Genomic DNA, 72089 nt, shown 5'->3' on the forward strand with positions numbered 1-72089 from the left:
GTCCTACCAGCTTTGGTTTCTCAAGATACCTGTAACTTTCCAATAAGCATTATTCCCTTGTGCTTAAGCTGGTTTAAGTGGGATTCTCTTCCTTGTGAACAATTATCCCTCATCAAGACAGTGTTCTTCTTCACAAAGAAAGGCTAAAATTTATGAAAGACTAGCCCACATGTACTGCAGGTGTCTGGCTTCTGAAAATTTTGTTTGAATCGTCTACATTAGCCTTCTTGTAGATGAACTGGCTGTTTAATACAACAGATGCAGCAGGCTTTGTGAGAAAGAAATGCTGAACAGCATGAAATCTTTGCAGCCACGCTCACATGTTTTACCATACATGGTCTAAACAAAAACAACAACAAAAGAAAAACCCACAAATCCAAACATAACTTATGGTTGAATTTTTTTTATCTTTATCCTAACTAAATCCTATTAATATGTGTAGACTTCAGACATATGCACAGCAGTTTAATGACCCATTATAAAAGGACTTGAAAAGATTCTAGGATGGAGAGAATAATCAGCTCTATCAGAACCATCAATTTTAGCCCCCTGTGCTTCTGCTTTACACCCTTGACACCAATTATGCAAATCTGCTCACTACAGCCCTGGTTTGCTTTTGCATTGTAATTAAATATAGGTGCCTTATGAAAACAAAAGGAAATGCATTGTCCTTTCCAGGACTGATTTTGTTCCTCTCGAATTATCAGGCAGCTGAAGGAACAGCTGGACCAGTTTCTGAACATCAGCAACAAAATCCTTCAAGTCTGAATCAGTGATTTTTTTTCATCAGAATTCTATATTATTGTTTAATAAATACAAAACAGGCTTTACTGGACTTTACTGTTTCCCTGTTTACATGATCAAATGTATTATGAAGACACAGACAAATGCACTATGGATTTCTTGATTCACTGAGAATACTTGGACTTTATTTATTTAATATCAGTCCTAGGGCTTGAATTTAGGGGCCTGGGCACTTGCTGTCCTTTAGCTTTTTCAACTGAGGCTGGTGCTGATGCTTCCTACTTTTAGTTTCCATCTTTTTTCCTACTTTTTAGTTTCCATATGGGCCAGTTTCAAACCTTGATATTCAGATCTCAGCCTCATGAAAAGCTACGATTACAGGTGTGAGCCTCCAGCACCTGGCTTGGGCTTCATTTTAACAAACTGGACAATCCAGTTTAAAGAAGGAATGAAAGACAGAAGCAACATCACATAGTATTCCTATAGGTTGGCTTAGTTAGGTTTAAGGCTCTGGCCTAGTTTTGTGTTTGTTTTGTTTTCATTTTGAGATGGGTTCTTTTGAGCCTCATACTCACAATCCTCCTGTTGGGATTATAGGCCAGAGCCACCACACGTGTCAAGGACCAGTTGTAGCAGGTGACCTTTGGTAAAGTATTCAAACACTCTGTGCTTTAATTTGCTCCTTTGTGAGGTGGGATACAAACAGTACTACTCCATTGGATAAAAATATAAAATCCTGTATTTTCTTGAAGTTTCAGCCAACAAAGCTAAGTGTTGCATAAGCATAACATTATTTCTTTTTTTTTTTTTTAATTGTATTTTATTTTATTTGAGAACATACTGTACAGGGGGGCTACAATTACATGGGCAGGATAATGCATACATTTCTTACCAAGCATTGCAGCCTCCTCCTTTGTTTACCCTTCACTTCCCTTCCCCGCCTCCCCCCTCCCCCCACCATAACATTATTTCTTATTCAGCCTGTGACTCAAAAGTAGAAGACACAGAGCAGTTTGCTTGAGGAAAGGTGTGGTATGTATATGTGCTCTGTGGGTACATGGGTATAATGGCAGCAACCTTGATCTCAAAGTTCAGATGTTCTGCTCCTTTATAAGGATTACATTCTGCCTAGTAGATTGGTGGAATGACTGTGTTATCTTAGGTCAAGGCCAGCATGTCCTGATTAGGTAGACATGGTACATTAGGTCCAGATGGGTAGGTACAACATGAAACCCAGCAGCAGGTCCAAGGAGGAAGTCCAGCTTTACTGGTTTACATCAGGAGAGGAAAAGGAGAATAGCCTGAGGAAACTGCTGACAAGTAGAAGACCTAAGTCAAAGTTAGAATTTTTAAAGGTGTATAGCACAAGTTTAGGTAATCTAGGACAAGGACTATTTGCAGAGAGCAGCATCAAGACTAGGGACTAGTAAGACCATATTGAACTGGGTGCTGTTGACTCAAACCTGTAATCCTGGATACTTAGGAGGCTGAGATCTGAGGATTATGGTTTGAAGCCAGTCTTGGCAAAAAGACAGAAGTAGAGGTATGACTCAAGTAGTAGTATGTAAACTTTGAGGGGAAGGAAGGAAGGAAGGAAGGGTGGAGGGGAGGGAGGGAGGAAGGGAAGGAGGGAGGAAGGAAGGAAGAAAGAAAGAAAGAAAGAAAGAAAGAAAGAAAGAAAGAAAGAAAGAAAGAAAGAAAGAAAGAAAGAAAGAAAGAAAGAAAGAAAGGGGGCTGGGAAGGTGGCTCAGTGGTAGAGCGCTTGCCTTGCATGCCTGAGGCCCTGGGTTCGATTCCTCAGCACCACATAAAACAAAAAGAAAAAAGCTGGAAGTGGCACTGTGGCTTAAGTGGTAGAGCGCTAGCCTTGGGCTGAAGAGCTGAGGGACAGCGCCCAGACCCAGAGTTCAGGCCCCACGACTGGACCCCCCCAAAAAAAAGAAAGAAAGAAAGGAATAAAGGAAAGAGAGGAAGGGAGGGAGGAAGGAAGAAAGGAAGGAAGAAAGAAAGGAAAGAAAGAACAGAAAGGACAGAATACATTGTGCTCCTTTTCAGAGGGATGTGATTTCACAATGATCAAAACAAGGGACTCAATGAAGGGAAGAAGAAAGGAACTCAGATACAAGCATAGGGGCTGATTCTCAGAATTCTGATCTCTTCCAGCATGAGAACTGAATCAAAGCAGTAGTGAAGAAATCATTGCTCAGGCTGGGATCATGGTTAAAGTGGTAGAGCACTGGTCTAGTAAGTATGAAGCCCTGAGTTGAGTCCCCAGTACTGAACAACAACAACAAAAAATGCTTAGGATGTTCTTAGAGTTGGGTTGGTCAAAGATAAGTCTGAGGGGGAAAATAGAAAAGAATAGTAGAATATCCACTAGTGAGGGAAATAGTTCTTATGGTTTTGTCTTAAAATTTCAGAAGTAGAGGAAGCACCCCTGAGCATCTGGACATTCTGTCAACGAACAGACGATGGTCTGTCAATGTGTCATGTCAATGCCGACTAAATAACTCTGAGCGACAGAAAGAAAATGAACTACATTCTTTACAGAACTCCTGGCAATAGGTTCTAAATGTAATAATTGTCTTCTTCCCCTCAACTTTAAAACCTGGCTTCTAGTTGGACACCAATGATCCATGCCAATCATCCTAGCTACATACGAAGCTGAGATGTAGACAACAATGTTCCAAGCCAGCCTAGGCAAAAAAATCCACGAGACTATTTCATCTTAATGGAAAAAGCTGTCATTCTTAGCTATGGTGAGAAGCACAAAATAGGAGGACCAAAGTCCAGAGCCATGCTAGGAAGCAAGATCTTATCTCAAAAAACAACAACAACAACAACAAAAACCTAGTACAAAAGCTGGACCGGAAGTATGTATAAGACCTTAAGGTCAAACTCTAATACTGCCCAAACAAACAAACCAATAAATCAAACCAACCAATCAATCAAATAAGTTCCAGGAGGAACTTGGCTTGTTTAACATGAAACAGAATTTTAACTTGAAAAAAAAATCAAATGACGATTGAGAAATATGCTGTTTGGATTCAGAGTTATACCAGTTGTAGAAGAAAAAGATCTTGGGAGGACACAGAGGAGACAAAGAAAGACAAGAAACAGCTGTAGCTCCAAAGTAATTGGCTTGCTAATTATGACTGCTGAAAACAACTGCAATGCACAGTTATTCTTCAGAAATTGTCGCTGAGGATGGAACTAAATGGTAAAGCACTGGCCCAAGGCCCTGCACTTAAAAAAAAAAAAAAAGACACTGGTTCTCTAGTTTGTAGCTCTTCTCAGATTTTTGTTTTAGATCTTCCTTTCTACTGACTGCTTAAAAAAATCCACTAATCCACAAAGATTATGAGACAAAATTAATATTAGCTAAAACTTTCCTGATGTGGTGTTCTGCACAAGTGCGAAGCTCATTCTCATAGTAGCTATATGACAAAGACGATTGTTATCTATTTGCAAATAAGCATGCAGAACAGTCCTGGGGCTTGAACTAGGTGCCTGGATATTGTCTCTGAGCTTTTTTGCTGAAAGCTAATGCTCTACCTCTTGAACAACAGCTCTACTTCCTGCTTTTTGGCAGTTAATCAGAAATAAGAGTCTTATGGATTTTCCTGTCTAAGTTGGCTACAAACCATGATCCTCAGGTCTCAGATTCCTGAGTATCTAGGGTTGCAGGCATAACCTACCAGCACTCTATCTAGCTAGCTATACTAGATGTTGAACCCAGGACTTTATGCATGCTAGGCAATCATTGAATGTTTTTTATATCAAAGTTAAAATGTGAACATATTTATATATCAAGTACAGTCATAATATAAATTTGATATAATAAAGTTTCAGATGGACTGGATGTATGTGTTAAAGTCTCATAAGATTATAATAGAAGCTGAGCATGGTAGCTTGTAATCCCAGCTCTTCTGAAGCCATAAATAGGAGGATCATGGTTTAGGATCACTGAGGAAAAAAATAAAAGTTAACAAGATCCTATATCAGAGAATAAGATGATATGCAATGCACATTTGTAATCCTAGCTACATGGGAGGTATAGGTAGGAGGATCAAAGTCCTTGGCCAGCTCCAAGCAAAAAGTGTGAAAACCCAATCTGAAAAATAACTGGAGGGCTGGGAAGGTGGCTCAGTGGTAGAGCGCTTGCATTGCATGCCTGAGGCCCTGGGTTTGATTCCTCAGCACCACATAAGCAAAAAGAAAAAAAGCCGGAAGTGGCGCTGTGGCTCAAGTGGTAGAGCGCTAGCCTTGAGCTGAAGAGCTGAGAGACAGCGCCCAAGCCCAGAGTTCAGGCCCCATGACCGGACCCCCCCCCAAAAAAAAAAAAACAAAAAACTGGAGTGCTGGGTGCCACTTTCTCAGGCCTGCAATCCTAGCTACTCAGGACACTGGGATCTGAGGATCACTGTTTGAAGCTAGCCCAGGCAGGAAAGTCAATGAGACTCTTCTTGCCACTAAATTACCAAAGAATCTAGATGTGGAGTGTGGTTCAAGTGGTAGAGTGCTAGCCTTGAGCAAAAGAAGCTCAGGGACAGCACCCAGCCTTGAATTCAAGCCCCCGCATGCTCGCTCTCTCTCTCTCTCTCTCTCTCTCTCTCTCTCTCTCTCTCTCACACACACACACACACACACACACACACACACACACACACACACACACACACACAGAAAACCAGAGCAAAAAAGGCTGGAGGTGTGGCTTAAGTGGTGTAGAACCTGCCTAGAAAGCACAAGGTATTAAATTTAAACCCAAGAACTGCCAAACAATGAAATTAGAAATAGAGCAATCAAATCTCTAGTGCCTAACAATATCATTAACTGGTATGGCACAAGACATTACTCACAGGTTAGTTGTAATGCTGGTATAAACCAACGTATGCTTCCAATTGTATAAAAGTACTGTCTAACCATACAATTAGGCATGTAATGCTTGATAATGATAATACAAAGAGCTGTTACTGGGTTACACATTACTTTATTATTTTAGAGTGTACTCCTACTTGCAACAAAGAGTTAACTAAAATAGCCTCAGACAGGTCCATCAGAGGATTCCAGAACGCAAGGTTATTATGGGAGATGGCTTCTAGCACCTTGTTGTCCTTGAAGACCTTCCAGTGGAACAAGACATGGAAGTAAGACAAGATATTGATGTTCCTGACTCTGAAGGCTTAGGCTAATGTCTAGGTTTGCATTTTAGCTTTCAACAACGTTTTTACAAAAAAAAAAAAAGATAAAAAGCTTACAGAATAAGAATATCTAGCAAGTTTTAAAAAAAATTATAGAGCTAATTTTTACTTTGTTTCCTTGGCTGTCATTGACCTCTTAAACTCAAGATATCTTTCTCTTTCAACTTCCCAAGTAGCTAAAGCCACTTACCACCATGCCTTGCCAAATGTCATGTTTCTTTTTCTGCAGCTTTTTTGTGGTACTGAGAATTGAATTCAGGATCTACCAAACCCTCACTTCTGTTTTTAGTTTGTTCTTTTCTGGTAAGGTCTTATATGCTTTTGCTCAGGACAGCCTTGGGCTGATATCCTACTTCTACCTCTCTGAGTAGCCAGGATTATAGATATGTACCATCAAGCCAGACATGTGCTTCTATTTTAAGGTAAATATTATAAGAAATCAAAAGGTGGGGCTGGGAAGGTGGCTCAGTGGTAGAGTGCTTGCCTCGCATGCATGAGGCCCTGGGTTCCATTCCTCAGCACCACATAGAAAAAGCTGGAAGTGGCGCTGTGGCTCACGTGGTAGAGTGCTTGCCTTGAGCTGAAGAGCTGAGGGACAGTGCCCAGGCCGAGTTCAGGCCCCATGACTGACCAAAAATAAATAAATAAAAGAAAAGAAAAAAAAAGAAATTAAAAGGTACAGTAATGTCCTGGGCCTTCACAATCACTCAGTATTCACTCACTAACACACCCATAACAACTTCCAGTCCTTCAGGCTTCTCTAATTGTGGTAAATACTGTATACAATATGCCTTTTTTTTCTCTTTTATTCTTATCAGAACTTTTATATTTTTAGGTATGATGCATGATTACTTTAGCTACATGAATACTTGCCATTTTGTTACAACTGACCACAATATTCTGTACACTAATATGCTACATAGATTTGTAGCCAGGAGCTATAGGTAATAGAAACATTTAGTCTAGGTATAGAGTAGGTCCTATTATCAAGATTTGTACACAATGGCAAAAGTCACATTTCCTAGAAACTATCCTCATCATTAAGTGACATATGTCTGTAGTTCTCAAGGCCTGGGTATTTAAAAATTAATTAATTAATTAATAATCTAGGTCCCAATTCTCCTTCTTTGATCTGTGCCCCTGCCATAACCTTCAGGTATTTTAGCTGTTTTTCAGTATCTCTACATAATAAATATATTTCCACAGGACCTTCTTGATTTTTAGAAAAGGAGGTTTCATCTATGAAAAAATACACTTATTTCTTTCAACTACTCCAATATTCAGCTTGCTTCAATCACAAATGTACACTTTTTAAATTCATTCTAATATTGTTAGATTATGTTGACTAAATCATTGATAGATGTATTATTATCACTATGTGAATGCTTATGTACCATGATTACTTTTCTTTCCTTGTACAACCTTTTTTCCTGAAATTGATACAAGTTTGCTTTTATTTTTCACTTAGTTTTACTATGGTTATCACTAACTCATAGCCAAATCTCCCCCATACATTCACAATCAATTTCATTTTCTTGGGAACACTTGCCAGCCACCTAATTTTCTCCATTCTGATCTTGGTTTCTCTCTATACTTGGCTCCCTAGCTATCATTCTGGAATCAAGCTTCCTTGTTCTGAGGATTTATACTTCATTCTGTGTTAGATTCCATTTCTAGAATCTTATATGTATTAGTCATCTTTTGATACTTCTTATTTTAGCAATGACTCCAAAATATCAATGGCTTACAATGAAAAATATTTATTTCTCACTTTCATTAGACATCTTCTGTGGGTTGGCTGCTGCTCAGCTTCATATTGGCTTCTTCCCAGGGCACAGGAGCCAGCTTCTTCTGGACCACATTAGTCTTTTGATTAAGCAAAGAACACACCCACCATCTCCATTTTCATTCCATTGTTCCAAGCAAATCAATGGCTAAGGTTTTTAATGGGATAGGAAGTAAATTCAAGTCCAAATAGAAAGGATCAGTGAGTTGATTTTGTTGTTGTTGTTGTTTTTGCTTTGCTTTGGCATTTTATGGCAGAGCTTATTTATCAATAGCTTTCTAAGGAAGGATACCAAAGAATTAAATTTGCTGAAATCTTTTTTTTTTTTTTTTTTTGGTCGGCTGTGGGGCTTGAACTCTGGGCCTGGGTGCTGTCCCTCAGCTCTTCAGCTCAAGGCGAGCGCTCTACCACTTGAGCTACAGCGCCACTTCCGGTTTTCGGGTGGTTTATTGGAGATAGGAGTCTCACGGTCTCTCCTGCCCGGGCTGGCTTTGAACCGCGATCCTCAGATCTCAGCCTCCTGAGTAGCTAGGATTACAGGCGTGAGCCACCAGCGCCCGGCTATTTGCTGAAATCTTATATGTCTAAAAATATACTTTGAGCTAGGGGAGAATTATGGAAGAATGCCTCCGATCAAGAAGCACTAGACAAGGCCAGGCACTAGTGGCTCATACCTATAATCCTAGATACTCAGGAGGTTGAGATCTGAAGATAGTGGTTCAAAGACAACCCAGGTAGGAAAGTCTGTGTGACTAGCATCTCCAATTAATCGCCAAAAAAGCCAGAAATAGAGCTGTGGCTCAACTGGTAGAGAACAAAAAAAAAGCTCAGGGACAGTATCTGGGCCCCGAGTTCAAGCCCTAGGACCAGCAAAATAAACACTGGACACTTAGAGGGACTTTTCAAATTGTAATTCCCTTGTAAACCTTTTGGAGTTTAGAAAAAAAATATAGATGTATACACACACACACACACACACACGATACTCTTTTGGGCTCAATATGTAGCTTAGTAGTACAGCATCCATCTCACTAGCCCCTGCTATCAAATCCTTGTACCTGCCTCCCAAAAACAAATTAAAAAAAATTTTACTCAGTTGCAGTGTATTTTGGCATAGCATTCTGGATGGGAAATCGTTTTCCTTAGAGACTGTACAAGATGCTCTACCAGCTTCTAGATTCTGGTATTGTTAAATACAATGTCATTTTAACACTGCTTTGTAACGTTTTCCTTCCTGGAAAAAAAGTTTCCTTTCTATTCTCATTGTTCTGAAATTTTACACTGGGGAATCATGGTGTGGATTTATTTGTCTATTGTACTGGACACTTGACAGGCTTTCTGAATTTGGAAATTCATATCTTTCATTATGAGACCTTTTCTTCAATTATGTTTTTGATAACTTGTTGCCTTGTATTGTCCACTTTTATCCATTTTTGTTTTTCACTTCTGCCACTTTGTTTCTATTAGGGTAGTTACTAGTCAATTGCTTTTTTCTTCTTTTTTTTGTCAGTTGTGGGGCTTGAACTCTGGGCCTGGGCGCTGCCCCTGCCCTCTTCAGTTCAAGGTGAGTGCTCAATCACTTGAGCCACAGCGCCACGTCCAGTTTTCTAGTGGTTTATTGGAGATAAGAGTCTCACGGGCTTTCCTGCCTGGGCTGGCTTTGAACTCTGATCAAATCTCAGCCTACTGAGTAGCTAGGATGACAGGCGTGAGCCACCGGCACCTGGCTCAATTGCTTTTCTTGTGATACCGGGGATCCAGCCCAGGTCCCTGCACAGAGCAGGTAAAGGCTATACCATAGAGATATACCCTCAGCCCCACATTTTGCTTTTCTGAAATTTTCTTTTTCCTGTTTTTTTTTTTTTTTGTCCTTAGTTTTTCTGGGGGAGCAGCTTAGTAATGGAGCTCTTCCCTAGCACAGATGAGGCCCTGATGCTACAAAAAAATGGGAAGAGATGACAATAGCAGCACCACCTTACCACAACATTGTGATAATATGTGTAAAATATTCAACACAATTTCTGGCATTAGTGATTGCCCTCTCATTTCTAAAATGGAAATGTTAAAATAATGAGATATAATAATGATGTTTAATGTTAATTAATTGAAAAATGTCCAGAGAAACTTTCAACTTAATTTTGCAGACATTACGGAATAATTAGTATGTGCACCGTGGAATGTTTATTCTTCTTTTCTCTTCAATTTTAACTGTGTTTGATGAACAACTACACACCTTGCAATTTAATTGAGCTTAGCTGAGTGACTAAAACATCACTTTTGCCATGGCTGGTGTTGCCCACCTTGGCTGTTGAGTTCAGGAGTTTGAAGTCAGCCTAGGCAACATAATGAGATCATCATTCTAAACAAGTGGACAAAGAAATATCACTCTTCCTCCTTCATCTCTCTTCTCTTGCTTTCTTCATCCATCAAAACTCTTCATTCCTCAGGGTCCAGCTCAAATATCTTTTTTTCATTGCTTCCCTGCCACTCCCAAGCTTAAATAATTGTAGCATTTGTTTTGCATCTCAAGCACATTCCATGTTTTTCAGATTAATTGTATATTCGTGGGAAGTCAGCTAAAACTATATCATAGCTCTTTGGACTTGTAACTAACATTCTCACCAAGACTTATGAGCTTCTTGATTCATATATTTCCTTTTTCTCATATTTGGGCTCTGCTTTATGTACTCTAGAACATGTCACAGTACCTGAGCTTAAATGCTCAGTAAGTGTAGTTTGGGATTTAAAAACAAAACAAAAACAAAAGCACAGCTGGGCACCAGTAACTCATACCTGTAATTCTAGCTATTCAGGAGGCTGAGATCTGAGGATCACTGTTTGAAGCCAGCCTAGGCAGGAAAGTCCATGAGACTTATCTCCAGTTAACTACCAAAAAGCCAGAAGTAGAATTATGGCTAAGTGATAGAGCACTAGCCTTGAGCAAAAAAGCTCAAGAACAGTGTCCAGGCCCTGAGTTCAAGCCCCAGACCAGCACACACATACACAAAAAATGCATGTTTATATCTTCTATCTGTCTGCCTGTCTGTCTGTCTATTTCTTCTGTTGAAAAAAAAAAAAAAAACTAAAACCTGAAAATCCGGTGGAGATTCTGTGTGATCCTCAGTCCATCTCTTCCCAGCCAATGTATACCACCTGTTACCCATCAAAGGTACTTGCAATTGAGACAAGGTAGAAAAGCGGTCTTTCAAACTGTAGGTGTCTTGATAAAAGGGGGAAATATTCTGGGAAAACTATATGAATTGTCTACTACTATTAAAACAAGTACATGTCTTAGAAAATATAAACTGGTCATTATCCTGAATGTAGATGCTTCAAGATTGAGAACAATTCTTACTTGGATGGGCAAATCACTGTGGAGCAGAAGCCCTGCTTCTGTAGACACTGATTCAGAAGCGAAGAACATGTATTTTTCCTCTCTGTAGATTTAGAGCATGTATATGTCAATATGTTGTCTCTGTAGGGATGTGGATGTCCTCGTTTGAGCCCCTGCTCTGAGAACAGAAGCTGAGATCTAAAAAATCTAAGAAAGCAGAGACAGAAATGCCTTTAATGCTTACTGAAGAAATAATTATGCAATAAGACTGAACTGGCTTTGAGAGGCTCTTCCTAGTATAATAACTCAATCTTTGTTAAAAAAAAAAAAAGTGCTGACATTAGAAAATGTCATGGTCTTATTGGATCAGAGAGGTCAGTGTCACACTGACACATGGAGGGTAGGGTTTCCTCTAAAAGTTATTGCCATAGTCAATCACCTTCAGAAGAGACAGTACCTAGGGCAGAAATGGAGACTTTGAGATTGTTAGAAGTTATAGCTTTTTTGAGTGTTTGCTGGAAATTGAACCCAGGACCTTATGAATGCCAGATAAGCTCTTTCCATTGAGCTACATCCCTAGCCCCACAAATTAGAGTCTGGTCTTAACTATAATGGGAAGGATCTATATTTGTGATGTTTGGTGAAGGGATTATAATACTCCTTACTAAAACCTCATGTATTGGTGAAGGTTGCATGGGAGGAGAGGGAGAGAGAGATAGAGAGGAGGGAGAGAGGGAGAGGAGAGGGAAAGAAGAGAGGAGGAGAAAGAGCACAGAGGTCAGAGTTCAGATATTACAGGCATATATGGAGACAGTACCTCCTCTAAGGATTCCTTTACAATAGAGAAGATGCTGTCACCCGAACAATATAGAGGATGGGGGTTCAGAGCCATTGTAATTAGCTGTTGTATTCTAAATATAGCCTCCTTTATACTCAAAGGCAAATGAAAGCTGTGATAGCTCTGGTTATCAAAGACACAAGCACCTTTTATTGAACAGATCCTTCTCATCCTGGACTACTTGTTCAATAGACTTGAGAAAAAAAAAAAAAGGGAAAGTCCTCTTCTATTTAATTTGCTAGTTCCTCTTAGATTTCTGCATATTGAGCCTTATTCTTGCATTTATTTTTTTCCATCCTGTTTTCTTCACAAAATGTTCTATATCAGAAGGGAAGGTTTGCAGCTGGATGTTATGTACAAACATGGTTGAATATCTAACTAGCTTTTCAATGAAGTGAGCTTTGAAACAGACACAATTTCCCAGACTGAACAGTGATGCTACTTAACACACTGGAATAGCAGCCATCTTATCCCTGCTCATTGCGTCAATGATCATACTTTAAAGACTGAATTCAGTTCCTTAGAACTTTTCTGGATTTAAGGTGCTTTGCAATTTTATTCTAACAGGTGCTTACTTGCATAACTTGTTATAAACACTCTCCTACCTTGTCGTTAATGGGCTTCCTATAACTTCTTGGACATCATTTTCTTCCTCTTGCACATTTTACAGTAAATACCAACCTTTGCCTTTTACAAAAGTTCTCCCTGGGGCTGGGAAGGTGGCTCAGTGGTAGAGTGCTTGCCTTGCATGCATGAGGCTCTGGGTTCAATTCCTCAGCACCACATAAGCAAAAAGAAAAAAGCCGGAAGTGGCGCTATGGCTCAAGTGGTAGAGTGCTAGCCTTGAGCTGAAGAGGTGAGGGACAGTGCCCAGGCCCAGAGTTTAGGTCCCACGACCGGAACCCCCCCCAAAAAAAAAGTTCTCCCTGTTTAATATATTGCATTATTTTTTCACATTTACATACATAGCTGAATAGTATAGAAGATCACTATGGCCTATTAATGATTTTACTTGTCTCCAAGACTTTTCTAATTTTCCTAGTTTCTTCACAGGTCTTCCCTTGGGGTAGAGTTCCTGTAGAATATTAATTTTGTTTACTTCAGTAAGACACTTTTAGATTACCTATATATTACAGCTACTTCCTAGGGCTATAGATTGGAGCTCATATCTGCTTGTGTGCTTGGAACACCTGACTTTTTTAATCTCATGACTCTTCCAGGGTTGTGCTGAAATACCTCAAGGGAGGATGCAAACATAAGAACAATGATCCAGGTTACTAAGGTGATAACTGGAGAGAGGGAAAAAGAAGTCTTCCAGGGGTAGGTGGAGCGGGCCATATTGGAATCTAAACACACTAGTGAAGCAGCATACTTTTTAAAGGTCAGAAGCCTACCTAAAGAGTCCTAGGAGGCCGAGGCAGGAGGATTAGAGTTTGAGGCCAGCTGACCTAGGATATATAAGGAGATCCTGCCTTAAAAAAGTGTAGACATTATTGCTCAGAGGTAGAGCTACCAATGAACACTTGCCTATCATGTGCAAAGCCCTGGGTTTCGCGCTAAGCACCTGAAAAACAAAACAAAAGAAGACAGAGTGGACACCAGTGCCTATAATCCTAGCTAATCAGGAGGCTAAGCTCTGAGAATCATGATTGGAAGTCAGCTGAACAGAAATGTCCAAGAGACTGTATCCAAGGGAGTGCGGCTCAAGCAGTAGAGAGCCAGCCAGGAGTGGGAAAAGGTGAGACCACCAGTATAGTGCAGGAGGTGGAGAAGCCAGATTTTTTTTTTCTAGCTAATGTAAGTCTTCTAATATGGATATGTTTTGTCCTTAGAAAAAGAGTTTAAACAAAATAGGAAATTGTGCCTATTTTATTAGTTTGAATAAATATATTTTACCGAATTAATGTTTTCAGTTGTGGGTTTTTTTTTTTTTTTTGTTTTTGCTTTAGAGTAAAACCCAGAAGAACCCTGCCCATGCTAGTCCAGTGTTCTACCACAGAGTTACACCCCAATAACACGATAATTTAATATCATTTCCTTTCATTAACATTTTTCAGGAAGCACAGTGATATTTTGACAAAGAACTCAGAGTCTGAAGAATGGGGGGGAGGCACAAAGGAAGGGAAGCAATCAATTTTTTCCCCCTTTGTGATGTGTTCTGAAGATGTAATAATTCTAGTTGTAAAGGTGCAGGGAAAGAATCGATGACTTCCGGTGTTCCTCACCAGCGGGGATGGGAGGGGGGAGCACACCTCAGCCTCTGATTCCTTTTGTCTTCTGAAAATAAAAGGAGGCATAGGGTATTAGAGCAGGTTTTTTTTTTTTACTAGGGGTTAAACTCGTTTACTTACGGACCTGGTTGGTCCCAGCAGATTTTACTTAATAGCTCCTGCAAAGCAGCTGTTTCTCATTTAAATAAGGGGGCGGGGCACAGAGGCCCCCCCGGGCCGACTTGGGGTACGTACAGCACAGGTGGGGGCCGACCCCAGGTCTGGAGCACGAGGTGCCGGTGTTGGGCAGGTGCCGCCTTCTCGCCCTGGCTCCCAATAAGGCGGGAACAACGGCGTTGCTGGGTTCGCGACTTGGTTGCTGTGGCAGAGCACGATAGTATTTCAGGCACCAGACCTCCATCCAGTCGAGTGTCCACACCTGGCCCGGGGGAAGGCAATCCGCATCCATAGGAACCACCGGGAACAACCGAGAAGCTGAGGGTTTGGGACGCCAGAGGGTTGGTTGGGCTTAGGCTAGGTACGATTGTTCCGCAGTGATTGCTTCTCCCACCCGCTCATCACCCCAGCTCCCTATCTCGATTGGCTACCCGATCTGCCACTCAGTTCCGCCGCGCTGACTCCCATTGGCCTCTTCTAGCTGAGGCCCCGCCCCCACGAGCTAGACACGGGCAGTGGGGCACCGGGGAAGAGAGCCCGGCGTTTGCTCGGGGCAGCAGGGGGGTGGGGGGGAGGCGGTGGCGGCGGCTGTGGAGAAGGAGGAGGAGGAGGAGGTGAAGAAGGAGGAGCAGGGCCAGCGGGAGGCAGCGGCGGCGACCCAGTCAGGGTGATGGTGCAGGTGCCCGGGGCCGGCGCGGAGCTGCCGGGCTGAGGGGCTCGCGGTCCACCGTCCGCAGCGCCGCCGCGTCGCTCCCGGGGAACGGGCGAGCGGGCGGGAAGATGCTGAGCAGGTTGATGAGCGGCAGCAGCAGGAGCCTGGAGCGCGAGTACAGCTGCACCGTGCGGCTGCTGGACGACAGCGAGTACACCTGCACCATCCAGGTCAGCGCCGCGCCGCGCCACTCCGCCCGCCGGCGGGACCCCCTCTCCCCCCTCAGTCCCGGCCCCCCCCTCAAGTCGGCCAAGTTGGCCGGCTTCCGCCGCCCGGGGGTCGCCTCAGCCCCCGCGCCGCGCTTTGTCCGCCCCTGGCTGAGGCGGATCGCCCCCGGGAGCAGGACGCCCGAGCCTCTGCCCCAGGGGCCCGGGGACCGCGCGCATCGCCACCCGGCGAGCCCCGGCGTCCCGGACCCCCAACTCCTCCCCGGTGTGTATGTGTGTGTGTGGGGGGGAACCGAGCACCTTCCGCGGGCGTCCGGAGGGAGGCGGGCCGGGGGGTGTGAGGGGAAGGGCTCCTCTCCTGGCCGCCCCGTCGAGGGGGCGCGGGGTGGGGTGGTGGTGGTGGCGGGGGAGCCGCAGGCTTCGGCTCTCCGGCTGGGTAAGGCCGACTGGCCGGCGCGTCTGATCAGTCTGCTTGGAAGGATAAAGGTTTATGTCATAATTTCTCCCCTAGCGTTTGTGAGTCAGAGCTTTCAGAAGGTGGAAGGGAACGCGCAGCCCATGCGGAGTGGCCTATCGAAGGGAGCCCAGACCTCAGGGCTGTACAGATTGAGATACTTCTCTCCCCCCCCCAACCCTCCCGCTTTTGGATCCCCAAATCTGGCCATTTCTGGCCTTGGGGGAGAGAGGAAAAGAGGGCGTGAGGTAAACATTTAGCAACAAGTTCCAGCGATTCGGGGGGATTGGCAGTGGCCAGAAAGAAAAGGGTGACTTGAAAAAGCAAACGAACACGCTAAGAAGATGAGAACGCTGCTGCGTCTCTGTTCTTGCCGAAGCTGGTGGTTTTTTGTTTTTTTTTTTTTTAAAGGCTATTTGTTTTTGCAATCCTCTTGCCCGTGTTCCTTCACTACTGCTCTGTGGCGCGTCAGGAGTAGTAGTCTCTCCCAGGAATGCAGGCACAGCCTTCTCTCTCTCTCTCTCTCTGCTTCTCTCTCCCTCTCCCTCCCTCCCTCTTTCCTTCTCTCTCGTCCCCCCCATTTTCTCCCCATTCTTTCCCACCTCTCCCCCCCCTTTATAAAGTCAGAGGTTGAAAAAGATTGACAACGCCCCCGTGTTCAGTTCATCCGCTCCGCTCGCCGTCAGAAACTGCTCTTTGTGGAGAAGCAAATTTGAGTTGGAGGGTCTCACCTGATCCCTTTGCCTTTGCTACATGCAACCAGAGGAGGCTTCTCAGTTCAGATGTGACAGATTAAAAAACTGCCCACCTAGGTCCTTCCTCAGGGAGCTCCCCCACCCAATTAATTTATTATTATTATTTTTTTTTTTGCTGACAGTGCTCAATAGCATAAAATAGTGATGTATGAGAAAGACGCTGGGTAGTGTAAGAGGAGCAGCAGCTGTTCTTTGCAGACTTTGTGTTCACTTCAACCTACTACTTCTCTCTCCATTCCCTTCCCCACTCCCCCCACCCCCCCAAAAAAATCCAGCTGTGGGGTCTTAGTGCTGGCTGCAGCCAATATCCATGAAGGTAAAAAAGAAAGAAAGAAATATCTTCATAAAGCCATTCAAATACACTCATAAAGATACTAGCCATCAAATGAGAAGATTTTTTGTACTTGAATATGATAGATGTCATGTATTATTCCTTTGCTGAATAAGTGGCATGTTACTTTTTGTTTCTATTGTATCTTTATACTATGCACAGGTTTTCTTTCTTTTTTCTTTTCTTGGAGGAGGGGAAAAAAGAAGTTGACATCTTTGCTATTTGAGTACATTGTCAAGAGCTTTAAAAGCCTATAACCTTCTTTTGAAATCTAAAGCATTTACACAATGGCCTATCAAGGGCATTGTGAGATTCAGACTTCATGAGTCTTAAGAATATTTTTGTGCTGTATGGTGAAATAAAATTTCTGAAGCAGGTCATTAACTTTTGCCAGGGTACAGAGTACAAATGAAAATACATCACCACTCCATGAGAAATGATTGATAATTCTGTAGCTTTAAGGCATTACAATAAGGAAAATGGTTATTTTTCCCAGTTAGTGGAACTTATGAGGTTGGTTGGTTGATAGGTGTTGTAATTTTTTATTTTGTCATTGAGAAAAGATGTTTTTAAGCTAAGCAGGATTGTATTGGGTTTGTGTTTGCCTATCCTATTGTGATTGTGTTTGTTTTATTGATGCTCTTCTTTTGTATTGTTGTAATTTAACTTTCTAAAAAATAAGCATGGTGTAAATATAGCTACCCTATAGTAAGTGTCCATGGTCTAGATGTATTAGTGATTGTGCATTGTTTCTTGGGAATCTAAAAACCACAGGAATTCTAAAGTGTATGTAGCGTCATTCTTTGACTCCACTATTTGAATTGCCTTTATCCATGTGGGGAAAGGTTTAAAAAAAAGACAATAGCTTACATGAAATGAATATTTTTCATGTATAGGTGTTTTGAACATTGAAAGATTGAGCTTTTCTTTCCAACTCTTCCTCCTGCACATTTCAGCAGTGTGCATGTGCACACATGCTTATTTGTCAAACCCTGGGTACAGCATCTTTTAAATTCGAATGGATAGGATGGTGAGTTTCTGATTAGCAGTATTTCTACGTTTTAAGGATTACAGTACCATATATTTTTAATTTTTCCATAATTTGAACTCTTTCCTTCAAGTGTTGTATGTCATATTTATGTTTAGATAAGCTATTTTAAAAGATCATTATGACTTTTGAGATAATTGAGCTCAGTTAGGATTTTACAGGATTAGAAAAGTATCATTGGGTGGGAGTCATGATAGTCACATTGGGTAAATTTCATTGTAGGCAGTTCTGTCAAGGTATTGGTCTAGCCTTCTGCAGCAGTTATACTGATGTGGCATTTAGAATGTGATTATTAAGGTAATCAAAAAACCATACATCTTCTCAAAGAAGGTTGCCACAGTTACCACATCATTCTTTTATTCCTTCTGGTATGTAAATGTATTTGTAGACCAGGAAAAATGAAAATATATGTTAGAAGGTCTATACTGTAATTGCTTCCTTGTAAAGAACATTGTTACCAGCTCCCTGCCAGTTTTGAAGGTCATTGCTTCATAAATGCAGATCTGATCCATATTTTTCACTCATCTGCTTTATCTATGCATATTTATATTATTTACTGTGTTTACTACCCTTACAATGTTGTTTTATTTAGGGAAAATGGGAAAAATTAAAAATCTATCTAATATCTTTGAAGCCAAACTAAATAGGGTCATTTAAAGGCTTAGGCATGTATACTAGGCATGTAGATCCGAAGGAATACATTATCTTCTGTCTTTCAGGTAAAATAGTTTATTCATTATTAAGAATATGTATTGCAGAAGTTCTAGTAGTAATTTGTTTAATGAATACATATTTTCAAGTAAAAATAATAATTGCTTTTTCATAATAACTGAAAGATAAGATTTCCCTAGAAATGAATTTGATTTTACTGGGGATATATTAAAGTAACTGATTAACATTTAGGTTAGACAAATTTTTAAGTTACTTGCCATAAATGGAATGTTTGTGCCAAGGTGGTTCTGTAATGGAACCAATATTTAGATTTTACTGTGGCACCACCACTTAGGGTAAGGGTGGGACAGGACAAATGAACTGGGCCCTGAGCTGGCCCAAAAACGGTATAGGCATTGCCATCTCATTTCCTTCACAATAGCATTATAGATTGACTATATTTGCATTGTGCCAGGTAAAGAAAATGAGCTTGCGGGTTGGTTGGGAGAGCCCTGTGTTGAATGACTAATTTTATACTAGGCTTTCTGGTAGGTATTTTGCATATGCCTTATGCGACTCATTTGTCAAGTAGGTAGTATTATTTCTATCTTACAGATGGAAAGACAGGTTGAGGAGGTTGAAGTACCTTGCCTCCTGTTAGTAAGTGGTCTAATTATATTTAAACCATGGTCCTTTTGTCTCTTAATCTTGTTTTTGTTTCTTCTCTCCATTCTGGCTCCCAAGTTACCTCATCTCTCTCTCTCTTTCTACCTTTCTTCATCTATAGAATGGAAATGCTAATGATTATTTCATAGCAAAAAGAAAATGATTTGGAAATATAAATACTAAGCAATATTTAAACAGACTAATACATTTTTACATTGTGGCTTATTCTGTTCAAGTAAAAAATAGAATCGGGGAATGTTCTACTCTTTTCTAAGAAAACTAAATCAGTTTAAGCCCTAAGTCTCCTTCAAGTGATTTCTGATTCATCTCAATGAGATTGTAAAATTCCAGGCTGATATACCTGGCCTCCTTACTAAAACTTTTCTTTAAGATTTACCTCCCTTCTATCCTGCCAAGTCTTTTGCTTGGGGAAGGGAAGAGACATTCCTGGGCTACAATTTGCTTCTTCTAAGAATTTCTGCTTCATATCTGGTAAGTGAAATCCTTTGTTTTATTAATGCAAAAGTGATGTTGTTAGAAAATTAGGATAATTTTATTCATAGAGAAAAACACAAAGCTGTTGTATTTTCATGAATATTGATTAAAAAATTTTAACAGGAAACATGCTATCTCAGGACCTCTGTTACAGTAGCAAGTCAGTTAGACTCTAACTCTTGAAACTAAGCTTCAAAACTAACCTTCTAGAATCCTAAAAGCACTTGTATCGTTCCTTAGTTTCTGTATTAAATATTTTATAAAACAAATGAAAATATACCCCTGAGTACTGAAGTTACATTCTGAATACACAGTTGGGCTTCATTCTTTTTCTTGTGTAAAGAAGTTTTAGTAGCATCTGAGAGAGATTTAGAAGCATTCACCACAGCATAATTTACTCAGGGTTATTTGTATGAATTTGCATTCTATTAAATGTTTGGAATGAATATGCTAGATGAGGCACTTCAACATACCATATAATAAAAGAGCATTGGATTTTGAATTCTCTGTTACATTGCTTAGAGACTCATTTATCATAGTTGTGCTATCATTAATATCAGGCCTTTAAAAGAGACATTTTTGTTTCACATTTGTAGTAGTTTATATATAGGTATGAAATGGATAGTGGAAAAATCAGAAGCAAGGCAATCATTTTAGAAGAGATTTACCATTAATATAATCATTACTACATTAAAATTCTTAGAATAATCAAAATATTTTATTTCTGTGGTAGATTTTACCGTACAATTCATAAAGGAGAAAAAAGCTATAAATCACAAATCCTAAGAACTACAACAGCTAGTTCAAGGCCTTACATAGTTATATTTCTTCAATAAGTATCTGTTCTAGTTTGTTGGTGCTGCACAATTGCTGTATTCAAGTTAACCCTTTAAAATTTATTATATCTGAAACCAATAAACATTTTCCAACAACAATTTAACTATGTAATTTCAACCTATCCAATTCCAAGCCATTTTGCTCTATAATCCCTCTTCTTAGTGAGAAGCACAGGTATGTAAATTCTGTATGGTATTTCTAGAGCCTTCGAGGTCTGCAATTATCGTTTGTTGAATTGATTGATATCCACCCACACCCATTAAGTGCTTATGACTTTTTGGTTTGTCTCTAAGGATTTCAAAACTTTCAAGTTTTTCCTCCATTTCTGCAGGTGTACAGAGCAGTGCTTCATGGAGCTTCAGAGGTCTGCCAGAATTAGGGTTTTGAATGTAGGGATCACAATAGCCACAGAAACCTGCCTTCACTCCTTTCCTCTAAGTTAGTACCACATAAAATAGGACGGAGACCTCCTCACAACCTCATTTTCTAACCTCTTAGTGCAACAGCAACAGGAAGTACTGGCAACCGAGCTGAAATATAACTAGTTCTTGTTATGTCTATTTCAAGCTGAATTTGTCTTTGACATCCTCATCTGTAACATGCCATCTGATCTGCAGACTCTATTTCAAGGAGCAGCTGCCAATGGGTCACTCTTCCCCCATGTGTGCCTTGTAAGTCCTTGATCAACTAATGTGACTATCACAGAGGATCTGCTGCGCTATCCCAGCTTCTTTTTCTTACCTATGTGGTGTTCAGGACAAGATGGCATTGTACCTCTGGAGGTCAGGTAATAGTTACTGTCCCTTATATTTTCTAGCTTTGACCCTTGGGGTTCAGATCAGACCACCTGAATCATTTTCTTATATCACGGGGAAATTTGAAGAACACAAAACCATCTTCATCTTCATGTGGAAGAGGAACGGTGGTGACCTAAGAGAGCAAAATATGTGGTCATGTGTCCATTCTTAACATTAAAGCAAGTCTTCCATTCCTTTTAGACAATAGACTCTGGCAACTAATACAACTCTAAACTTTTTTTTTTTTTTTTTTGCCAATCATGGGGCCTGAACTCTAGGCCTGGGTGCTGTCCCTCAGCTCTTCAGCTCAAGGCTAGCGCTCTACCACTTGAGCCACAGCGCCACTTCTGGCTTTTTCTGCTTATGTGGTGCTGAGGAATCGAACCCAGGGCCTCATGCATGCAAGGCAAGCACTCTACCACTGAGCCACCTTCCCAGCCCCACAACTCTAAACTTTTTACAAACATTTTACATATAGGGAGTGTCAAAGATAGACCGGAGAGGGCAAAGAATCGAAGTTACCTACTCCATACTTTGCTTTTTCAGAGATACTAAGCTCTAGACTTAAATCATGGACTACTTGCCTCCTAAAGTCACCATGTGATCCTAATTATTGACATCAATATTTTGACTAAGATAGACCACCTGTTGCAGTTGCTTATTTCTGTGGATGATGTTTTATCCCTAGGATCTCTCCCCACTTTCATGAATTATAGTCTAGATTTGGAAAAACTAGATTTGTTCAACAAATGTGAACGTCGTTCCTTTGATGTACAAGTTCCTAAGATTCAGGCTCAAGTTCTCCAGGCTTTTTCTTGCTGCCATCAGACTAAACACAAACTTGTGCAAATCAAGTTCTCTAAAGAGATCCTTCCGTGCCATGCTCATACAGGCAATATAATTAGGCCACATGCTTGGCAACTACTGAGTTTGTGTACAATAGCTCCATTCACTTGTCTACAGAAAACACCCCTTTGACAATGATTATAGCTTCATCCCCCCTCCTCTACTTCTGACTCCTTGCATGATCATGACCTAATCTACTGGTTGGTATTTAGGACCACTCCAGAAATGCTCCAACACTCATCCTGAGTATTAAGGATCATTTCAAAACCTTGGAAAGGCATGGTCCACCAAAAGAAACCATTCAAGGTCAGGAACAAATCTGGCCATTCTTCTGCATCATTCAAGGCATTCTCCTGTGTCACAACCCAAGGGTTCTTTTCCTTCCATAGATATTGTAAACACAATCAAAAGAATGGAAGATAAGGAGTTAAAACAGTGGTTTTCAAAATGTCCCTGGGATCACAGCACCAGTATCATCTGAATATTTATTAGAAATGTTCATTCTTAGCTCTACCCCAGACCTAGTGAATCAGAAACTAGAGATGGAGTCCATCCGTCTCCGGACCCCCAAGTATTGGGGTTTGAGCTCCCGGCCTCAAGCTTGCTTAACCTGCTTGTTCAGCTGGCGGCTACTTGGAGTTCAGCCCAAACTTTACAAGTGGGTCTTGTGCTTGCTGAGGTTAGAGAATCACTTACCTGGTAACAGAGACATATAGCTGGCTTATAAATGGAGAAGGAAAAATAAATAATAAATATCACATTTCTCACTTTTGATTTATTTCTTGAATGGTGTTAACTGATTCTGTATCCTTGCAAGGAAAAGCTTGGTTAATTGCAGGTGTGCGTACCTATCTTGAAGTGAGCAGGAGCCTAAAGATTCTACAATGAGTCATTATAATAATTTAATGCTGTTATATTTAACAGGGATTTTTGGGTCTCCCCATGAGCTAAGGCTGGCTATTGTGTATTCATGTATTTTTCAGGGTTTTTTTTTCTTGCACAACATAAAGCATTTGAAAAGGGGAAAAGAAAATGTCTTTGTGACAAACTAATTTGCAAATACTTAAGTAGGAAATTACAATGACCATGGTGTTGGTGTGGTGGCAGTGTACACGTTGGAGAGAATCCTGAGAGAGGGAGAGGTTCTAAATTAATAAATATTTCTCAGTGGAATACAGAGATATGAAAGGAGAGTTTATGAAAAACTGCCCAAAATAGAAAATGGGATGTGGAGATGAGTGTAGGACTTTTCAGGCTAAGTTAACAGCAGACTTACTTTCTAGGTAGAAAAGCTGAAAATCCTTCCTTAGTTTTTTTCTTTAGAACATCTGACTTGCTCTAGTATAAGTTGAATCAAACAACAGAAATGTACTTGTTGAGAGAGAATTACTGTCAGCAGAATTTCAATCATACTTGACATGCTAAGAGCAGTCAGCCCAAACTAAAAATACACACATAAAGCTGGTGGTAAATTAAGTCTAATTCTAAAACTGTATAGCACAAATTAACAGTTTTCACAAAATAATGGAATCGTTTAACAAAAAGTGGATTCCGATTTCAGTCTTAATTCTGTGGCTGCAACAACTACCTATGAATTTTATTTACAACAGACCTCCTCTCTTTAGCATTAGTTTAACAAGATAACAAAAAAGAGAGGATTATCAAATTCCAAACAACTTTTAGCTGCTCTTTGAAAATCCTTAGGTGGGTGAAGTGAAATCCCAGTTGTGCACAAAGAGTTAAGTGTGATGGTGGGAAAAAAGGGTGAACTATTCAGCAGTGATATTCACTGGACACTATATTGGAAGTGAACTATACAAGTTGAGGAGAGAGGAAACAGGAGGGAAAAAGCTGGGAGAAAATGAGGGGGAAAAAATGTACTTAATACCTGGCTTATGTAACTGTAACCCTTCTGTATATCATCTCTAGGAAAAAAACAACCAACCCAAAATGTAACCCATGAAGCCCCAAAAGGCTAATTTCAGCACCTCTGTCCCTAAACCTAAGTATCTACCAAAAAGACTGTTTCTCTAGAGGACTGAGAAGTCTATCCTTGGATTCTCAGTGAACTCTTGATTGCCAGCTCCAGAGTTCCCAGCCTGACACAGGGTGCACTTTCAGCAACCAACACAATGCCAGGCAAGAGCTTTGGGGATGGGAACCTCCAAGAAAGCAGTGTTCGGCATTTGGGCAATCAGTGTTCGGCAGAATGCCAATGCTAATAGGTTATTTTGCTCTGGAAAAGGAGAAAAAGAAGGGATAGTCTTTAGACTGATGAATAGGGCACAACTGACAATAGGAACACTCCTTTGTTGAGATTAATGGGGACTTGATGTGAAGTGGTATTATGGGAGCCAAAAATTAAGCAAAGGTCCACAGTCCTAAGACTTGAAAAATAAAATAGTGGTACATCAAAACAGCCTGCCCCAGGGTACACTCACACGTCTGGCTACTTTTATTGAACTTATAGTAGGAATGAGCCAAGGAACTCTCATAGCCTGGTATTCCACAGCCAAGCAAATTATCCTTTATCCTTTACCTCTAGACGAGTGTTTTTTTTCTTCTACACCCTGATTTAACTCAAGGGTCTTTAGTCTAGCCTAATTTTGAGGATACCTAAATGGAAGAGTTAGCATCAGGATTCCAGGAGGATTTAAAATGCTCTTGGCAGGATCCACTATTTTTTTTTCTTTTCTTGTTTAGATGTGAGCCAAACAGATCAGAACATTGGTTAGAAACAAGATAGCAGAATCAATCAGTTCACTTATGGGCCTTGTGTAATTTAGGCTTGAGAAAGCATCTGTCAAGCCTTCTGTCATTCAGTTTTTTGCTTCTAGAAAAATCTAGAGCTCCAAAGTTAAGGAATTGGAGTTGTGATGGGAAAAACTCTATAGACTAGCCGAGATGCCTGTAGTGTGCGGTACCACATCCTATCAGCTTTTTGGGGAGGCTTCTCAGAAATTACTCCATCAAAGAAATGTGGCTGTTGAGAGAGAAAAATCTGATAAAAGTCCTAATACTAGAATGTAACTTCAAATTACACTCCGCTTCAGATTCTAGGACATGTGAAATAGGTTTTTGTTTTTGTATTTTTTAAAGTGCATAGGAATTTGCTTGGTATAGTTGTAGGACAAAAATACTGAAATATTACAGTGTTAAATTATATAAGTAAATAATTGATTTAAAAAATTAACACTGTCTTCGCTTACTTTTGAATACATCTTGGGTAATTTAGAGATGTTTATTTAAATGAATAATCATACCACAGAAAACCCATCTAAAAACTGTTTTCTAATAATTTTATGGTGAAGAAGATATTACTTATTCTGTGTTTTTAATATTGGTATACTAGACAGCTTAATAATTTTTAAGGACAAATGTAATAATATGTAAATTAGGTCTTTTGGTATGTCATCAAAGTATCAACTATTTTTACTAATAATGTGTCTCACATATGATACCTTTGTTCTCTGGTTGAAAGAAAATAACACAAGAAGTAGAAAAACTTCCTCTTCATTTCCTCATGTTAAGCACTGGCTCCTTCACACCCTCATTCCTCCTACCATACACATCTAGCCACTTAGATAAACCTTTGCTTTGTGTAGTGGTTATCCATCCTTCTGTTGTTGGTGGGAGGTATTGAAAAACAATATTATTGGGGTTGGGAATGTGGGTTAGTGGTAGAGTGCTTGAAGCATGCGTGCATGAAGCACTGGGTTCAATTCCTCAGTACCACATAGACAGAAAAAGCCAGAAGTGGCACTGTGACTCAACTGGTAGATCACTGGCCTTTAGTACAGAGCAGCTCAGGGACAAAGCCCAGGCCCTGAGTTCAAGCCCCAGGACCAAAAAACCCCAATAGTATCACAATGTTAGGTAAATTCCCACTAAGGGTTAGTTTGGTACATACCCTTCAAGTTCCTTATTCAGCATAAAGAGTGTCATATTTTAGTTAGTTGTACATGAGACAATATAAAGGGAAAACTGGGAGTTGGAGGTGTGGTTCATTTGGCCAATGAGTGAAAATGTCAGTACTGAGTTTAAGTCTCAGTCTTGGACCAAAAAAAAAAAAGGCAAGCAAATGGAAGTCTGTCTTGTATAAAGTGACAAGTGGGGGCTCCAACCTAAAGAATCCTGAAAAGTTTTTCGCTGGATTGGGTATTAAGTTTAGTGTTTTTGATTAACTTTTCTTTTTTTGACAATTATTTCTTTTTTAAATTATTAATACGTTTTTTTATTGTGAAAATACCATATAGAGGGGTTACAATTACATGAGCAAGGTAATGAATGCATTTCTTTTTTTTTTTTTTGGATCCGGTAGTGGGCCTGAACTCTGGGCCTGGGCGCTGTCCCTCAGCTCTTCAGCTCAAGGCTAGCGCTCTACCACCTGAGCCACAGCGCCACTTCCGGCTTTTTTCTTTTTGCTTATGTGGTAGCTGAGGAATCAAACCCAGGGCCTCATGCATGCAAGGCAAGCGCTCTACCACTGAGCCACCTTCCCAGCCCCATGAATGCATTTCTTATCAAGCATTGTTGCCTCCTCCTTTGTTTCCCCTTCCCAGCCCTGCCCCTCCCACCCCCGACAAAGTTGTAAAGTTCGTTTTTCGACATAACCTCTTGTACATCTCATTGTTGCAACGGGTCCACCTGTATCCCTATTTAAACAATTTGTTTTTTCCCTTACCCTCCACAAATTATACCAACATCAAATACAATGAAAACAGGGGTTATACCATGGGGGAGGGACATACAAAGCAACAAAGAAATCATCTTATAAATATGTTAGAAACAGTAGCAAGAAAGAAAAACCATTTGAGTCCTTATCTTGGGGTTCATTTCACCTAACATCAACTTATCTGACCATTTCTGCTTGTCTCAGACATATACTAGTTATTGCAAATGAGGGAAACCATGGGACCTATGTTTCTTTGGGCCTGGCTTACTTAATATAATTTTTTTCAAGTCTTTCCATTTCCTAACAAATGGGGCAATGTTATTCTTTCTTATGTAGGCATAGAATTCCATTGTGTATATATATCACATTTTCTTGATCCATTCATCTACTGAGGGGCATCTGGGTTGGTTCCATATCTTAGCTATGGTAAATAATGCTGCAATAAACATAGTTGTGCTGGTAGCTTTAGTATGGTCTTGTTTGTGATCATTCAGGTAAATGCCCAAAAGTGGGATTGCTGGGTCATAGGGGAGCTCTATGTGGAGTCTTTTGAGGAACCTCCATAACTACTTTCCAAAGTGGTTGAACAAGTTTACACTCCCACCAACAATGCAGTAGGGTTTCCTTCTGTCCACATCCCCTCCAGCATCTGTTGTTATTAGAGTTCTTGATTATAGCCATTTCTAATTGGGGTGAGGTGGTATCTCAGTGTTGTTTTGATTTGCATTCATTTCTTTTATGGCTAAGGAGGTTGATTTTTTTGACAATCATTTCTTAATGTCTTGTATCTCCAATAAGACTGTATGTCTAGTGCATGTTTAGGTCTGGTACTTGATATTGTCAGAGCACTGCCCATGGTCACCTGAAGTTAGTGAAACTGGAGGAAGAATTAGATTAATTGTCTAAACAGGGAAGCACAAAGGATCAAACCCAGAAAAACTCATGATGGAGCATGACCAGACTTAAGCAGAAATCCCTGGTGCGAATCTGGATGGAGAATTTGAAGAAGCAGGTTGAGGATGATGAAAGAATATAGGAGATCTATGTTTTGTTGTCACAGTTGTGTACCATGGTAGAGGTCTGATGACCTAAAGGAACCTTCTGGGCTTAGACTCCTTTGGTGCATGATATTTGACATATTCAACAGTCAATGGATTATGGTAAATACCCTACAAGTCTCTGCCAGAGTGCCCTAAAGCTGAGTAGGGACCTTCTGTTGGACCAGACAGTAAATATTTAGCACTGAATACATTGCACTCCTTGGCTTCCCATTTGTGTTGGCTAGATGTGTGATCTAAGTGGTCTAAACTTTCCTTTCTTACAGAGTAGTGGTCCCATTCCCATCTTTGACTCTGATCGTTTTCTCTTTTTAAAGCCCTTCCTGGCTTTTCTATCACATACTGGATCACTGCAGCCATTTAGCACAGCATAGAAGAGCTTCCATGATCTTTCTGTGGCTGCTTTTCTAGCAGTTTCTTCTTGTCATCCAATGCTTATTCTCTCACAGCATGGATTATTAGGCCCTCAGCCACCCTTATTCTAGGGCAATCCCTCCCAGTGTTGCTGGGAAGAGCCTAGGGGGACCTTGAGGTATATTCACATGTCTGCTTCTCACTAGACTGTTGAATTAGTATCTAAGGAGCTGCCGAGGGGCTTCACATATGCTGATTGTACACATGTGTGAGCAAAAGTATTGTTACCTTCTTGCAAATACCCAATGAGGTACAAACTGCTTCTGACTGACAGTCACAGTAAGGCTAGAATCATGATTAACCAACTGTTGCTAATATTTTTGAAAGGCAAATTTTGAGTATGGTATAACTTCCTGAAGAGAGTGACAGCCTCCCCACTGCCCACTTTGTTCCATGAAAAAAACTATAGTCTGTTTTGTTTTGTTTTTTTATTTTGGTCAGTCATGGGGCTTGAACTCTGGGCCTGGGCACTGTCCCTCAGCTCTTCAGCTCAAGGCTAGTGCTCTACCACTTAAGCCACAGCACTACTTCTGGCTTTTTCTTTTTTTTTTTTTTTTTTTTTGGGTCCGGTCGTGGGGCCTGAACTCTGGGCCTGGGCACTGTCCCTTAGCTCTTCAGTTCAAGGCTAGCGCTCTACCATTTGAGCCACAGCACCACTTCCGGCTTTTTTCTTTTTGCTTATGTGGTGCTGAGAAATCGAACCCAGGGCCTCATGCATGCAAGGCAAGCACTCTACCACTGAGCTACCTTCCCAGCCCCACTACTTCTGGCTTTTTCTATTTATTTGGTGCTGAGGAATTGAACCCAGGGCCTCATGTATGCAAGGCAAGCACTCTACCACTAAGCCACCTTCCCAGCCCTATAGTCAGATTTCTAGAGTGGATTTTTAAAATTTAATACAAAGATTGAACAAGAATCAATATCATAAACATTGATTTTTTTCCCCTAAAACTTTAAAATAATCTGCTTATTAGTTGTCAGACTAGTTTGAAATTTCAAATGTTACTCAGACATGTTTCTATTAGATAGTAGGAATAATTATCATTAATGAGTATATGATTCCATTTACCATGATTCCTGTTCATGTTCATAGTTGAGATATAAACGAAAACTAGACTTTGCTGATATTGAAGATTAAAAAAATGATGTTGATTCAATAAAATGAGTACATAAAAATAAGCCTCAATTACATATCTTTGTTCCTAATAAACTTTTTGAGACAGACCATAGTCTGTGACCTATGTCAACATACCTCTTCCTTTCAAATACTATTTCAAATACTATTAAAACAGGATTCTAGCAGAAAGAAAACTTCTACTGGATTTTATATTGCTATCAATTAACAAGCTGATGAATCAGCATCAGCTGATTTAATCTCTACCAAATGAATGGGACTCTTTTGATATATCAATTTAGTAGAGAAACTGGGCAGGTGGGAAATAACCAACAGCGTCTGGCATAGTGTCATAATGGTAAAGTCCACCTTCTCCATGATGACTAATGAAAATGAGTGTGTTCCAGTTACAAATCAAACCCTGGGTCTCTGGGGACAAAACTAGAAGACAAACCAGAGGAGCCTTCATCGCATAAAAATGAAGCCATTCACCTGTTCATCAGAGTTCAGTGGGCAGGAGAAAAATTCTGCAGGCATAATGTATTCCCTTCTGAACTAGGAAAAGTGCCTCTCATCCCTATGGGTTTGTTTTCGTAATGGTGTTCCAGAGCCTGTCTCATACAAGCCACAAAGTTAAGTTGTCCAGTTCTTTTTTTGGCTTTTATTTCAATGACCTTGACAGATTGGCCCTCACTGGCAAAAAGATTAACCAGTAATACACATCGAAAATCATGATTTTTTTATTGTGAAAATACTGTACAGAGGGGTTACAATTACATGGGCAAGATAATGAGTACATTTCTTATCAAGTATTGTAGCCTCCTCCTTTGTTTCCCCTTCCCATCCCTTCCCATCCTCCCCAGCCCCACCGAAAATCATGATATTTCTGACTGTATTTCTCTAGTAGGCACCCTCCATCTACAAAGTTAATCTGCTCAATGTAACTTCCTTTCACAGGAGGATTGTGTTCACTTTCTGTTTGTATAACTGGCATAAACTCAGAATTGAACCCAGGAGTTTGGAATGGGCCTGGCCCCTGCTCCAAGAATAAAAGCTTTTGGCAGCTTGATTTCTTTTGCGATCTTATTCAGATCATACACCATTTATGGGAAGGGTAAATGGTTCTTTAATCAAATCAGGACAGTCAACTACAGAGACCTTAAACATGAGCAAAGTTCTTTCTGCAAAACTCCAGCAAGTTCCTCCAGACTTGATACATGAAAAGAAAACTCATTACAAGCCATTTTCCCCTTCTTCTTTAGGTGGTAGGTTGCACAGCTGGAGCTCGTGTTGGCTAGTTATCACAAGAGTTTACAGTGCTATGAACAAGAATAGCCACTGTTGTGTGAGCCTTACTGCATTGGGTGAGGAGGCCTGCAGACCCCAAACCATACCAACGTTCTGCTGCCTACATGTTCCTGTCCCTCTGTGTGGGCAGGTTATGGCTCCCTTAATGTACTGTTATAGATAATAGTGCATAACCGTTATGAAGTTATGAAGTTTTTGTGTGGAAGTTTTTTGTTTTTGTCAGTTGTGAGGCTTGGACTCAGGACCTGGATGCTGTCCATGAGCTCTTTTGCTCAAAGCTAGCTAGCACTCTATCACTTTGAGCCATAGCACCACTTCCGGTTTTCTGGTGGTTAATTGGAAATAGAGTCTCACAGACTTTCCTGGTGGGGCTGGGTTTGAACTGTGATCCTCAGATCTTAGCGTCTTGAGTAGCTAGGAATTACAGTCATGAACCAGTGCCCAGCTGTGGAAATGTTTTTATTTTCCTTGGGCTACATTGCTAAGAGTGGAGACAGAATATTGCTATGTAGCTCAGGCCAGCCTCAAACTTGTCATCTTCCTGCCTCAGTTTCTTGAGTTGTTGGAATTACAGGCATATACCACAATGCTTTGCTTGTGTTTTTTATTTTTTATTTTGTCAGTCGTGGGGCTTGAACTCTGGGCTTGGGCACTGTCCCTCAGCTCTTCAGCTCAAGGGGAGTGCTCTACCACTTGAGCTACAGCGCCACTTCCGGTTTTCTGGTGGTTTATTGGAGATAGGAGTCTCTTGGTCTCTCCTGCCCTGGCTGGCTTTGAACCTCGATCCTCAGATCTCAGCCTCCTGAGTAGCTAGGATTACAGGCGTGAGCCACCAGTGCCCGGCTTTTTGCTTGTGTTTTATGTTTTGAGGAACTGTCAGTTTTTCACAGCACCTGCATAAAGAGCAGTCCTCACTGTTGTCTTTTTGATTGGAGCCATTCCAATGTGTGATGGAGTATCTCATGGTGGGTTTTTGTTTTTGGTGGTTGTGGGACTTGAGTTTAGAGCCTGTGGTGCTGTACCTGAGCTCTTTTGCTCGAAGCTAGTGCTCTACCATTTTGAGCCACAGCTCCACTTCTGGTTTTTGAATGGTTAATTGGAGATTAAAGTCTCCTGGGGACTTTTCTGTCAGGTCTGACTTCAAAGCATGATCCTCAGATCTGGACCTTCTGAGTAGCTTAGGATTACAGTCCTGAGGCACTGGTATTGGGCTCTCCTTGAGGCTTGACTGAAGATATTCAGCTTCTTTTCATGTACTTATTAGGCATTCTTCTAAAATTTTGAGGAGATATGTCTATTAAAACCTTTTGCCCAGGGGCTGGGAAGGTGGCTCAGTGGTAGAGTGCTTGCCTTGCAAGCCTGAGGCCCTGGGTTCGATTCCTCAGCACCATATAAGCAAAAAGAAAAAAAGCCGGAAGTGGCGCTGTGGCTCAAGTGGTAGAGCGCTAGCCTTGAGCTGAAGAGCTGAGGGACAGTGCCCAGGCCCAGAGTTCAGGCCCCACAACTGGACCCCAAAAACAAAAACAAAAACAAAAAAAAACCTTTTGCCCAGCTAGGCATTGGCGGCTCACACATATAATCCTAGCTGTTTGGGAGGCTGAGATCTGAGGATGGTGGTTCAAAGCCACCCTAGCCGCAAAAGTCCATGTGACTCTTTAAACACCTAAAAGCAAGAAATGGAGCTGTGACTCAAGTGGTAGAGAGCTAACCTTGATCACAAAAGCTCAGGGACAGCACTCAGTCCCTGAGTTCAAGCCCCAGTATTGGATTATTTGTCCTTTAATTGAGTTGTAAGAGTTCTTTATATATTCTAGATATAATACATTTATCAGAAAGAGAAGTGAATATATTTTCTCCAGATTACTTTTTTATTTTCTTAATTTTATCTTTTTGAAGCAAAACAGGTTTCATTTGCTGGATGTAATAGCATACATTTGTCGTCCCAGCACTAGAGAAGTTTAGACCGGAGGATTGTGATTTCAAGCCAGCCTGGCAAAATAGTGAGACCCTATCCCAACAACCTTTCACTTGAAAAAAGTTTTATTTAATTTTGTTGAATTTAAGCTTATTAGTCAACCTGTTTTATTATTGTTGATATTATTACTATTACTATTATTATTACTATCATTATTATTGAGATGGAATCTGGCAGTGTAGCCTGGGTTGATCCTGAACTCCTGATCTTCTTTCTTTAATTTTAATTTTTTTATTGTAAAGGTACTGTACAGAGGGGTTATAGTTACATGAGTAAAGCAATAAGTACATTTTCTTTTTTTTTTTTAATAAGTACATTTTCTATTGAGCATTGTTACCCCCTTCTGATCTTCTTGCTTCAACTTCCTGAGTGCTGTGATGTCAGGTGTGCAACATTGTGCCTGGCTCTTAGTCTTTTTTTTTTTTTTAAATTGCTTTTGCTTTTGGTGTCATAGCTAAGAAATCCTTGTCTAATTCCATGCCAAGATTTATACATGTACTTTTTTTCTAAGAGTTTTAGAGTATTAAATCTTGCATTAAGGTGTATGATTCACTTTTAGTCAATTTTTATGTGCGAAATACTGGTCCAAAGCTATACTTGAACATATAGATATTCAGTCATCTGGCATTATTAGCTAACAAAGTGATTCTTTCCCCTGTTGAATTGTGTTGATGCATTTTGTTGAAGATTATTGATCATACATGTATAGGTTTTATTTGTGGACTCTTAATTTTGTCCCATTGATCTATCTATCTACCCTTATTGTAGTAATAGTTTTTAGTTAATTTAGCTTTACAAGAAGTTTTGAAATCAGAAAGTATGAGTCTATCAACTTGGACCTTTTTCAAGATTATTTTAGCTATTTTCTTGGTCTGTTGCATTTTCATATGATTTTAGAGGATAAGGATATGGCTCAGTGTGAGGGTGCTTGCCTGGCATGTGCGAGGCCCTGGCTTTGATCCCTAGAGCATCACACAAGAGAAAGAGAGATGGAGATGTGGAGAAGTAAATTGCCTTACCTAGCAGCCTATATTTCATCTGCAATAGACTCGGCTCATATATTCAGTACCCTTTAATCAACAGTAACAAGTTTCCAATTCTACTGTTGTTAGATTAAGGGAGAAGTAGGATGAAAAGTCTACTGGTTGAAAGTTTTTTTTTTTTAACCCATTTTAAACTTATTTAAAAATAAGTCTTCAATAATGAGAAATTTTCCATGGGCTAGCTCATAGAAGTGAGAGTTAGGATTATCTTTTCTTTAGAAAACCAGTTTCTAGTTCAGAGCCTTCTAAACTCTTGTGCCTGGTTTCTATGTCAGGTAGGAAATGTAGTTCAACCGTCAGAGATTATAAATGACAACACATTATGGAAGAAGGTGAGGGAACAAGCAGGGATTTGTCATGGGGAAGCAGACATTATGTTTTGTTATCAGTTTTGACAAACAGTCACATAAGCTCATCAATGTGAAAAGGATAAAATTGAATTCATTAGAGCTGGGAATGTGGCTTAGTGGTAGAGTGCTTGCCTAGCATGCATGAAGCCCTGGGCTCGATTCCTCAATACCACATAAAGAGAAAAAGCCAGAAGTGGCATTGTGGCTCAAGTGATAAAGTGCTAGAGCCTTGAGCAAAAGAAGCTCAGGGACAGTGCCCAGACCCTGAGTTCAAGTCCAGGACGGGCAAAAAATAAAAATAAAAAAAATTGAAAAAATCATGAGATGCAATTAGAATGGTTACATTTTTGTTTTTGTTTTCTATAAACAAGCTTCAGTTCTGAAAGTCTTCCTTTATTGAGATTTCTCTTAAAAATTTCCAGAGTGTGAAAGCAGTTCTGTGTCAACAATTTTGGGATTGATGAGTAAGTACAATGTGGCTAGATGGATCAGAATTGTCTTCGAATACCATTTAATAATGGTCCCACGAAAGGAACATTATACTTGTACTGAGAAAACTTGCAGTCAGGTCTTGGCTTTGCTTTGTGGTACCTATTTGGCCTTGAATGAGTCATTTTGTCAACTTCTTTTTGGTGTATGTTTTCCAAATAGCTGAAAGAGATGATGTCTACTTCCCAGAGTTATAAGAAAATAAGACAGGAAAAAAAAAAAGAAAATATCTATGAAAACATTTTGCCAATGCATTGTTGAGCTATAGTTTTACAGTCTTATTCCTTTTGGGTATGTGTGTGTGCTGATGGTATTAGGGTTTGAATTCAGGGCCTTGCACTTTCTAACCATAGGTGATCTACCACTTTGTGCCACACTTGCAGGTTTTTTTTGTTTGTTTTGTTATTTTTCAGATAGGACCTTGCATTTTTGCTCTGAACTATCTTCAGACCTGTCCCTACACATCTACTCCTACCTAGCTGAGATGCTACTATACCTGGTTTATTGGTGGAGATGAGATTTTGCTAACTTTTTACCTGAACTGGCCTTGAACCATAGTCCTCCTGATCTCCACCTCCTGCATAGCTTAGATTACAATCTTGAGCCATTGTGTTTGGCCTATAATTTTATTCTTAATAAAAATCTTTAAAAGCTGGGAAAGTGGCTCAGTGGTAGAGTGCTTGCCTTGTATGCATGAGGCCCTGGGTTCGATTCCTCAACACCACATAAGCAGAAAAAGCCAGAAGTGGTGCTTGGCTCAAGTAGTAAAGCACTAGCCTTGAGCTGAAGAGCTGAGGGACAGAGCCCAGGCCCAGAGTTCAGGCTCCATGATCAACAACAACAACAACAACAACAACAAAAACTTTGGAATTGTAACAATTTTGATTTTCGCTTTCTTTTCTTTTATTGTAAAGGTACTGTATAGTTATAGTTACATGAGTAACTATCCCTTCCCTCCCCAGTTTTGATTTTCTTTCCAGTACTGGGGTTTGAACTCAATGCCTTGTGCTTGCTAGGCACGCCACACTTTCACACTTTCAACCCTTTTTGCTTTAGCTTTTTTTCAGATAGGGCCTTATGTTTGGCCTGGAGTGGCCTGGACCATTAACTGCCCCCTGCTTTTTTAGTTAAGACAGGGATCTCCCAAACACATTTTGCCCAGGATGGCCTCAAAATTTGATCCTCCTGATCTCAGCCTTCTAAGTAGGTAGGATTACTGGCATGAGCTACCATGCCCAACATCTGAGTGTGTATGTGTGTGTGTGTGTGTGTGTGTGTGTGTGTTTAAATAGATTTTCCGTCTTCGTATTTGACTGTATTCTTTTGGCTTCTGTCTCATATCAGTAGTTATTTGAGAAAACTTTGCTTTGTCCTTAATAAATGACCCATTCTTATTTCCATCCAAAAGAAGAGGCATCTATATTAGTTTCTCCCTCTGGAAAAGATGAGTTGTATTTTGTTTTGTGTAGACATTTAGCCTTTTAACAAGCCTGCCTTGGGTATTAAACCTATAAGTGGTGTGTAAGTTTCCTTCCTTGGCATCAGATTTCTCTTTTTTGTGGTTGCTAGGTTTTACTACTGCCTCCTCTCTGGCCTTTCTGGCTCCTTCAGACATGTTTGAAACCTGATATACTTTGCCTTGGCCAAATCTATTTGTTGGTGTGTAATAGAGTTCACGACACCTTATCACAACACACTTTGTGGGTCCAATGGCCAGGTCATATGTTTCAACTCCACTAGTACTGACAAGAAGAGATTGCATTTGTTGATCTGACTCTTGTGTCTTAGATGGAGTTGAAGCTCTGGGAATCCCTGGTAACTGTAGACTCTGGAAGCCGCTCTCTCCTCTATTGGTGAAAGAGGAGCAGCTCCATTTTCTGATCCCTGCAACTGATAAGGTTGTCACAGGTAGAATTATTTCCTTCTCCTGGTTAAGTTAAGGAAAATTGGGAACTAAGGTTTTCAAAGTCACTTTGAGTGGCTGCTGTCTCGTTAGCTTCCTTTTATTTAAGTTAATGTAAAAAAAAGTTTTATTTTTTAAGGTGTACTAAAATGAATGAGTATTTTATGAGAAAAATCATACCTAGCATATTGTTTCATTCTTTGGAGACTTGTTTATTTTTTTAACTGTATTTTTTTTAACTGTATTATTTTTTTTGGGGATCAAACTCAGGACGTTGCACTTGCTGGGCAAGCACTTTGTCACTGAACTACATCCTAGCCCTTAATTGTTTTTCTTTTAATCTGCCTTCATCATTTGGCACAACATCGTAAAAAATAATTACAGTCTGTCTCATTTTTTGAAGTTAGGGACTTTTTTTTTTAATGATGTACTGGTAATTTATTTAGAGTTATTCTTGGTTTATGTCTTTGTGTGTGTGTGTGTGTGTGTGTGTGTGTGTGTGTGTGTGTGTGTGTGTGTTTTGTCAGTTGTGGATCTTGAACTCAGAGCCTGGGCATTGCCCCTAAGGTTTTTCATTTAAAGCTAGCGCTTTACTACTTTGAGCCAATCTAGATTTTTCTGTCTGAACTAGCTTTGAGCTGAGATCTCAGGATCTCAGCTTCCTAACCCCAGCTAGGATTACAGGCACAAGCCACTGGCCCCTGGCTTGCACTTTTTATTTTGGAAAACAGACTCTACATAGTTAAATAAAATGATATAGTTTGTCACCAGTGGCTCATACCTATTTATTTCTTTATTCATTTATTTATTTATTTATTTGTCAGTCTTGGGGCCTGAATTCTGGGCCTGGGCACTGTCCCTCAGCTCTTCAGCTCAAGGCTAGCGCTCTACCACTTGAGCCATAGTGCCACTTCTGGCTTTTTCTGCTTATGTGGTGCTGAGGAATCGAGCCCAGGGCCTCATGCATGCACTCTACCACTGAGCCACCTTCACAGCCCCATCACACCTATTATATAAGATACTTAGGAGGCTGAGGTCAGAGGATCGAAGTTTGAAGCCAGCCTGGCAGACAAATCTGAGAGATGTATCTCCATTTGCTAACAAGCAAAAAGTTAAAGGAAAAAAAAAGTGAGAGCGTGAGGGTAGGAGTTCAAGTTGCAGTACTGGCCTGTGCGCACATGTGTACACACACACGCGCGCGCGCACACACACACACACACACACACACACACACACACACACACACACACACAGATAAACCATGATCAATGCTGTTAAAAGCCACATACATTCAGGTAAGGAGTTCTCTCTCCAATAATGATTCTAGTATCAAGGTTTCTTGTCCTTATGGAGGGGAGGGACAACAAAGCCAAGGATGGGGTGTCTGTGCTTGTTGGGATTTTTACTTACTGGAATTCAAAATTTGATGTATAACTTCAATCACTCATTTCTAGGGGGAAATAATACCTTGACTTATAAATGTATGCTTTCCATGCATACATGGAAAGTGGCTCATCCCTGTAACCCTAGCTACTCAGGAGGCTGAGAGCTGAAAGTCTGAGATTCTTACCTTAGAGTTTTCATGTTATCAGATGCTTTTGGAAGAGCAGAGAAAACAAGTTTCATTTGTGGAATGCATACATTATATGAAATACTGAATGTTCTCACCACAAAGAAATGCTAAATGTTTAAGGTGATGAACCTGCCAGTTGCCCTGATTGGGTCATTGTGTAAAGAATATATACATCAGAATATCACCCTGTACCACGTAAATTATAATGTAAATGAACAACTATTGAGAGTCAAAAAGAAAAGTGCCTAGCAAGGTTATCATAAACTCATTGACTTGTCTGCAAGAGGCCTGGGGATGCTCTGGGGGCTTAGAAGAGTAATCATAAGTACAGGTAGGAGTCACAACTCTACACAGTAGAAAAAGTCTTAGGGAAGCCGGGCACTCCTGTTGCACACCTGTAATCCTAGCTACTCAGGAGGCTGAGATCTGAGGATCACAGTTCAAAGCCAGCCTGGGTAGGAAATGCCATGAGACTCTTATCTCCATTAAACAACTAGAAAACCAGAAGTGGCTCAAGTGGTAGAGTACTAGCCTTGACCTGAAGAGATCAGGACAGCGCCCAGGCCCAGAGTTCAAGCCCCGTGACACACACACACACACACACACACACACACACACACACACACACACACGCACGCACGCACGCGCGCGCGCGCACACACACACGCTCCTCTCTCTCTCTCTCTCTCTCTCTCTCTCTCAAGAAAGTTTGCATTTCTTGAAAAACAGGTACCTGAGAACATAAATTATTTGAAATGAGCATCCAGTTTGTTGAAGAAAGAAGAAAAAGTAGCCAGAGAGAAGTCTATAGTTGAGAAGTACAAAATGTCATGTCAAAACCAGCTTTACAATGTCGGTGTGGGGGGGGGGGGAGGGGGGTATAATTGGGTGGGGGGAGGGGGGAGGCTGGGAAGGGAGGTGAAGGGTAAACAAAGGAGGAGGCTGCAATGCTTGGTAAGAAATGTATGCATTATCCTGCCCATGTAATTGTAGCCCCTCTGTACAGTATGTTCTCAAATAAAATAAAATAATATTAAAAAAAAAAAGTAATACACAGAGCTGGGGATTTGGCTTAGTGGTAGAATGCTTGCCTAGCATGCATGAAGCCCTAGGTTCAATTCCTGAGTACCACATAAGCAGAAAAAGCCAGAAGGGGCACTGTGGCTCAAGTGGTGGGGCACTGTGGCTCGTGGTAGAGCACTAGCCTTGAGCACAGAGGCCTTGGGATAGAGCCCAGACCCTGAGTTTGAGCCCCAGGACCAGCAGAAAATAAAAAATAAATAAAAACCAGAAGGGTCCAGCATGGTGACATACACCTATAATCTCAGCTACTTGGAAGGAAAGGCAGAAGGTTTGAGGCCAATCTGGAACTTAGAAAGACCTGGTCTCAAAGTAACTTAAAAAAAAAAAAAACAACCAAAAAACCAAAAAAGGGCTAGAATGTATTTCGTTATAGACTGCTTGTCTAGCATGCAAAAGGCCCTGGGTTCAATCCCTAACACACAGCAACAATAACAACAACAACAAAAACCCTAAAACAACAGCAACAACAAAAAAAAGAAGACACACCATATATTCCTGAAAGCAATACACAAAGGCTGAATAATATGTTCTATCCCTGAATGTTTAAAAAACATTACATTGACCGTAATTTTCTGTACCTGAATGTTGTCATAATGACAGCATTTTTTTTAACATGAGAAAGAATTTTGGTGGTACTATATCTAAATATGGAAATAGCTATTGCTACCATATTTAAAAAATTATATTCAGTGAGTTTGAGATTCTCAGAAATTATGTATAAATAGCCACTACATTTGCATTTGTTACTGTCATGTGGAAGCATGCACATCCTGATGAGTGGTGGTGAATGAAGGATCCCCAGAAACATGCTGTTAAGAAGACCTCTGTGGACTCTAAACCTGCATTCTGGGATGACCTTGTGCTCCCCTTGGGAAGAGATGTGCTCACTGTGCAGCTTTCTGAGATCCTTTTCTCTCCTTTTCCTGGGGGATAGATTTTTTTCTTTCTTTATTGAGATTAAGTGATTACATAAATCTCACAAATTTCACAGTATTATAGGGTAGTGATACTTAGTTCAAGTCACAAACACATTTTAACCTTCATGAGGAGCATTGTCATTATCATGGTCTATAAAGCTTATGGACTCTCCAAACTTGCCACTACAGCTATTTTTTCCAAATTGGGTGATATGTACATTTCTTTCCTTTTGCTTAGTGTCAGCTATTCCTGCTTTCTCTCTCATTCCCTCCCTCCCATCGCTGCCCTTGAGTTGCTTAGTTCCCTTTCATCAGTGTCCAGTGCAGCTGATGGGCCCCTCTGTTGTATTTTTTCCACCTGTTTCCCTCTGATTCTGTACCTTCCTCCTAGCTTCCCTCAGATGTACATATATATACCATAAGTGAGGTCAAGAACATGGAGTCATCTAAAAATGATATGACAAATTAAGAAGAGGTCCTTTGTTTCTTTTTCTTTCTTTTTTTTTTTTTTTGTCGGTCGTGGGGCCTGAACTCTGGGCCTGGGCACTGTCCCTCAGCTCTTCAGCTCAAGGCGAGCGCTCTACCACTTGAGCCACAGCACCACTTCCAGCTTTTTCTGCTTATGTGATGCTAAGGAATCGAACCCAGGGCCTCATGCATGCAAGGCAAGCACTCTACCACTGAGCCACCTTCCCAGCCCGGTCCTTTGTTTCTTGAGGCCTGTTTACTTTGTCATATCTCCTTGCATTTTGAATTTAACATCTGTGTATCAGGGAGACCATGTGCCATTTGTCTCTCTGATCTTGGCTTATCTCGCTCAACATGATTTGTTCTAGTTCCATCCATTTCTGGGGGATAGATTTTGACAGTATTAGGATTTGAACTCCAGGTCTCAAGCTTGTGAGACAGGCATTCTTCTAGTTGAGCCATGCCCCACCCCAACTCTTACTACGTTAGATATTTTTTGGATAGGGGTTCTAATTTTAGTCTAGGACAGACTTCAGACTGTAATCTTCATGCTTATAATAGTCTCCTGTGTAGGTGGGATCACATGCATATACCACCATACATAGTTATTGATTGAGATGAGGTCTTGCTAACTTTTTTGCCTGGAGTGGCCTTAAACTATGGTTCTCCCCACCTCTGCCTTCCAAGTAACTAATATTACAGGTGTGCACACCTAGCCCTTTCTCTTCTTTCAACTCTTTTTTTTTTTTTTTTTTAAGGAATTTTACTTTTCTCCACTTGCCTTTTTTTTTCTACCTGGTGATCTTATTGTCTCCAAGAGACAGACACAGATAGTAGGCAGACAGACAGACACGCGCACACACAAAACTTTTATTCTCAGACTGTTTTGGGGATTCCAATTCCAAAAGAATTATTTGGTTAAAGGAAACCTTATAGGAGTTTTGGAGGAATCTAGAGGGCCATTTTATATTTTCCTGATAGATGGCAGAGAGCATATCCTGCCCTGAAGGGTTACGTGCAAGGTGAGGACAGAAGGTGATCAAAGTCTTTGAAGAAGCCGAAGCCATGGGGGGGGGGGGGGGGAGGTGAAGAGAGCAAATCCAGTGCAGTACAAAAGCCAGAAGCAAGTGTTTTATTAAGTGCAGAAATTTTATATTTACCAGCTTCTACAGAATAAAATTGCAGGTGGCTCATCTAGAGCATATGCGTCTTTCATGTGAATTCTCCGTGGCCAGTGCTTGCTTGCGAGCACAAGAGAGACCAAAATTTCACTGTGTGAAGTAGAGAGCAAGGAGGAGGAGCAGCATTCAAAGAGAACAACAGGGAGAAAGGCAGCATAGGAAGTGGAGGAGGCCTGTAGCTGCGGGTAAGTGTTAGGGTGCAATAGTGCTTACTTAATTATATTATCCTGGCAGAAGAGAGACCCAGTGCATTGACCTTTGCACCTGGGAGGGAATTGGTGGTGAAAAAGCCAGGACAGATGGAATAAATATAAAATCTAGAGCATAATTATTCTTAGATGTTCAGAAGGGATTTAAAAACATTAAAATAAGGCTTGCTTCTGTGTGTGTGTGTGTGTGTGTGTGTGTGTGTGTGTGTGTGTGTGTGTGTGTGTGTGTGTGTGTGTGTGTGTGTGTGTGTGTGTGTGTGTGTGTGTGTACAGATCTGGAAAGTTCTAGTGGGAACAGAATGTAAGGAAGCCTCTTGATAATCTGTCTCTTCCATTTATTGTTTGTGTGTGTGTGTGTGTGTGTGTGTGTGTGTGTGTGTGTGTGTGTGTGTGTGTGTGTGTGTGTGTGTGTGTGTGTAGACAGATCTGGAAAGTTCTAGTGGGAACAGAATGTAAGGAAGCTTCTTGATAATCTGTCTCTTCCATTTATTTTGCTCCCAAGGACTAATTGGGGTGGGGGGTGGGAGGGCTTTTGAGAAGCAACCTGAAATGGAGCTTAGGTTTGAAGGACACCATCTTGCCAAAAGAAAGGCAGAGACAGAAAAGGTGGGGTTAAGGACAGATGATGATGTCTACCAACATTTAATCTGGCTCATGTAGAATGAAGTGGAGGCACTTGTCTAGGCTACACTCAGGGCTGTAATCAGCAGTGCATCTTCACTGGCAGTGAGAGTGAGAGAAAAAGCCTCGTTAAAAATCTTCACACAGCAGAGAAAAGGGAGGGAGGCAGATAGCGAGTGGTTTCTTACCCTGGCTTGAGACCCTACAGAAGTTATTACTGGTTGATCACTTTCTTTTCTTTCACAGCTCATGAAGAATGAATATTTGGGCATTTTCTCTTCATATAGGTTTAGTTACCAATGTATCAAATGGTGGAATATCTATATGTACTGAAGCCAGATTCTCAGCAGCTCAGCTGTTGATAATCTTATGGAAATGATGAACAATTAATTGAGCTCTAGAGCCGTTATCAAATTGATATGAGTGGTAGAGTAATTTGATATAAAGTGATCAAAAGAAATGAAATAATGAATCAGTAAGGCTAAAAGAAGTGCATCATTATTAATTCAATCATTCAAAAAGTACTTCTTAAGTGCCTAACCATTCTGTGCCAGACAGTAGTCGTGGGATACTGGCAGACACATCTTGTTCCTGCTCTTGAAGTGTGACAGGCTACTATACTAGCCCATTGACCATCTTCAAGAAGTGCCATGAGCATGTTTAAACCTTTCCTAAAGTCCTGAGAGAGTCAAGATATAGTAGAAGCTTTAAATATGGGGAGTTGGAGAGGGACATACAAGTCATAAGACAAAGAAAAGAATACATTTTTTAGCCTGAGGCAGGGAAAAAAACATGGTTTAGAGGAAATCACAGAAATCCAAAATTGGCAAAAGATGATGAAAGAAAGCTAGCAGAGAGAACTTGAGTGTTAGATGAGTAACATAACTATAAAGGCAAATAAATAAAGGAGCCAGGCGTTGGTGGCTCATACATTTAATCTTAGCTATTTTAGAAGGCTCTAATATCTGGAAGATTACAGTTCAAAGCCAGCCCAGGAAGAAAACTCCAAGAGATTCCCTCTCCAGTTACCCAGCAAAATGCCAGGCTAGAGGTATGGCTCAAGTGGTAGAGTGCCAGCTGGACAAGTAAGCTGTGTTGGTATGAGTTCCTTAAGTCAACACTTACAAGTGCTAAGAAGAAAAAGGAAATAAAATGTATAGTTCATTGGCTTTGGGGACATTCAGAGTTATTCAGCTATTACCACTCCAGTTTAAAAATATTTTCCCAACCTCAAAAAAAACACAAAAAACCAAAAACAATCAGGCTGGGAATGTGACTCAGTGGTAGAGTGCTTGCCTAGCATGCATTAAAGCCCTGGGTTTGATTCCTCAGCACCACATACACAGAAAAAGCCAGACGTGGCACTGTGGCTCAAGTGGTAGAATGCTAGCCTTGAGCAAAAGAAGCTCAGGGACAGTGTCCAGGCCTTGAGTTCAAGCCCCAGAACTGGCAAAAAAAAAAAAAAAAAAAAAAAGTCTAACCCAATTAGCAGTGACTCCTATTTTCTTCTTCTTCTAGCTCCTAGCAATCACTAATCTCTTTGTATGAATTAGAACATTTCATATAAGTAGAATCATAGAATTTGTTCTTTTTGTTCTGGCTTTGAACTTAGTACTTTCAAAAAGTTCACTCATGTTGTAACATGTATCAGCAGTTCTTTATTAATGCAGTAAAATTTGGTAACTTTAGTATTTAACAATTTTAATTGAATAATTGTGACATTAACTGCATTCCCATTCCTATGCTCCCTTCCAATTTAATCAATTTATTTTGGAGACAATCTCTGTATAGGGGTTTGTTTTGGCTTGGAAATAGTGATCTTCCTGCCTCAGCCTCCTGAGTCAATTTCTTTTTATTGCCAAGTGATATTCTATTGTATGGATATACCACATTTTTTTTTTTGTTTTTGTTGGTCATGGGGCTTGAAAACTCTGGGCCTGGGCACTGTCCCTAGTTCTTCAGCTCAAGGCTAGCACGCTACCACTTGAGCCACAGTGACGTGACACTTCCAGTTTTCTGGTGGTTAATTGGAGATAAGAGTCTTGCAGACTTTCTTGCCCAGGCTGGCTTTGAACCTCGATCCTCAGATCTCAGCCTCCTGAGTAGCTAGGATTACAGGCACCGGCACCCAGCTCACATTTTTTTAATCCACTCATATCTTGGCGGACATTGGTATCATTTTAATTCTACTGTGACCATTTGTGTTCCAGCTTTTTTGTTGTTGATGGTGATTATGGGACTTGAACTCAGGGCCTAGGCACTGTCTCTTGAGCTCTTTTTCTCAAGGCTAGCACTGTATCACTTTGAATCACAGCTCCACTCCTGGTTTTAGAGTGGTTAATTGGAGATGAGTCTCATGAGGACTTTTCTGCCCAGGCTAGCTTCAAACTGCAATCCTCAGATCTCAGCCTTCTGAGTAGCTAGGATTACAGATGGAAAACACTGGTGTGTGGCTGTTCCAGCATTTAATATTAATCTGAAATACCTTTATCACCATGTAGAGAAAAGAACTTCAGGCTGTAATTTTAAGTGCATCTCCTGGACTAGTCAAGAAATGTTAGTATGTTCTTGTACACTTGTCTGCTTCTCTCTGTCTATAAGCATGTAGTATAATTCCCATTTAATTTATTTTTTGGTAATATTGAGGCTTGAAATTGGCACCCTGTGCTTGCCAGTAAGGGCACTACAACTTAAGCCATGCTTCCAGCCTGTTTTCCCTGTTTTTTAGGGTAATAAATGTGCATTATGATTCAAGGTATCTTTGAGAAGTAAATCAGCACGCAACAGTTGAGACCAACAGGAGTTTAGATGATCTCTTCACACAGCTGCTGCTGTGTGGCTTTCAGAGGGAGGGAAGGAAAGTGAGCTGCTTGGATGTCTCCAGGTAGAAAATTGAAGTTGGGCTTTGGGCATTGCTCAGTTTGCTTCCCTTCTGTGAGATCTCTGTTTTGTAGCCAGCTTTCTTTCTAACCCATCAGCAGTTCCACAACTCACAGGCATGTCTGCCTTTACTCTTCTCCTTCACTTTCCCTGAAAACTCTTCCCTTCATATGATTCGGTGTTAGCTTGTTTGTATCATCAGAATTACCATACTGCTTCGTTCATTTACTTTTTTTGGTAGCAAGAGGAGGAGGTTTGTTAACTTCAATGAATTATTTTGTCTTTCCTAGTTCTCAACCTGTTGGGTTAAGTTTTAATTTTTAATTTTTATTTTTTGCTTTTGTAGGCATTTGGAGAGGGATGGGAAGGAGGGAAGTCTAGGTTTCATATAATCCTTTAAGGAAGTGTCACCACCTAAAAATCTGGGGGAAGGAATGGCAGAACATAAGGCTCTTAAACGTGACAGACAGTTCAGTACAAAAGTAGAGAAAAAAGTCTCTCAGCTGAACCCCATTTCCTATGAAAATAATTTCAGTGAAGAGTTTGTGGAAGGAAGGGAAGGTATGGTGGAGTAAAGGGCTGTTTTAGAACTTTTAGCAGGCGCAGACAGAGGTAGATGAGCTGGGTCCCATCTCTGATGGAGGAAGTTGGTAACCATATGCCATACCATTGATTGTAATATATACAAATTGGTTATTTAGCCGGGCGCTGGTGGCTCACGCCTGTAATCCTAGCTACTCAGGAGGCTGAGATCTGAGGATCGCTGTTCAAAGCCAGCCCGGGCAGGAGAGACCGTGAGACTCCTATCTCCAATAAACCACCAGAAAACCGGAAGTGGTGCTGTAGCTCAAGTGGTAGAGCGCTCGCCTTGAGCTGAAGAGCTGAGGGACAACTCCCAGGCCCAGAGTTCAAGCCCCACGACCGACAATAAATAAATAAATAAATAAAAACAAATTGGTTATTTAATTATTAGGCATCACATTGAGGGTTACACATTGAATATGTGTCATATTATTGTGTATTTTAATTAGAAAGCTGTACATAACCTTCATCATTATATATGCTGCTCATTTGGCTCATTAGAAAATAGTGAGGAGTATTGATAGGTAGATGAAACTTGGTAGCACTCTGAACCACAATGTTCCTTTGTAGCAATCATTTCAACCTCCAGGCCTTAAGAGTAAGGAAGGGTATTAAAGCAAAAGAGAAGGTTCTTTTTTTTTTTTTTTGCCAGTCTTGGGGCTTGAACTCAGGGCCTGGGCACTGTCTCTGTGCTTCCTTTGCTCAAAGCTAGCACTCTACCACTTGAGGCCACAGTGCCACTTCCCACCTTTTCTGTTTATGTGGTACTGAAGAATTGAACCCCGGGCTTCATGCATGTTAGGCAAGCACTCTACCACTAAGCCACATTCCCAGCCACAAGGTTCTTATCTGAGAGGCTTGTGAATATCAAGTTTAAAATTGTGTGTGTGTGTGTGTGTGTGTGTGTGTGTGAGAGAGAGAGAGAGAGAGAGAGAGAGAGAGAGAGAGAGAGAGAGAGAGAGAGAGAGAGAGAGAGAGAAAGGAGAGGGAGAGGGAGAGAGGGAAGGAGGGAGGAAAGGAGGAAAGGAGTGGGAAGGGAAAAGGAAGGGATGGAGTGGAATGTGGGATGGGGAGGAATGGGAAAAAAAGAGAGGGGAGAGAAGAGAAAGAGGCTGGATAATTGGCCCAGGATAATTGTGGTGGGGAAGAGGTCTTTTTAATAAGTAAAACTGAACTTTTCATTTTCCTGAATGATGAGAAGGAGCTTGACTGGACACAGAAATTGGGGTCGCTGAGGAGCATTGTGGGTAGAAGGAATAGCATGAACATAGGTAGAGATTCCTTTTGGCTATATTTATTGTTGACACAAGGAGAGGCCAGTAAGCAGCCATGGGATATAAAACAGTATACTTGATCTTGCTGATAGAGAGCACATGGCTGCTCACTTACACGACATGCACTTAATCTTTTATGCCATCGGAGTACCATTTAGCGAATTGCCTGCCTCTTCCATCATTGTTGTGTGGTATGCTTAGCTTGATAAAATTAATATATTCCAAACAAGTGAGTAATTTATTTTCTTCTTATAAAATTGGGGCCAGGAAGTTGCTGTAATTCTTTTAACTGGTCACATAGCATACACATGTCATTAAAAAAAAATACAGAGTGTGTTTTATGACAGGGAATCTTCAAATGAACTACTTAGTTGTCTCTAAATGTCGCCATAAAGATGTGTCACTTGGTGATGATGGGCTTGATGTTTAAAAATAGCTTTAAAAGCTAAAGCCAATTGTCCAACAATCAGTGATTGGTTGAAAAAAGTCAGATACTTTTGAGCTTTAAATCTGAAGTTCTAGAAGAATATTATGACATAGAAGATGTTCACCATACTGTTAAGTGTAAAAGAGCAGTCTGCAAACAGTATGAATAACATGGTTTCCCTTTTGCCAACATGTTGTATTAACTGGTAAGCTGTTGGCTTTAGTAGCCTGGAAGAATAAAACAGATCCTATTTACATTCTCCCAGTGATAATTATGTATGTACTCTCTCAGGTCCCCATCCCCCAACCTTTCAGACTCTTACAGACTGTAAACTTACCCACCAGTGGTCACCAGAACCCATCAGCTGTGTTTGGCTCACCCTTGTTGATAGATGCTGTTACTCTTGTTGATAGATGCTGCTTCCCTTGAGTCTCACTGAAAGCTATGATGAGAACATCAGGTCTTTGATGGAAAGTCTGCATCCAGTTTATTCATTCATCCCTTTCCCCCCCTCCAGTGCCACTCAGAGTTCACACCTTCATTTCTAGTCTGTAATAATACTCTACTAGTCATTTCTGCACCATCCATACTCCCTTCGCACAGAATACAAAACTTTTGTCATCTAGCCCTGATGCATCTCAGTCTTTTCTCCTTCCACTCAGTCATCCCCACAGATAACCTAATATGACTGCCTTGCTCTCCCAGACAATCTGAGCACATGTGTTAAGATATGTGTAACACCAAGCTTACCCTTTTAAGTGTACAATTCAGTAACATCACAGTGTTGTATAACTATTACCACTGCTTCCAGAACACTTTCATCATTCCAAATAGAACATTGAGGTCTGACATGCCGCTTCCTCTGAATGGAATGTCTTATCGCTTCACTCTTGTTTTTCCTAAAGCTCTCTTCAGACTTGGTTTAAAGCCACCTATTCTGGAAGCGTTTCCTTTTCCTAATCTTTTCAGACCAGGTAGGTGTCAGGTTTGATTTTTATTTTGTTGTTGTTTTTATTCCCTCATGCTACTCAGGTATAGTCGCAGATCAGCTTTTCCAAAATATCTTGATTAGAGGTTTCTGTGGCCTTCTGTTCCTTTGGACTTTGAGGTTAGTGAATGAAGAATCGGACTGCATCTTTTATCTCTTCATCCTTAGCTTCTAGCTCCAAGCCTGCTGTTGACCTCAGCTTCCTATCAGCTATGCAAATTAGCACTTGCTCACATGCTGGCATAGAATGAAAAACAGGCAGGTCTGAAGAAATTCCATAAATGTAGGCTCTTTCCTTCTTCCATTAGATATTCATGGAAATTTGTTTTTACAGGCTGCTTTGGGTGTGTAATTTGCACATAATCCCCTGTGTTTATAATTTTAGTGAGTGATAGGTCGAGTCAGAGGATTAGGGAGAATAAAAATTTTATGAAATGGCTGAAAGAATATGCGGTTTAAATATCCAGAATGGCCAGTTTCCAAGACTGCTTTACTTGTCAGGTTATGAGGTACAAAAACAGAAGGAAATGGAAGTCTTATTATTTTCTTGCTAGTGGACAATCCATCAGTGAAGTCACTGGAATGAGTCAAGGAACTAGGCACAGTCATTTCTTTCTCCTCCTGACCTCTTTCCTTTCTCCCCTCCCTCTCTTTCCTTCAAACAGGAAAATAAAAGGGAACAATTCTCTAAAAGACAAGCTGCCACAAAGTCTGTTTTAGAGCCTCTAACATTTCCCAGTAGTTGTCCAATGTGGCCTCGATGGTTATTCTCATCCTGGGATGAGATGCTGAATTTGTCAAAAGGGCCGCCCAGAGGCCAGTAGGTATGTGGACCTGTAATTCATGAGCTTTTATGTATTAACTTCCTTCTGCCTAAATCAAGGGAAATAAAATCCTAAGCATACTACTTAAAATCCAGTTCAGCCAGCTGCTCCGCTGGAAAGGTCACCCTTCATTACTTCATTTACACTGAGCAAGCATATTTGTGGCAGCAAGAGAAGAGGTCTGAATGGAGGGGAAAATGTAGTCCAGGAAAGCAATTCAGTTGTCTAATCAGGCATATGACTTGAACATAATTTGAAGGGTCCTTGAGGTTTCTTTTCTCAAAGGTTGGAAACTAGAAATTTGCAACTGACACATGAGTCATACTTATCTGATTGAATCCAGGATTTTGTTTCTCTCTCTCCCCCCCCCCCCCCATTCTGAACTTCTGAATTCAACATCTTGAAATTGTATGCTTTCATTTTCTTTCCTATTTGGGGGCTAATGAAGAAAAGAGCTGAGAATATTTTAAGCAAAAATTAGATTGTACATTTGCATATTGTGGAGCTGGTGGTATTTTGGATTTATAATTTATGATATAAATGACTTACTTTTCATACTTCACACTTAGAAATTTCTGTTTCAGTGTGATTTACTTAGAACCTTTAAGTCACTGTAGTTATTTAGAATTGTTCAAATGTCTTCTTTCTTTCTTCCTTCCTTCCTTCCTTTCTTTCTTTCTTCCTTCCTTCCTTCCTTTTTTCTTTCTTTCTTTCTTTCTTTCTTTCTTTCTTTCTTTCTTTCTTTCTTTCTTTCTTTCTTTCTTTCTTTCTTTTTCTTTCTTTCTTTCTTTTTTTGCCTATTCTGGGGCTTGAACTCAGGGCCTGGGTGCTGTCCCTGAGCTTTTGTGCTCAAAGCTTGCACTCTACCACTTTGAGTCACAGCTTTACTTCTGTCTTCTTGGTGTTTAATTGGAGATAAGAGTCCCAGTGTTCAGGCTAGCTTTGATTTTTAGCTTCCTGAGTAGTTACGATTGCAGGCATGAGCCACCATTGCCTGGCTTAAAGGTTTTTTGTTGTTGTTGTTGTTGCCAGTTGTAGAGTTTGAACTCAGGACCTGGGCACTGCCCTTGAGCCTCCTTGTGCTCAAGGCTAGTGCTCTAATACTTGAGTCACAGCGCCACTTCTGGTTTTGGAGTGGTTAATTGGAGATAAGTGTCTCATGGTGAGTTTTCTTCCCAGGCTGGGAAGAAACGTGATCCTCAGATCTCAGCCTCCTGAGTAGCTAGGATTACAGGCATGAGCCATTGGCAACTGGCTTAAATGTTGTTTGTGTGTGTGTGTGTGTTTAAATGGATATTCTCTTATACTTTTAGCATCAACTTCCTTTTGTTTGGTTAGTCATGGAGGTTTGAGCACTGTCTCTTAGCTCAAGGCTAAGCCTCTACCACTTGAGCCACAATGCCACTTCTGGCTTTTTCTGCTTATGTGGTGCTGAGGAATTAAACTCAGGGCCTCATGTATGCAAGGCAAGCACTCTATCACTGAGCCACCTTCCCAGCCCTGGCTTAAATGTTATTTTATTTTTTATTTATAGTTATTTTTATTTTTTTTAATTGTGAAAATACCGTATAGAGGTATTACACGGGCAAGGTAATGAGTACATTTCTTATCAAGCATTGTTGCCTCCTCCTTTGTTTCCCCTTCCCATCTCCTTGGCGGCCCCCCCCCCTCCCCGCCAAAGTTGTAAAGTTAGTTTTTTGGCATAATGACTTGTAAAATGTAGGTTATTTTTTATTAGCATACCTTAGGGATTTTTCTGGGGGGGGGGAGGAGAGTGTCATTGTGATATTCCGCACATTTATACATTGTATCCCAATCAATCTCATTCCTTCTATCTCTTCCCTTTTCTCCTCCTCCATTCTTAAAACAGTTTCAATATATTTCATTGTTCTATTTTCATACTTACAAACTACTTGGACCATATTCATTCTCATTCACCTCAATCTGCCCTTTTAAAATACTTCTTTGGAAGGAAGTGGGGAATGACTACTAATGAGTACAAGGTTTCTTTTCAAATGATGAAATTCAGGTTGTAAAAGTGATTGTATTATTAATTGGCTGTTCAACTACTATTTATTTATTTATTGTTAGTCCTGGGGCTTGAACTCTGGACCTGGGCTGTCTATGAGCTCCTTTTGCTCAAGGCCAGTGCTCTACTACTTGACCCATGGTACCACTTCCAGATTTTTTTTCTGTGATTAATTGGAGATAAGAGTCTCATGGACTTTCCTGCCTGGGCTGGCTTCAAACCATGATCCTCAGATCTCAGCCTCTCCTGACTAGCTGGGAATACAGACATGAGCCACTGGCACCCGACTTACTATTTACTATTTACTTTAAACCAATGACTTGTATCTTCTGTGAATTATATTTCAATAAAGTTCTCATTTAAAAAACCTACCTCTAAGATTTTTAGCTTGGCTCATCCAATAAATAGGGCCCATACTGCATCAATGTAACCAAATATCATTTTGTTCCTCAAAATATGTCACTTAAAGAGTAAGCAGTAACTCAATAGAAAATTGTTCAACATTTTTTTTTTTGTCTGTCATGGAGCTTGAACTCTAAGCCTGGGTGCTGTCCCTCAGCTCTTCAGCTCAAGACTAGCACTCTACCACTTGAGCCACAGTACCACTGACGGTTTTCTGAGTGGTTTATTGGAGGTAAGAGTCTCACGGTCTTTCCTGCCAGGGCTGGCTTTGAACCGCAATCCTCAGATCTCAGCCTCCTGAGTAGTTAGGATTACAGGCGTGAGCCACTGGCGCCTGGTTTGTTCAGCATTTGTTCTTATCAAAAGCATTTAATTTAAAGACATTCTACATTTTCTGAACAATGCACATATAATTTTGTTGATTTATCTGTCTAAAATTTTCAGAGGAAAATGCCTTTCAAGAAAGCATGATGACTATTGCCAGCAGGGTTCTACAGCAATGCTAATAATTTAGACAGCTATTAAGTCCTCCATATAACCTGTAGCTATTTAAAAAGGAGTAATGTTGAAGGCCCAACTCCTACTGCGATACCAACTCATTGAGACAATCTTATCTCCTATATTCCTGTACTGATGCTGATTGATTATTCTGTGTGTGTATGTGTGTGTGCATGTGTGCATGTGTGTGTGTGTGAGAGAGACAGAGACAGAGAGAGAGAGCGCACATACAGTATTGGGGCTTAAACTCAGGGCCTCAATCTCTTGCTTAGCTTTTCCCCCTCAAGGCTAGCATCCTACTACTTGAGCCACAGCACCCATGTCTGACTTTTTGCTGGTTAATTGGAGATAAGAGTCTCATAGATTTTTCTACCCAGGCTAGCTTCAAACCTCTATCCTGACATATCAGCCTCCTGAGTAGCTAGGTTACAGATGTGAGCCACTGGCGCCTGGCTCCCCTGATTGATAGTCTTGAATGTTTGGCAGTGAAGAAAAAAAATATGAAATACAGCTTCTTTGGTTCTGTAAATAAGTGGGGTTTTTTTGGTTTTGTTTTGTTGCCATGAACTGTGCTTTAAAGGAGCTGAGCACTGGGGCAGATGAAGAAGAAAGGAGGTTTAATTCAGAAAGTTAAGAATTAAACATATCTGCAGTGGCCCGGATTCCAGCCCTCATACAAATTGTGTGTGTGTGTGTGTGTGTGTGTGTGTGTGTGTGTGTGTGTGTGTGTGTGTGTGTGTGTGTGTGTGTGTGTGTGTGTGTGTGTGTGTGTGTGTGTGTGTGTGTGTGTGTGTGTGTGTGTGTGTGTGTGTGTGTGTGTGTGTGTGTGTGTGTGTGTGTGTGTGTGAAGTTTTTCTAGCACCATATGTTCAGTAGACTTTTCTTTCCCATAGACTGGTCTTGATATCCTTGTTGAAAGTCATTTGGCCATGTATAGCTGAGGGTTTCTTTTTTTTAATTTAATTTTATTATAAAGGTGATATACAGAAGGGTTACAGTTACATAAGTAAGATAATGAGTATATTTCTTGTTGAATATTGTTACCCCTTCCCTCATTTTTCTCCCACTTCCCGCATCCCCGACTTCTGTCCCTCAAGTTGTAAAGTTCATTTCCAACATAGTGTGTTGTGAGCATCGCTGTTGCATTGGTTCACCCTTTGTCCTTTGTCTCACTATTTTGTTATTCTCCTTCCCTTCCCTAAATCAGATAAACATATATACACACGTGTGTGTATATATACATCTGTATATATGTATATATATCTGTGTTATATATGTACATGTACATATATACACACATACATGTGTGTATGTATGGATATATATATATATATATAATATGGTGACAATGGGATAAACTAAAGGGGGGGATATGAAAGAAAAAAGAAATAACAAAGTACATTTAAAAACTGAGGGTTTATTTCTAGAGTCTTTGTTTTGTTCTGCTGGTCTGTATAACTGTATTTGGGCCAGTTTGCCATGCCAGTTTGATATTCCACTTTTTCTATAACCTGTTTGATTATAGTAGCTTGTAGTAAGTTTTTATAGGAGCAACTGAATTTTTTTACCTTGGTTCTTCTTGCTCAAGATTGCTGTTATAGAGAATGTCTTGAGATTTCATTAGAGTTTCAGGTTGAGTGTTTGTTTCTTCAAAAAAAATGTCATTGTGTTTTTGATAGGGATTACATTGAATCTGTAGATCACTTTGGATACTATTGACATTTTAATAGGTACTTCCATTTTTTTATGTCTTCTAATTTCTTCCAGCACAGTATTGTAGTTTTAATTGTACAAGTTGTTTTAACTTCTTGGGTTAACTTAATTCCTAATCTTTTACATTGGAATTGGTTTTGTAATTTCCTTCACAGATTGTTATTTGTTATTACATAGAAATCCAGTTGATTTTGAATATTGACTTTATTTCCTGTTACTTGGCTAGATTTATTTATTCTAACAGTGTTTGTAGGTGTATGTGTATAATCTGAGATTTTTCCATAGATCATATGATCTGTGAACAGATAAGATTTTGCTTCTTCCTTTCCAGTTTGGGAAGCTTTTCTTTTTATGTCTACTTTTTTTTATTGTGAAAATACTGTACAGAGGGGTTACAATTACATGGGCAAGATAATGAGTACATTTCTTATCAAGCATTCTAGCCTCCTCCTTTGTTTTTTATGTCCACTTTTTTGAGAACTTCCTTTTTTGGGGGGGAGGGTCGTGGGACTTGAACTCTGGGCCTGGGTGCTATCCCCTGTCCCTCAGCTCTTCAGCTCAAGGCTAGCGCTCTACCACTTGAGCCACAGCGTCACTTCTGGTTTTCTGGTGATTTATTGGAGATAAGAGTCTCCCATACTTTCCTGCCCAGGCTGGCTTTGAACCACGATCCTCAGATCTCAGCTCCTTGAGTAGCTAGGATTACAGGCGTGAGCCACCAGTGTCTGGTGAGAACTTCCTATTCTATGTTGGACAGAAATTGTGAAAGTGGTTATCCATAACTTTCTGATTGTAGAGGGAAGATTTTCAGTTTTTCATCAATGAGTATGACATTTGCTGTTACTGTTTTCTATGTGGGGTTTTTTATTATGTCGAAGTCATTTCTTTCTGTTACTACTTTTTTGAGTGTCTTTATCATGAGTATTGATTTTTATCAATGTTTCTGCATCAATTCTGATGACTGTGTTCTTTCCCTTTATTCTAGTAAAGCACATTAAATTGATTTTTCATATCTTGAATCATCTTACAATGCAAAGAAAAATTTCATATAATATTGGCATATAATCCTTTCATTATGCTTTTAACTTTGGTTTACTAGTATTTTGTTTAGAATGTTGGCATCATAGTGGTATTGTTCTGCCATTTAGTAAATTTTTGGGGGGTAGTGTCTGTTTAATTTTGGTAGTAAGGTTATATTATATTTTTATTTCATCTGTCTTGATGGTCTATTAACAGTATAAATATTTGTAATGTTAATTATAAACATTACATCTTCTTGCTGGATTGAAACATGCAAAATACATAATGTCCTTTTTTGTTTGTTGGAACTTTTTTTTTTAAACCAGTCATGGGTCTTGAACTTAGGGTTCTATTCCTGAGCTTAATTTGCTCAAGACTAATGCTCTACCACATTGAGCCACAGCACCAATTCTGCTTTTCTGGTGGTTGATTAGAGATGAAAGTCTCACTTCCATCCAAGGCTGGCTTTGAACCACGATTCTAAGACCTCAGCCTCTTGAGTAGCTAGGGTTACAGGCCTGAGTCACCAGCACTTGGTGGAACTTTAAATAGATAAATAAATAAATAAATAATCTACTTAAAATCAAATAAATGCCTCTGTCTCTTTTAGAGATTGTATCTTTTTTTGTTTGTTTGTTGGTACTGGGGTTGAATTTACAGTGTGGGCACTGTCCCTGAGCTCCTTTGCTCAATGCTAGTACTCTACCACTTCAGCCACAGCTCCATTTCCAGCTTTTTTGGTAGTTAATGGGAGATTTGCGTTTTGTGACTTTGCTTATCCCATGCTGACTTTGAACCGTGATCCTCCAGTCCTAGCTTCTGGAGTAGCTAGGACTATAGGCGGGAGCAAGACTGTATCTTTTTATTAAAAATTTTTTTGTATGTGGTGATAGAGACTGACCTCGGGTCCTTACATGTGCTAGGCAAGTACTCTACCACTTGGGCCACACCTTTAGTCCCATCTCTTGACTTTCTACCTATTGGTGTCTTTGGATTGAAAGGGATCTCTTATAGAGTTGGATCATTTGTGTTATCTATTCTGTTTAATCTTTTTTTTTTTTTTTTTTGCCAGTCCTGGGTCTTGAACTCACGATCTTCTTTTGCTCATGGCTAGTACTCTACTACTTGAGCCACAACACCATTTCCAGCTTTTTCTGTGTATGTGGTACTGAGGAATTGAACCCAGGGCTTCATACTTCTGGGCAAGCACTTTACCACTAAGCCACATTTTCAGCCCTCCTTGAGCTTTCTTTTGAAATCAAAACTAGTATTACTCTATTTTCTGGAGAATTTATATGAAAAAGAATTATCAATAAGGAAGTATTGTTATCAGTTTGCTATTTACATTCTATTTGACTTAGAGTTTTTTGGCCTTTTTTTTTTTGGCATTCTTTTGTATTTAGTTGGTTTTTGGTGGTGACTTGTTTGAATTCCTTTCTCCCTTTCTTTTGAGTATATTCTATAGGTGTTTTCTTTGTGGTTATCTTAGGTATTATATCTAATGCCTGGAAGTTATAACATTCTAATTTGAAATTATACCAGTTTAACAGGAGTAAGATACAAAAATCTGTTCCTAGCTCTGTCCCATCTTTTCTAGTTTTCAACATCACAAAATTACATTCTTTTACATTGTTCCCTAAAACATAAACTAAGTTTTTTAAATTCACTAGTCTCAAATTATATACCAAATAAAATGTGGGGTTGCAAACCAAAGTTACAATAATATTAGCTTTTATACTAATAATTATTTTTCAAAGATTATCTCAGGTCATTTAGAAAACAAGAGTTGTTTTAAAGTCTTTGCCTCATAGGTGTTTCATCAGATCTTTTTCCTGTTGATTTTTTCCCCTTTGAATTGTGCTTTAATTTCCTGTTTCTTTGTATATACATTTTCTGTTGAAACCTAGACTTTTGAATATAATATTGTAGGGACTCTTAAATAAAAATTTCTCTCCTCCCCAGGGTTTGCTATTCATTTGTTACTATTTTTGTTTTAATAATGGGAGGCTGTTGCAGTGCCCAGAATCAGCTTTGGTCGTTATGTTCTGTCTTCTCAGGTCTTTTTTAGCCCTACACCTTTCCTTTGGCATTTGTGGTTACTTTCTGATTTGTCCTTTTTGAGCAGTTGCTCTTCAATGGTGTGTAATCTTTAATGTCTAGTTTAAGTCTCTTGATGATGATCAACTCAATTGGAAGAGGAGAGGCTTGGGATTGTGGGGAAGGGAGAGAATAACAATAGAGGCTGCCTTTCTCTATTTGCACCTCTGTCATCAGAAGCATCAGTCATGGATCAGACCACAGATCCCCAATATATGGAGGAATAGATCCCTTTGTCCACATAGCTCCTGAAAACTGCTCAAGCTGCTCCAGCAGCAGGTGCTCAACCGCCTATCTGGGAGGCTGGCAGGGAAGGATGAGAAGCTGCTATTATGATTGGAGAGGAAATCAATTAAAATTATTCATGCTTTACCATCTCAACCTTCTCCTGGAAGTTGCAAACCTTCAAGAGACTACAGAATTCCAAAATAGTTTCAGGAGACAGTTTTTGCCAGTATAGTTGTTATTTAGGTAAGGAGACAGATTTCCTAGTACTTCTTATTCTGCCATCTTCTCAGAATCTCGACCTGAGCTATTCTTAACACCTGTTTTCTAAATCATATGAAAGACAGAATGCTTTCAACTTACATTGAAAGTTCAGTTCCATTCTCACCAGGCAAAGCTGCAATACATTAATATCTGCATAGTAATAGAACATTCAGTTTTAAGTTGTGATTTCCATATGGAAAACTCTAGGATGGTATGTTTCTTCTAATAAAGATGATTAAAATGAAAGACAAGGATCCAATTACTATCAGTGGCCAAATTTGCTCACTAAATTACATGTTTTAAATTTTGAACTTTCTCACTCAGGTTGGCAGAATTATCCTTGGTACCCTAAGTCCTTGCTGGTTATTAAATATAAGTGGACTGCTGGTGTGCAATCAGAATTGCAACTGTGGAGTGTTACGCGAACACACTCTAGCCTCTGAGAAGCAATCTCCATGGTTGAGTTTCTTAGTGTTATACTTCTGTACCAAACTTGCTTTTCATTGAAACAGATTTTCCTTGAAATCCTGATTTTGAGAGACATCTGTATTTTTCAGAGTTAACTGTTAATGAGCACATTAAGTTGATAGTGTCATAATGTGTTGATTTCCCATTCCAGTTTTGGTCTAAAATGAGTATCTGGTGTATTCAGTTCTATACTGCTTTGCTCACTACCAAAGTTCCCAATGGCCTGGAATAGTAGAATCTCAGGACAGTGACTTTATAGGTAGGTGTGTCAGGCAGGATTAGTGGTGAAAAGCGAAGACTGAGAAATAGGCTGTTGATATAGGACCTTTGAGATTCTATTCCAGAAATTTTTACTTTAAAGCTTGGTAAACTGAAAAGAAAGAAGTGTTTTCTGTCTCTAGAACATATTACCAGGACAAGATTAATAATAACCCTGTGGTAGTGGTCTCAGGCCAGATTTCAACCAAGACTCTTTCCTGTCCTGCCTTACCTGCACTCCAACACTGTACCAAGAACTAGCTTTCCTTTCAGCTTGGAACAGAGAATAAACACACACTTCTTCAGTCTTCACACAGGATAGACAGTTTGGATTTTCTGTGGATTTCTTCTAGAAGGTGTTTTGTTTGGAGAAACATGAATGGGAAGTCTTAATTATCACAGTGATGTACTTAATAGTTACTCAAGTGTTCAAATATCTGTGTTTCTAATAAGATGTATTTGAAGTGGACAGAGCACTCTAAACATGGGGTTTTTAGCTCAGGATGTTCTGCAGAGTTGTAATCCAGGGTCCTCCTGTGGACACAGGAGGTATACTATAGGCTATAGCCTTACATCACATGGAGTGATAAGAGACTCTTGGGCACAGACTTTCTTCTGCCCAGTAATTCACTGTGGGAGTTTTTCTCTCTCCTGTGTCCTTGGCCCAGCCCACCGTCAGTGCTGAGCTGTTAGTGAATAAGAGAAAGTCAGGCAACAGTCACAGGTTGGCATAGACTGAGCAGGCCTTATTTAGAAGTTTTTTTCCTCTCCCAGATGTTTTTTAAAACAAATGTTATTGTCAAGGTGTTATACAGAGGGGGTACAGTGACATTCGTTGGTTATAAGTACATTTCTTGTCAAACATTGTTGCCCCCTCCCTCATTTTTCTTCAACTTTCCCTCCCCCCAGCTCCCTCCCCCCAGAGGGTTTTTAAACTTCAGTGGAGACATTATTTGTCAAAATATCTATGCAGTTAATATCCTTACCTTACAAAGCTCTTGGTTTTTAATCAAAAGCTATGTGGCAGGTGGGGAATGGGGAGGGAAGCCTTGATAATGAAGTGTGAAAATCATCAACAGTTCTTTCTTTCTTTCTTTTTTTCTTTTCTTTCTTTTCTTTCTTTCTCTCTTTTTTTTTAATTTAAATTTTGACTCTGTGCTTTACACTGGGAGCTCTCTGCTGCTCATGTATGAGCAGCAGAGTCATAGAGGGACCTAAAGAATCTAACTATTCCAAAATCCTCTGACCTAAATCTTCTAGAGTCATAGGCTTTATAAAATGTCAGGCAGTGTCTGATAATGGCAGTGAGTCTAAAAGAGAATGAAAAAATAATGATTCTCAGTTGGGAGAGAGACCTTAATGAGCAGGAATTAATATTTGTGATACTGGGGATTTAGAACCTAGGTTCTAGCTCTAGCTTTGCCACTGGTCATAAGATTTTGGGCTCCTGAACTCTTTGGACCTGTGTCAATAAAGTTGGGATGTTTGTATTAGTGGCTTCTAGATTACTCTTCAACTTCAGATTCTACTTTTCATTCTTAGACAATGGCAGTAAATAGTCTTTATAATGTGTATAATTATCTTCACTCCTTGTGGAAGAGAAGTAGCCCAGAAGAACAAATGCAAAAATTTCAAAATTACCGTATGTTTATTGTCTTAGAAACTGAAAGACTGAGGACTTTTATAGTCTTGTATCATCCCTGGCTACAGGCTTTAACTTTTGTGGTCCATATTCCTATTTCTCAATAGTCAGAAGTGTTTGAGTTGGGGATGTAGCTCAGTGGTAGAGCACTTGACTAGCATTGGTAAGGTTTGTCTCCATAATTGGCTTTTACAGTTAAATCATTATAAAATCTTACTTTTTTTTTTTTTTTTTTTGTCATGGAGCTTGAACTCTAGGCCTGGGTGCTGTCCCTCAGCTCTTCAGCTCAAGGCTAGTGCTCTACCACTTAAGCCACAGTGCCACTTCTGGTTTTCTGGTGGTTTTATTGGAGATAAGAGTCTCATGGACTTTCCTGCCCAGGCTGGCTTTGAACCTTAATCCTCAGATCTCAGCCTCCTGAATAGCTAGGATTACAGGCATGAGCCACTGGTGCCCGGCAATATATCTTACTTTTTAATGGAGCCCATGAAAAGGTGCTTTAAGTAGCAAAATATGTATTCTGTCTTCTGATTCTTTGTGGTCAGCAAAAAAATGTTTTGGCTGTATGTCCACAACTGTGTTACATAGTATCTTTATAGATAGCTGATTTCTTAGTCCCTGAGTGAACAATTACTGTTTGTGGGATATTGAGAATATCAGAAGTAGCTCTCATTGGTACTCTGGTGTAAAATCAACAAGAACTTCAGATGAGGAAGAAGTTCAAGCTGGCTGTGCCAGGGTAGCAGAATAATTTCTGTGTTTGGGGTGTACTATGTATGGAATATCCTTTATGGTCAGGCAGGGTGTCCCACATTATTTTGAGAGCTGAGTTTTAGAATCTCACCTAGAATCTCACCTAGATTTGAAAATATTATTTATCTCTCTTTATGAAGACATATGAAGAAGTACAGAATTTGGCCAGTTATATTCCCAGTAACTTTTTCTTATATAACATCAAAGTAAGTTTTATGAACTCATTTATCTTTATATATTTATCTACCTTTCAAAATGTTTCCTCAAGCCAGGCATCGGTGGCTCACTAAGCAAAAGTAAACCAAAACTTACCAGTCTGATCATATTTCATAGAAGACCAGATGGAAAAGTATGGACTAATTGCTAAAACAATTAAATGGGCTGGTATTACTGTATCAATGGAAGAAACTTCCTGTTTTGCCATTAGGTTTTGTTCGTTGTTTGGAGCTCTTTGATCAAGTGTGTGATGTGTTACTAGAGTTTGAATTATAGGCCTTGGGCTTGCTAGTCAGGTACCTTCTGCTGAGTTATATCTCTTGCTCTTTTTATTGTACTAGTTACCTTTGATAAGGTCTTTCTGCCTGGGAGTGCTTGAACCCTAATCTTCCCAATTTTCACTTCCAGCTGCAGTAGAGCAACAGGGACATGCCACTATGCTGAGCAAAGGAGTCTTACTGACTTTTCTTCCCAGAGCTGCAGTCCTCCTGCTCTCAGCCTCCCATGTAGTTAGGATGATAGGTGAGTCCCGCCATATCCAGCTATTTGCTGAGAAGCTATCTCAAGACCTTTTTTGCCTGAGCTGGTGTTGAACTATAACCCTTCCAAGCTCAGCTTCCCAAGTAACTAGGATTACAAGTGTAAGAAACCAATGCCTGGCTTTAAAAAAAAAAAATCAACATTTAAAAAAGAAAAATAAATTCTTCAGGTTAAATCTTCTGTGGAGGGCATGTGTATTGATTTTGTGAAGGACATAATAAAGAAGGGTAATGAGTACATTTGATGATGTAGGGAGATAATGGAAAGGTCACTACAGACAAGGACAGTAGGCCCAACTTAATGATGGCAAAAGGAGATTTAAGCGTGAGACTCTGCACATGGAGAAGACCAAAAGAAAACAAACCTTTGCACAAAGCTGAGAATGTGAGAATTTTAAGTGTTGTAGCAGGGATGCAAATGACTGAACTCTTTTACAGCAAGTCCAATGTTCATCGGTCCTGTTCTGTAGTAAGCAAATAAAGCTCATATGACCTCGGGTAGTCTGTTACCACAAGTCTAAGAGGAATTGGAGAGTGAGGCTCCTACTCTCCCCTGCAGCTTGCAAATTACAAGGAGAATTCAGTTCTCAGTACACAGTGCTCTTAAGAAGAACAAGTAGGATTGCTGATAGTCTAGAAATTGTATCAAGAAAGAAAGTGAAAGGAATTACATTGTTACAATTCTTTTGAAAAGTTCTACAGCTTTTCTTTTCACACATAGCATTTTTTTCCTTCCATTGATTCTATTTTATTTTATTTTTAATTAATTCTGCTTTGTGCAGAGTTAATTATCCCAGCCATTTCATTGAGTCATCTGTTTCTTCCCTCACTTTGTAATGTGGTTGTCCAATATAAAATTTCTGAATATATACTTAATTGTCTCTGAGTTCTCTATTCTCATCCACTGATCTGTGTATTCCTGTGCTAGGCCATACCATTATTTTATCATTTTATTAAAAATGTTCTTGACCATTTATGTTCTTCATTTTTTATTCATAATATGCATGTAGGATACGATTGGTATAGTTGATACTACTTCTGGGAACTAATATATAGTAAAAGTGGGCTTAAAACCAATACATATTATTAAAGGGTTTTATACCTGTCTACATATCTATACATCCACACACATATACACGTTCATAAACATGATAGAGTTGTGCCATGTATTAACATTTTGGCAGTGCTGGACCACAGTCACAATTTCATAAGACTGGAATGGAGCTGGAAAATTCCTATTACCTAGTAACATTGTGGTAGCTGTCATAAAGTTGTAGTGCCAACCCATTTCTCAGGTTTGTGGCAATACTGTGCTGCTAGTTATATAAAAGTATGGCACGTGCAATTCTGGTACAGTACATAATGTTAGATAATGATAATACATGACTGTTACAGGCTTATGTTTCTACTCTGGCATACTTCCTATCACTATTTCAGAGTGTACTCCTCTTACTTACAAAGGAGTTTTCTGTGAAACAGCATGCTACCCTGTCAGGAGCCGCATACATCCATGTTTGCAGTATATCTTGATTGCATCATTCTGTTTTGTGCTTGATTTAATTTGATGTTGTTTAGTTCATTATGGCATCTACATGTACAAAATCCATTGCTAATGTTACCCAGTTAGAGGCCATGTGAGTGACTGACCTGGAAAGGAAATTAAAAACCGTATAGGACAGTAGAAAATCAGGTAGTTATTGCTCACTGGTCAGGCATGTCCCATTCTACCAGAGCCATGATCTTGAGGAACAAGAGTAAAGTGCTAGAAGTTGTCAAAGGATTTACTTCATTGAAGGCAGAGACTGCGAAAGTTCAAGAAGAGCCTCTATCAGATAAGGTGAAATTTCTCAGGATCTACATGGAAAACCAAACACTGAAAGCATATTCTTCTCAGCACTGTGAAGGATCACAGCTACAGCAAAAATTTTGTTTGTGATGTTGAAAGAAAAGGCTGGTCCTTTTTACATAATGTGAAAATGAAAGCAGCTGAAGAATTTTTGGAAAAATCTATATAGCTGACAAAAACTACTTGCCAGAGTACTTCTTCAAAAGTGATGGAAATTCCCTTTTCTGGATGCCTGACAAGACTGTCCTCCATAAGGAAGTCAAGTCAATGCCAGGTTTCAAGGCTTCTAAACACAGGATAGCAGTCTTTCTTGGGGGACAGGTTGCTGGTACCAAGTTGAGACGCTGATTTGGCATAGATTTGAACTCAGGCCTCAGGTCTCTGCCTTAAGTGAAATACTTTTTTTTGCATTATAGCCCCAGCTGGCCTCAAACTCACAATTCACACGCCTCTGCCAGTGCTGGGATAACCGACATATGCCATCATGCCTGGCAAGTGAGATATTTTTAATTCTCATCAAACTACAGAAACTGAACTCCTGCCCCCTTTGCTTGCTTCCTCAGACACAAAGAACATTAGGCTTCACTAATTGCTTTCTGTTTCTGTTGTGATCTTCTATAGTCCTTATAACTTTTTTTTTTTTTTTTTTGGGTCCGGTCGTGGGGCTTGAACTCTGGGCCTGGGCACTGTCCCTCAGCTCTTCAGCTCAAGGCTAGTGCTCTACCACTTGAGCCACAGCACTACTTCCGGCTTTTTTCTTTTTGCTTATGTGGTGCTGGGGAATCGAACCCAGGGCCTCATGCATGCAAGGCAAGCTACTCTACCACTGAGCCACCTTCCCAGCCCCTCCTTATAACTTTTTAAAGTAAAATATTATTATAGAGTTCATCTAATATATTACCATTTTTCTTGGAGATGGTTACAACATATATGGAAGATGGGCTGAGCATCTGTTTCAACTTCCTTTCTGTATGCTTTCTTATGCTATTTGGACTGGAAAGTAAAAATGACCCTCAATGCTTTACTCCTATGAGACCTGAATTGAGAACTGAGTTGGTGGAAAAGATGGTAGGATACACAGCAGCCATTTTGCTGGTACAGCTTCCAAGGGTGAGGTTTTCAGCTGTGTCTGGCCCCCAAGTTGCATCCCTGGATTACGTTGTCCAGAGCCAACACTTCTGGCAGCAACTTCCTGATCTCTTAACGGAAACTAAGGTCATGTGTTCTTAAGAGCCAGCATTCTCAGTGGTGGCTGCCTAATTCCTGGACTGTGGCACACTGAAGTGTCCTGCTTCCCAAGCTTTCTGAGAATGGCAGCGGTGACAGTTACCTTAGCCCGCCAGCCCTGTGTAGACTCTGAGAGGTCTCCTTGAGATCTAGCATAAAACCTGCTCTTCTAGCTCTTCCAGTTACATTGCTAGCAGCTAAGTGTTAGCACTAAACGTTAAATCTCACTCTGCTTCGAATACTAAATACTTCTTATACCTGCAAGTCCTCCTGTTATCCACCTTTTAACTTCTACTTCCTATTTCTTTATCTACCAGTGTTGTGTGAGTGGTGTGGTCCATGTGAGTGGTATATTATCTGAACCTGTGCAGCCATCTTACCCAGAATTCTCTGTCCCTTACATTGTTTTTCAATTTATTTTCTGTCCTTGACATGTAAAACTGCCATTGATTTGCATAGTCACCTGAACTATAACATTATAAAGCTGAAATATAACAACATTTGTTAAACTGGAAGGAGAAATAAGACTGTATTTAAGATTCTAGTGCAAAGTGGCCTAAGGAAATGTAGAAGACATAACACATTTTTATCCCACTGCAAGGTAATAAAGGTTGTTCTCTTTGAAGACTATGATGAATTAATATGATCAAAAGTAGGAAGTATCAACTAGCTATAATAAATCTTACTCTTGCTCTTTTTCTTCTTTTATGTTTGATCATAGCCAGCTTGCTAGTTATATATGCCTAAGAAGTAAAGATCTTCTCTAGAATTTATACAGCAAAAATAAATATTCACTCTAGCCATCTTTGTGAAAGGGTTTTGAGACTCCAACATTCTGTTCTATTAAAATGTTATTTGTATCTGATAGGAAACATCCTATTTCACAATTTTCCTGGCGTGACTTGTTGCCACTCAAAGCTTAACCTGTAATATTTGAGTATTGTTCAGGAAAATAAGTAGAATGAATCCTTCATCTACAAACTTAGTTCATTGTTCCTTTTATTTGAAGTTATTTTAACAAATCATGCCAGGGTCATAACAGAAAAATTCTTACGGTAAAATCTAAAACAGGCAGTAGAAATGTGTCTATATATTACAGCTGAAAAATAAATTATCCATAAGAATAAGAATTGGTCTTATCACAGGCTCCTGCCTGTGATCTTAGCCACTCAGAAAGCTAAGATAAGAGGATTGTGGTTCAAATCAGAACAATCTGTGAGACTCTTATCTCCAATTAACCTGCAAAAAGCCAGAAGTGGAAGTGTGGTTCCGGTGATAGAGTAGTCAAGCAAGAGCAAAAGCAGTTCAAGCCCCAGTATTTACATGGAGAAGGAGGAGAAGGAAGGGAAAGAAGGAAGAAGTAAAAGGAGAAAGGGAAGAAAAAGGAAAATTGGAAAAAAGAAGGAAACTGGAAATGTTTCAAGTTTCTAGTATCATTCATGTCTTGTAAGTTGTAAAAATTACCAAACAGCATACCTCATTTGCTCATTTTTGGCCTTCACCTTCTACTCTGTATAAATATTTTCCCATCTTTGTCTATGTGATTTTTTTTCTTCTGTCTTTTGGACACATCCATTTAAAGTTTAAATACTTAAGTTAATTCCTTCACTGTCCATTTTGGCTTATTTAGAGATCTCTTTTTGTTTAGGGATCAGATATATTAAATTTTGATTTGGGGAGGATTTAATTTTTTTCCCCTCAGTCTCTTTATACTATTTGTCCAAGCTGGCCTCAATCTGTGATACTTCTGATTTAATAGTTGAGTAGCTTGCATTACAGCTGTTAGTGTGTTTGTTCTTTGCTAGAAATCAGTTCTAAGAAAGATCCTAGTAATTAACCTAGAACACTTCAAGTTAGAGGGTCTAGAACAATTTTTATGCTAAATAAAGCACAATGGCTGTGAAAATTGGACGGGAAAAGGCTCTTTTCTGGGCTCTAGGTAGTTCTACATTCATGGATTATTGTTAGGAGCTTCAAGTTTCTTCTACAGTATCTCAATGCTCTCAGAAATGACTTTAAGCTGTCTTTCCCTGCTTGGAGTTAGTGGGATATTGCAGTAGAAACTGAGTTATATTACCTGGGGACTTCAGGGAATCTCCATGGATTACTTTCACTTCGTGTTTATTTTAAATTAAAAAGTGCCTTTGAGGTATGGATGACAGGGTAAAGACATAGTCGAGGAATTTCTGTCGCTCCTCAGTGTATTCTTCAGAAAGAGAACAAGGTTGTTGCTATAGTTCCATAGCTCCAGGGATTCTATCAAGGATTCCTTTGCTTATTACATTTTTGGGGGACAATGCATCTGATACTTGTAAGATCTGACTTACAATAAATCCAAATTGTGAGGCTTCAGGTTTATAAAATGATTACTAAGTATATGAAAGGTGGGTTTTGACTTCAGAGGAATATGTCTTTTTAACAGATGGAGCCTGTTTATTTATTTTTCCTTCTTCCTCTTTTTACATGGAGAAATGCTGGGGATTCAACCCCGGGCATTGTTTTTGCTAAATATATGCTCTACTCCTGAAGGTGCACCCTAAGATCCAATGAAATTACTCAAGTTGACTTTCTGATATGCTATGTAAGGGGCTTTTTAGTTCTTTTTTCCCCTTCGGTCATGGGGCTGAACTCGGGGCCTGGGCACTATCCCTGAGCTTTTTTGCTCAAGGCTATCATTCTACCACTGTAGAGTCTCAGTCCATATTTCAAAGTTGTCAGTGTAACTATATTTCTTGAATTTCCTCCACCATTTCTTTTCAAACTCAAAAAGCTAGATGTGTCATTTTGATGCTATAACATATATTAGAGAAAATCTCAGAAAGAAGGTTCAGAGAGGTGAACTTTTAATAAGACTTTGGTGTACTTAGGATACTTTTTTTTCTTTTTTTTGGCCGGTCATGGGACCTGAACTCAGGGCCTGGGCATTGTCCCTGAGCTTCTTTTGCTTAAGGCTAGCACTCTACCACTTGAGATCCACAATGCCACTTCTGGCTTTTTCTATTTATGTGGTACTGAGGAATCAAACCCAGGGCTTCATGCATGCTAGGCAAGCACTCTATCACTAAGCCACATTCCCAGCCCAACTTACTTAGGATACTTTTGTCCAGAAAAAAAATAATTGAATTAGTTCATCTGATTTTGATTATTATTTTTGATAACATCTGATTACAGTTTTGTGGAATTTTTCCAAGTGAATGGTAACTTATGGAACTTAGTGATGAGATTACATATATAAGTTGTTTTTATTGCTTTTAGATATACTCAAGAAAGGCAGAGATGTCTTGGGCTTCCCTGAAGTCACTGATAGAGCAGAGCAAATTCTCATCTACAGGGCAGGAGAATGACCATGACAAGATTGGTGGTAGTTATTCAGTAATCATGGTCAGAGAAAAGAATGCCCAAACAGATCATAAATGATGGTAGAATTTTTAAGATTGATGTGAAAGTGTAATTTTTAAAGGATTTTTTATTGTGAAAATACTGTACAGAGGAGTTACAATTACATGGGCAAGATAATGAGTACATTTCCTATCAAGCATTGTTGCCTCCTCCTTTGTTTCCCCTTACCATCCCTGTGTTATTTTTTTTTTATCATCTTCATTTTCCACTTTTTTTTCTTTAGAAGAAAAGCACTGATTTCACCTGAACATCAGTTCTAAAGTAGTATTCATCAGACTGTCCTCCTTTCTAATGTCTATGAAATTTATGAACTTAGAAGTTATAGCTGAAACTTATCATCAGTTCCAAGGGCCTGAGGTAAAACAGTTTAAAAACCAAAGGAATCTTAGCACTTAGAAACTGGAACAAATCATCTTAACTTCTAGCTTGATATTACATGTGAGAGCATGAGGTACTACAGGGTAGTAATGAGAAGTTCTCTGAAAAGTTGGTCATGTCAGATCTATTTCCTGTTCCTTCTGTGGTAGAATGTCAGACCCACAGACAACAATGAAATAGTTTTTTTTCTTAATTTAAGCTTTTTATTTTTATTTTATTTTATTTTTTTATTTTTTATTTTTGTCTGAACTATAGTGTCTATTGTTCTAATCTCTCTGTCTCTAGACAGTCCTTTCCTATTCTTTTGACACGGTGATTTCACAGAGATCTTACTAAAACTCAGTGTGTTCATACCATTGTTGGAATCCTTTGGAGGATTCCATTATTGTCATAATACAACTTAAACCACTTAATGATGGTTTGTAGGTCCCTTTATGAATGTCCCTCTATACCTGCACACAACTCTGTCCTGGTATTCACCATGTTGAACTATCTGCATACCTCTGAGACATCCTATCTGTTGCAATTAAGCCTTCACACATTCTTTTCCCTTGAAATATACTCTCTTTTCTTCTCAGAAGCTCACTTATTCATTTTTTTACTGCTTAGTGTGTTGGTAGGTACTTTTTGAAATGCTGGATATAGTAGTGAAAAGTATCAGTAAACATTCTTGTGCTCATGGAACTTTACATTCTAACAAAATCCAGGACTGGATGAGGCACTTTGGTCTTCAAACCGTGACCTATTCTACTTATTGGCACTGGGAATTGAACCCAGGCCCTTATAAATTCTATGTATGTGCTCTATCACTGATCTATACTCCTAGCCCTTTAAAAAATATATTTATCACAATATGAAACAGAGTACAATCTAGGTGGGTTTGTTTGTGCATGTGTGTGTGTGTGTGTGTGTGTGTGTGTGCGCGTGCGCGCGCGTGCGTGCGTGCGTGTGCATGTGCATGTGCATGTGCATGTGCCAGTTCAGGGGCTTGAATTCAGGGCCTGGGCAGTGTCCTTGAGCTTTCTGAGCAACAACTCCACTTCCAGCTTTTTGGGTGCTTAATTGGAGATAAGTCTCATGGACTTTCCTGCTGAGGCTGACTTAGAAACACAGTACTCAGATCTCAGCCTCCTTAGTAGCTAGGATTACAGGTATAAGCCACTGGCACCCATCTTTCTGTTATGTTTTATTTTTGTCATATGCTCTTGTTCCCAAGTCCTTCCCAGGAGATGGCACCAATGCTAATATATAAACTATCTTCTTTTATCCGTTGTGAAAATCTGCTGTTCTGAAAGAAGCTGAACTTTATTCATGAAAAGTAAAAATGAAAGTTTAAAATGTTACTAGTCTTGGGGATATCACATTCCAAAAACAAACAAACAACAAGAACAAAAAAAGAGAAACTTTCAGCTTGGGGAATTTTGATAGCAGATTGTCCCAAATCAAATTTTAGCTTGAGAGAAATCTGAATTTTTTTGAGGGGGAGGGGGTCGGTCGTGGGGCCTGAAAGCTGGGCCTGGGTGCTGTCCCTCAGCTCTTCAGCTGAAGGCTAGCACTCTACCACTTGAGCGTCAGCCCCACTTCCGGCTTTTTCTGCTTATGTGGTGCTGAGGAATCGAACCCAGGGCCTCATGCATGTAAGGCAAGCACTCCACCACTGAGCCACCTTCCCAGCCCCAGAAATCTGAATTTTTTTAACTGTTTACAAAAAAAGACAGATTAAAAGTGGCTTAAATCCAGATGGTGATAGTACGTGGTAATGTAGTATTCCTTCTTAGTTTTTGCTTTGTTTTTATTTTTTGAGATAGGGTTTTACAATGTAATCCAGTTTGGCCTTGAACTCAACATGTTCCTGCCTCCGCTTCCTGACTGCTGGGATTGCAGGTTTGCCTAAATCTTGAAGTCAGTGGCCTTCTGTTTTTAACATAGTGACTGATTTCATGAGGAATTTTGATCTCCTTGATACAATGTAATTATTCCTTGTTATCAACTAGGAAAAAGAGTACTATTTAGTTATCTTGGATCTTGGTGAGCCATTCTGGAGGAAAAGTACCATTATCTAATAAATCAAAGGCCATAATTAAAAAAAAATACTTGTACAGGGCAGACTCTGTACAAAGCTCTGTTGATACCTTGTGAATCTCATTGGGAGAACTGGTTGAATCTGAGTTTGTAAGTATATGTAGTTAGTGTATGACGATTTCTTGCTTGAGACTGGAGCCAGAATTGGAATTTAAATGAGAGAAGTAAATGCTCTCTGATGAATAGAAGTAAGAATATTCAGTAGCATGGAAAGGTAAGGAAGGAAATGAATAAAAGATACATTCATGGCAAAGTTAGAAAAGTTAATGTGTAGTAGAATGCAGAAAGTGACTGAATTTAAACTCAAAATATTGCAGATTTTTAAAAATGATACATGAGGAAACTGTGATGAAATGTGTAGTATTAACTAAAGTTGGCCTTGTAGCATAGCAGAGGAGGAGACTGTGAACATGTTTTAGATTTTAGATTTACCTTAAAATACTGTTTCATTTACTAGTAAGGATTGACATTCCTTTATGGAAAGCCTTGACTTTGTACAATGCATACATACCTACAAGAGAAAATCTTTATAATCTCTATAAATTAACTTGGTCTGCTCTGAAACTTGGCTCAGGATAGACCTTGCTACTTATGCGGAGTTACCTGGGGTGGTTTAAGATGTGCAGAAGTTTTTCATAATTACTTCCTTAGTTTCTTCACAGTCTAAATCTGAAGTGCAGTTATTGGAATGTATGAATCCTCCTCGACTACCACCCCTAGTAAGCTTCACTAATCTCTTAGATGTTTTTCCTCTGAAGACAGTGTCACAACAAAAAAAGAGGAAGAGGACAAATTTGAATCCACAATGAACTGACAATTTAAAAAAATTCCTCTAATTTCCCAAAGTAAACCTTTAAAAGCTATGTGTGTATTTGAGAAAAAAAGGTAAGATTTATTAGTATTAAATTTAGCAACTACTTTTAATTTGGGTCATAAGTACCTTGGATGAAGGAAGTAGTTCACACTGGATAGAATCTCTGATTATACTGTTTTCCTCCTGAGATAGTCATTGTGTCCCCCCACCCAGTCCTTCCCTGGCCAAAAAGATGTCTTCATGATTTGTAATTCTTTCGACTCAAGCTCCTAAGTGTAAGGATTACAGGTATACACTACCACACTCTTCCTGTTATACTTCATATTTATTCCCATGTATACTGGTTCCCTTAAGTCTCTAGCTTTCATGAGTGGTAAGGTTCTGGTAGACCATGTTGACAGAGTTGCAAACAGAGAAGCACACTCCAGCATCCAGAAGAAACTTAAAAGGAACCTCACCCTTGACTTCTCTCAGAGAATATCTGTCTATGCCACATTTAATCTTTTAATCCACTCATCTATTGTAGGACATCTGGGCTATTAGGACATTTTTTGTTTTTTTAAGTGCCCATCCTCTGGCTGTTATGGCCCTGTAGTCATGGTGCAGGCTCTTGCTAATTTTTGTTAAAGAAAGGAACATCCTTCCTTTTCTCCTTTCTTTTCATCTTTATCCCGCCACTTCTGGTTATCACAGTGTCATGTGACTCACTGTCATATGAGAAAGGCCAGAAATCAAATAAGCTTGATGGAGCAGGGCCTACTCCCAACAAGCACTAACTTGGACCCCAGTGCCACATTATCTGTTCTGTCCA

The 72089-nt window shown here is 39.8% G+C and overlaps 1 long non-coding RNA gene and 1 pseudogene across 1 annotated transcript; both read right to left on the reverse strand.

Moving 5' to 3' along the window:
- Positions 1-13929: 13929 nt before the first annotated feature.
- Positions 13930-15615, reverse strand: LOC138804912 (uncharacterized). The gene is made up of 3 exons (XR_011365379.1): positions 15473-15615; positions 14372-14611; positions 13930-14183 (listed from the first exon to the last, which is right to left on the reverse strand). It is a non-coding gene; the product is annotated as an uncharacterized lncRNA (long non-coding RNA).
- A 13954-nt stretch (positions 15616-29569) lies between these two features.
- LOC138804913 (ester hydrolase C11orf54-like) lies at positions 29570-30557 on the reverse strand (annotated as a pseudogene).
- Positions 30558-72089: the final 41532 nt, after the last annotated feature.

Source organism: Dipodomys merriami, unplaced genomic scaffold (genome assembly GCF_024711535.1).
Source record: "Dipodomys merriami isolate MVZ:Mamm:240054 unplaced genomic scaffold, mDipMer1.0.p SCAF_379, whole genome shotgun sequence".
Classification (NCBI taxonomy): Eukaryota; Metazoa; Chordata; class Mammalia; order Rodentia; family Heteromyidae; genus Dipodomys; species Dipodomys merriami.